Below are 72,089 nucleotides of genomic sequence, written 5' to 3'. Positions count from 1 at the left end.
AGCAAATTGTTATGAATAAACTAAAAAAGCCTTCAGAGATAAAGAAGGTATGTTTTTTATATTTATGTAGAAAATAATATTTTTGCAATATTTTAATCCTTTAATTCTTTTTAATTTGTAAAAATATTTGTGTATTGCTGCACATCCTGCAGTATTGTATTAATTCATGTTTAAGCAAGGTCCACAACTGACGCGCTCTGCGCTGGACTTTAGACCTCCTCTAGCTGGTCTATTGAGCAGTGTATTTCTCAAAATAGCAACGCGCCAGCAATGTGCCTTAACACGCCTCCATTTTTAGACCAGAACATCTATAGGGGCACATATGAGCGCAAATGCATTTCCTATTTAAACAGCGTGGTGCAAAACGTCAAAACAACTCTTGCGTCAAGCTGAAATTAGTAAACACCATTTGTGTCACACCTTGCACCGCATTGCGCTGGGTGCATGATAGGGCCTTCACACTTTATAAAATAATTATTTTGCCTTTTTTTACATTATACACAATATATGACTGCCATGTCACGAATAGCATAACTTATCATTTTTTCATCATCATTTCTAATATGTACAGATGCAATTAGAATTATTAAACCCCCTGAATTATTAGCCCCCTGTTTATTTTTTCCCCAATTTCTGTTTAATGGAGAGAAGATTTTTTTCAACACATTTCTAAACATAATAGTTTTAATAACTCATTTCTAATCACTGATTTATTTTATCTTTGCCATGATGACAGTAAATAATATTTTACTAGATATTTTTCAAGACACTATACAGCTTAAAGTGACATTTAAAGGATTAACTAGGTTAATTAGGTTAACTAGGCAGGTTATGGGTAATTAGATGAGTTATTGTATAACGATGGTTTGTTCTGTAGATTATTTATATATATATATATATATATATATATATATATATATATATATATATATATATATATATATATATAGCTTAAAGGGGCTGATAATATTGACCTTAAATGGTGTTTAAAAAAATAAAAAATGATTTTATTCTAGCCGAAATAAAACAAATAAGACTTTATCCAGAAGAAAAATTATTATCAGACATACTTTGAAAATTTCCTTGCTCTGTCAAACATCGTTCAAAAAAAAATCAAAAGAGGTTTAATAATTCTGATTGCACCTGTATGCAAACTTTTCTATATAAATATATTGGAAACCAATTATAACCAGTGACGCATCTTACCCTGGTCTCCCTGATACTCTGTTATGATTGTTTTGTGGCAATTGTTTAAAGCAGTGAGTTTCAGGTCTGTGGCTGATTGTTCTCCACTTGCACAGATCTGTGGTGTTTTTGTTCCTGCAGTTGTAGGTTTGTGCCAATGGAGAGTTTGGTGACTGTAATGGCGGCCTGTCATCTGATGTGTCATAATCTAGTGTTTGTGTTATGGTTTGCTCGTGTCACTGTTGCTAAGTAACCCCTCCCCCCCTCAGAAACTCTTCCATTGTTTGACGTTTATGGATCAAAAGACACAAATTTCTAAAACAAACAACATCTCAGAATTGATTGGCTAATGATAGCGTTGGGGAAATGTCAAGACCTTTATCTCAAATGCTCTCATTAGATGGGTAGAATGTTTACGACGGCATGAGGGAGCCGTAAAGCATCATGACATATCATGTGGTTGAACACAGAATGTGCGGCTGCTACATATTTAACATGAAATCTAAAATGACCATATGTACCCTGTATTTGCTCAAGTTTTTTTTGTTTTTTTTTGTGCACACTACTTTTTAGTTTACTTCGATACGATCATTAGAAAAGTACGTTCTATATGAATTGTGTTAATACAATTTGGATGTACTACATTCATCATTATCACATGACCTACGCGTGACATTGTGGGTCTTCACTCCCATTCATACATTTACTGTGGCCTTGTGGAAAAGTCTCCATTGGATGTGCAATTCAGAATCTGGTTGGAAGTAGAAGGTCAGGGTGCCCAAACTCGGTCCTGGAGGGCCGGTGTCCTGCATAGTTTGGCTCCAATTTCCTTCCTACTTCTACACTCTCCGAAATAAAGGTACGCGAGCTGTCTCTGGAGTGGGTACACATTTGTACTTAAAAGGGTCCATATTGGTACCTCAAAAGTATATATTAGTACCTGCAAATTTTAAGAGGAACACTTTTGTACTTTTTATGTACAAATTTGTACCTTTCGTAAAGGTACCACCCCACTGACAGCTCGCGTACCTTAATTTCTGAGAGTGTAGTATGCCTAAGAGCTTGATTAGCTGGTTCAGGTGTGTTTAATTGGGGTTGGAACTAAAATATGCAGGACACCGGCCCTCCAGGACTGAGTTTGGGCACCCCAATAGTAGGTCATCCGGATATTTTGGGCCTACTGTTTATGCAAGACTATGAATACGAATGCAAACTAGGGGCTCTTTAAGTAAAATGTGATCACATTGATTTAAAATTTTAATAGAACAGAATAGAATAGAATAGAATAGAATAGAATAGAATAGAATAGAATAGAATAGAATAGAACAGAACAGAAGAATAGAATAGAATAGAATAAAATAGAAAGGAATGGAATGGAGTGGAATAGAATAGAACAGAACAGAAGAGAACATAAGAGAAGAATAGAATAGAACAGAATAATAGAATAGAACAATAGAATATAATAGAACAATAGAACAGAACACAATAGAAGAGAAAAATAGAGTAGAATAGAATAAAACAGAAGAGAGCAATAGAATAGAATAGAATAGAATAGAATAGAATAGAATAGAATAGAATAGAATAGAATAGAATAGAATAGAGCAGTACAGAATAGAAGAGAACAATAGAGCCGAATAGAATAGGACAGAAGAGAACAATAGAATAGAACAGAATAATAGAATAGAATAGATTCCAATACAATACAATACAATACAATGAAAGAGAACAATAGAGTACAATAGAATAGAACAGAATAGAATAGAATAGAATAGAATAGAATAGAATAGATTCCAATACAATACAATACAATAAAATGAAAGAGAACAATAGAGCAGAATGGAATACAATAGAGTAGAACAGAAGAATAGAGCAGAATAGAATACAATAGAATAGAACAGAAGATAACAATAGAATAGAATAGAATAGAATAGAATAGAGCAGTACAGAATAGAAGAGAACAATAGAGCCGAATAGAATAGGACAGAAGAGAACAATAGAATAGAACAGAAGAATAGAATAGAATAGATTCCAATACAATACAATACAATACAATACAATGAAAGAGAACAATAGAGTACAATAGAATAGAACAGAATAGAATAGAATAGATTCCAATACAATACAATACAATACAATGAAAGAGAACAATAGAGCAGAATGGAATACAATAGAGTAGAACAGAAGAATAGAGCAGAATAGAATACAATAGAATAGAACAGAAGATAACAATAGAATAGAATAGAATAGAATAGAATAGAATAGAATAGAATAGAATAGAATAGAATAGAATAGAATAGAATGCTGAAGTACCAGCAGAGCTTTGTTAAAAAAAGTAATTTCACATTGCAAAAAGATGTGTTTTCTAAATCTAACCTGTTTGTGTTTGTGGGCGTTTTCTCTTTTTCAGATCATGTTACGAAGGGCGTCTCTTTTTCTGCTGCTTGTCTTCAGAAGTGAGTTATCACTGCTCTGCTCCTCATTCTCACACACACACACACAGACACACAGACCATCGTTACACTATACGCTAAACATTTGTCAACATAATCTGATAAAGTCTATTTTTTAATAAAATCCTACATTACCCGAAACCACGAATGACCAGCGGGGTCTAATATGTGTGATTTTTATTTTTTTAGATACTTCCAATAAAAGATTGATTATAGCCGTTCTGCAATAATCACAGTGTTTGCCAGTAGAATTGTTCGGTCTCATGTGGCCATTCATCTTGTGAAGGGATTCATTGGAAAAACTGTGCGTAGCCGGAAAATGCATACAAAAATGCTCTTCTAGACCACAATTAGTCCTTGTTCTGTGGCAGGGTCTATGAGAGGCTTGCCTTCATTACAAACCACTGCGCTCTACATCACCACACTGTTATTATGCCAGACTCAGAATACATTTGCATTCATCTGCTGCTGTGTGAGAGTGTGAGTGAGTGTGTGTGTGTGTGTGTGTGTGTGTGTGTGTGTGTGTGTGTGTGTGTGTGTGTGTGTGTGTGTGTGTGTGTGTGTGTGTGTGTGTGTGTGTGTGTGTGTGTGTGTGTGTAATCTTGAACTCTGAAGCTGGCCGGGATCATTGTGCTGAATGTGTTCTTCAAACACGCGTAAGTCATGATGGTGTCAGATGGAGAATGTTGGTCAAAATTCCTCAGATCGTCTTGTAACGATCTCAGATATTTATCTCCACAACTTTAATGAGAACATACAGTAAGTGATTGGACCGAAGGCAACCAATCACATTCTCACTCACTGCTTCTCACAGGTTGTAATTTGTGTTTGAATGGCGTATACTGTATATGTAAATTTATTGAAAAATTGATTGCTGCATGCATTTTAATTATATTATATTATATTATATTATATTATATTATATTATATTATATTATATTATATTATATTATATTATATTAACAGAACCTTACTTTTGGGTGAATTTAAATATATTTTAAGTCAAATTATATATGTGTGTGTGTGTGTGTGTGTGTGTGTGTGTGTGTGTGTGTGTGTATTTAATTATTTAATTAAAATATTTCTAAGCATAAATATTTACTTAGTTATGTTTAATTTTTATCCAAAATATAAATATGTTTGTTTTCATGAATGTTTAATGATGTTTCATAAAAAAATTTAAAAAAATGTTACAACTGTTGTAATTCTTGGTAACTAACCGACACATTACCTAATATTTAATGCAAATGATCAAAACCATAATGAAATAAAATAAAATTTATTATTTAGATATAATATAATATAATATAATATAATATAGGGCGGCGAGGCAGTGGCGCAGTAGGTAGTGCTGTTGCCTCACAGCAAGAAGGTCGCTGGGTCGCTGGTTCGAACCTTGGCTCAGTTGACGTTTCTGTGTGAAGGTTGCATGTTCTCCCTGCCTTCGCGTGGGTTTCCTCCGGGTGCTCCGGTTTCCCCCACAGTCCAAAGACATGTGGTACAGGAGAATTGGGTAGGCTAAATTGTCCATAGTGTATGAGTGTGTGTGTGTGAATGTGTGTGTGTATGTTTCCCAGAGATGGGTTGCAGCTGGAAAAAACTGCGTAAAAAACTAGCTGGATAGGTTGGCGGTTCGTTCCACTGTGGCGACCCCGGATTAATAAAGGGACTAAGCCGACAAGAAAATGAATGAATCAATAATATAATATAATATAATATAGACATGTTGCATCTCTCTTCTTACTCATTTATATAATTTCATGCTTTTATAATTTCAGAATATATTGATTTTAGTTTTCGTTATTATCTTTTTTAAGTGGCGTCAATATTTATATTGATGCAAACTGTATTTCTCACTGTAGCTTTGTAATAAATAAATGATACCGTGAGGGAGTTCTTCCGTGCAATAGGTTTCCATCCATTGTCCATTTTAAGTGGTTGTTTGCTTATGCCATTTTCTGGTAATGGTCTTTTTATGCGCTATAAATAATATTATAAGATACCCATCAGCCTTCCCAGTATTATTTGAAATGTTGCCAAGGCACATTGTTGAAAGTTCCCTGGGGAAATCAATATCCCAAGATCTTGAACGGTATCCCAGAAAACGTACTTTCCGGCAACTCCAAAATATATGAGAGTATGATCAGCATCCAAATGACCACAGATATAGATTACCGCTTACTCTTTATTACTTAAAAGGGAAACACAAGACTTCTTCACCCAAACTCTTTCCACTTGGAATGATAATTATTGTGAAAAGCGCTATGCAAGTAAGCTTGAACTGAATTGAATTATCATTAGTAGATTATGTGTTTTCCTAACCAAAAAAGTGTATGTTTTTCTGTTTATAAAGCTTATGCAGCTGAAAACATGACAGAAACAGAGACTTCACCACCACCACCACCGGAAAGCTCCACATTTAACACAGATCCACCCATGAAAAAGAATCTTGGTAGGATTTTTATTTATCCTCATTGCCTGTTATGTTTTATAGAGTTGTTAGGTTGTGTTTTATGCATTTAATCTATACTTGTTTGCAATTTGTTTGCTATTTTAAATCAAAGTATTTCCAATAAAGCTAAACTGAGTTGCAGATCCAGTACAAAATGTGTAACGACAGTCCCATTTACCTTGATAGCGTAATTTGTAAAGTTTGATCTGTTGAGGAATTGATTTCTGGTGGCATAATAGACTGGTGCTATTTGTTCTGGCTTCTATCTACATCTCATATCCCAAATGCAGTGCAATTCAATCATAAAACGGTTCACATTGTTCCTCCAGATAACCAGACAGGTGTCACAATGAGCCCAGAGCTTCAGCAGTTTAACCTCTCTAAACCTACCGTGGTCAGAAGCATCTCTACAGATGCCCCGATGACCATTCCTGTGACCTCCAGCAAGACGTCCACCACTCAGCGTAAGCTTTGGTTCTCTTGTATGTATAGGAAAAAAAAACTGTGTGTGAGCTGGGTAGTGTGTTTAAAGTCAGAGAACTCTGAAAAAGTGTGTGAGACAAGTAAAAAAGTTTGAATTCATAGGATTAATAATACAGTAGATGAAAAATCGTTTGTGAGATTTTAGTGTGGGATAACACGGTGTCACAAGCCATTGAAATGAATGGGTTTTAACACATTGTTTTCTGCGTCTGATATGAAGGCTGCTTTACATTACACAGTGAATACAGCTGTAGGGAGAGTGAAACCAGCTCACTGAACACTGTTACACAGTACTGTGCAGCATAGATTTTTTTCGATGCAAATATCTGGCCATTTTTCTTTTTTAGACAAAAAAAAATCATTTTCGGCTGCCAAAAATCTGATGCATCTATTTTAAAAAAGTAGGTGAAAATTATCATTGTCTATGAACATGAAATACTTTTGCACATCAAACTGGAAAGATATCAAAGGATCTCTATTTTTTACCAAACAATATGTGATTTCTGTCATAGGTTGACCTGGACTGAAGTATAACTTTGGTAAAAACAAAAGGACTTTGAGTGTTTGGTCCTGCTTACACTAGTGCGTTTTAGTTTTAAAACTGCGTTTTAGAATGAAAACAATCCGCATCCACACTAGTGTTTCACCCAGCGTTTCTGAACAGCTCTCCGTCTACACCACACCACTGAAAACGCACATCACGTGACCACATATACACACACACACACTGGCATGCACTGCATCGTATGTGGACGTCTGAGCTCCAGGCGGTCATATACCCAGATCAGAGCTGTGCTTGTCGGAGTGTGCACAGATGGCGTAACTGTAGCAAAACTTATGCATTTTCAAACTAAGACCAAGTGTAATCGGGGTCTTAGTTGACTAGAGTTAGTTTATAGTATGCTTTACTGGTGTTGTGTTAGCACTGCAACAAACTGCCCTTGCTTAGCTCAAGCCATTGAAATGAATGGGTTTTTTAGTGTAGCGCAGTGTTTTCTGCATCTGGTGTGAACGCCATTTAACTCTACGCAGTGACTAGGGAAAATGATACTAGCGCACTAAACACTGTTGGACAGTATGGTGCAGCATAGACTTTTTTTTGGTTCAAATTTCAGATTATTTTTCTCTTTTAATCAAAAGCTAAAACGTTATTTTCGTGTATTCATATTTGGCAGTCGATAATTCGGTGCATCCATAAAAAATAGGTGAAAATTACCAACAATGTCAATGAACATGAAATACTTCCACACGTCAAACTTGAAAGACGCCAAAGGATCACAATTTTTTTATTATATAATATGACTTCTGACATCTGTTGCCCTGAACTGAAGTAAAACTTTGGTAAAAACAGAAGAACTCAGAGATTTAGTTAGATTACAGTTAGTTGACAGTATGCTTATTGTAAGTCATTGAAATGAGTGGTTTTTTTTTAGTGTAGGCCAATTCATACTTCACACTACACTGTTGAACAAATCAAATTTCCAGCTATTTTCTCTTTTAAGTCAGAAACCTAAAACATTATTTTTGTGTAATCATTTTTGGCAGGCGAAGATTCGGTGCATCCATTAAAATTAGGTGAAATTTATCATCACTGTAAATACTTCCTGACATCAAACTTGAAAGATGTCAAAGAATCAGTATTTTTTTTACCAAACCACATATGATTTCTGACGTCTGTTGCCCCAGACTGAAGTGGTTAAAAACATAAGGACTCTGAGTGTGGGATTGTGGGATTGGGGGTGGGAAAAAAGAACCGAGGATTGCATGAATAGCTAAGAGGCTTCCTCTTTACTCATGCAATTCATATCAAGGGCACACATAACTTAGAAACTAATTAGCAGGTAATTAGAAAATGTTCAACGCTCTTTCCATGCTGAGAGGCTTAAAGATAATGCAGCATTTCGGCGGGATTGAGGAGCACTGTCGTGGCGAGCTGATATGCTTTATGAAGAATCAACCAAGCATATATCCTGGGAGAGCGGCACCATTGAAATATGCAAAAATTGAATTTGAAAGACAGGGCCGGACAGAGAATAAGTGCTGCTGGAATTTAATTAGAAGCAATTATGGACAAATCCATAGGATTGAGATAAGGGGAAGCGTCTGCTTTTCACACTGAAAGTCTTTGCTGTCAACCTACATTTATGGACAAAAAAAAAAAAAACGGAATTCAAAAGCTGACTCCTATTTATAATTGTGTGAATTTGAGGAAAGAATGCTCACGCTAGATTAGGCTTCTGTGTCTTTTACTCTGACCTCACAGTCTTTCATTTTCTCATTGCAGGGACCACAACCACCAGCAAAAACGTCACATGGGGTAAAGTTTCTCATCACTTTTATCTATGTTTCTGCTATGAACAAATCAATGAAAAGTGTTGTCTGTGATGCATTTCAACATGTGACATGATTTATTTATTTTTTTGTAAATACTGTCCTGAGTTTTCTTAAAATTTAGATAGATAGATAGATAGATGGATGGATGGATGGATGGATGGATGGGTGGGTGGGTGGTTGGGTAGATAGATAGATAGATAGATAGATAGATAGATAGATAGATAGATAGATAGATAGATAGATAGATAGATAGATGATAGATTGATAGATAGATAGATAGATAGATAGATAGATAGATAGATAGATAGATAGATAGATAGATAGATAGATAGATAGATAGATAAATAGACAGATAGATGGATAGATAGATGGATAGATAGATGGATAGATAGATGGATATATAGATGGATATATAGATAGAGTGTAAAGCTCTTGATGGTTTTGTCTACTGAACTTTATTTTGTATTTTATGTTGGAATCAAGTCAGTTGATTGGTTGGGCCATTTTAGAGCTTGATTTTCTTTTTCTGAAACCATCTGAGAGTTTTCTTGGCTGTGTTTTAGGTCATTGTATTGCTGAAATGTCCGCCCTGATTTCATCTTCATATTAATTTACACTGACAAAAAACAGAGGGTTGCTGAATAACTACTGAGAGATTTTGGCTGCTGTCTGGGCCTTCACTGCCTTTCTACACCTCCCTTTCTTTATGTGTTCAATACTTTTACCCCTGTGTCATTTCATTTTTATTAAGCATAACTTATAAACTAATTAAATTTGTTTTCTTTTCATAAATGTATTTATCTGGTTGTTGTCAACATCTGGGGTAAATTTAAGTCAACGGCACCTTTAGAAATATTTTTTTTTTACATAATGTTTTCTGAGAAAAATGGCGACAATGTTCAATATTCATTTCCCCCACTGTATATATGTTAGTAAAAAACAATGCTTTTAGTTTTAGTTTTATTTGAATAATGCTGGCAAGGGTGAATAAACAATGCCTTCATTTTATATAACATTTTTATAGAAATTTTGGGTTAGATATCCCTTTAAAATCCATCATGAATTTCTAAAAAATTAGTAATAAAAAATAAATAATTTCCACCAATCAAGTAAATTTATTTGCATAAGCAGCTTCTCTGACTGGATCATAGCATATCCATGTTGTAGGTCATTCAGGGTGGATGGGCAAACGCAAAAGTCCTGAGATTGAGTCATCCCATTAGACCCATAAAACACAGCAGACTCATAATGAGCATGAATATGCCGACGCACACCCACACATTTACTATAGTGACTTGTTTTGCATATTACAAAAATGGAAGAGTTCATAATGTGTTTTAGACACATGGACTGATTTCAGGTCTTGTTTGTAATGTCAGAACCTCTCTAAATTGTGCAATTTCCCCAACAGATAAGAGATGGGATGAGCCGTTTCATTACGGTAAGGATCTGTTTAATTATTCAATCATTAACAGTGCTTGTTAATGCAGACTCCTCAGCCATGTGCTATAAATGATGTTACAGCACAATCTTCTCCAGAATAACATAAAATAGTTCATGACTGAACTTGAATTCCTTTGTAATGAAAGATTAAACATAACAATATGCACAGACAAATACAGTCTTAAGAGTAATATTGTGAAATACTATTGCAACATTCAACCCAAGCTCATTCTGGAAACGTAGCCCCGCGGACGTTTCTGGAGACCGCGATTTACGTGGCCGGAGGTACGTAAAGGCCGCGTTTGGTTTTTTCGACGGCTCGCCTCCGAGTGGAGGGCTTTCCAGACGCAATCAGTTTGTCCGCCTAGCTCACAGCGTTGCGTCGGCAGAGCGGAGGCCCCGGAGGAGGAGGATGAGCCGGAGCCGGCCGCGGTGGACGACGACCGGGATCGAGTCCGGGGAACGGCGGGTTCCGGAAATCAGGTAAGACGAAAAACGGAATCCGTAAAATAAGGGGAGAACGCGGCGGGATCCGAAAACGTAGACTTTGGTGTCTCCAGAATGTGTCTGTAAAAGTTTCAGCAAATATATCCATCAGATAATTTATTATAGCCTCCCGAATCTGCCCATCTTGGTGAGTACAGTGTAGCTGTTTTTGTAGCCTGTGGCTTTAAATGCAATTGAGCTGCTTCTCCCCGCCCACCGATCCCACGTGCGCATCTGCTTCTCATCATGCGTTACATCAGATAAACAGCAGTCAGTGATTTAAACAGACACGGATGAAGCTGAAATACAGTCAAAAATACCAAGTTAGTTTATTTAATGTATTTGTGGTGAAGTTTATTCAAGCCTTTCTGAAACGACGAGTCTAACACAAATGCCATTTGCAGTACACACACACACACACACACACACACACACAAACACACTCATATATCAGCGTTTACTGACACCATGCAGCTTTGGTGATTATAGTGGTTAAGAATTAGCCATTTTACTGTATTTATTACAAACATGCTTTGTTTTAAATATGTTTTAGACTTATAAAACAAATAAGAATCACAGAGAGTTGGAACAGATACTTTAATTTCTGTTTATGTGCAAAATAATGTTCTGTGGACATGTGTATACATATTATTATAGAAACATGACATCTGTCAATCAATTCCGTGATCGTAAAACCACATTCCTATATTACGTTGCAGTGGGCCTCAAAATGGGAGGGATTTGGATCCTAATTTAACATCAATGAATGTAAAAATCACTCTATCACTCTAATATGACTGTGGACACATTATACTGACAGTTCTGTCAGAACAGCTTACAAATTTTCATTTTCATCATATGTGCCCTTTAAAATGCAAGGTAATGGATAATTTCCACAAGCCTGTTATGACTTGCTTAATGGTCATCTTAAATCCTTGAAAGTTTATAATATTTAGATTTTTTTTTAAATGTATGAACATTTTCTTTTATTATTTCAGCAAATGGGATTGTAAATAAATATTTGTTGTAGTCTCCCCTTCACTGCGCTCTAAATTTTACCAACTATGACGACTTCTGCTACTGAGAAAGCCGGAAATGTGAAAAGGTTCTATTAGGCTGTCACTGGACAACAGTCTGTAGCCATTAAAAAATAAAACTTTAATAATATTAAAGTATTATAATAATAATATTATTATTAAAATATTAGCTAACAATATTGACATTAAAAATACTTTTCAAAACATTAAAAAACTGATTTTATTCCACTCAAACAAAAAAAGAAAAAATAAGACTTTCTCTAGAAGAAACAAAATATACTTTAAAATACTATAAAAATGTCCTTGTTTTGTTAAATATAACGTGAAAAATAATTAAAAAGAACAAAAATTGAAAAGGATAAAAATAAAAAGTCATAATAAAAACAATAATGTTGCCTTCAATATAACTAGGTAGGGCAAGGTTAAGGCAAGTTTATTTATATAGCATATTTCATACACAATGGTAATTCAAAGTGCTTCATATAAACAGGAATAAAAGAGACAAGAATAAAATAATAAAAACAAATAATAAAAATGATTAATAAAGGTTGATTGTTATTATTTTATATATTTATGTATTTATACTCAAATAATGTTAATAAAAGAGAAGTTTTCTAAGTAAAGAATTGTAGTAAATACAAAACATTATGCTACATCTTATTCTTAATATTTATTGATTTATTTTGTTGTGTTTTGATCATTTTTTAAATTCACTTCAACATTATCAGACCTCACAAATATTTTGTATATTTTTCTTATTAACCTTATTAGCTAAGAGCTTTGTAGTTGAAATTAACAGTAACAACAGTGTCTGGCATATGCGTTGATCTTGTGGAACTTATGAAGTAAAGCAAAACTGCGTTAGTTTAATTTTTAGTTTGATGTGGTCGCTGTGTTAATAGTCTGCTGGAGGAGTGAGGGGCAGTGCTGGGTGTATAACAGTAGCACTGGTCACAATCTCCAGTGCTGAGCTTACAGATAACAGCTCTTGACCTGTGAAAGACACTGTTTCAATCACTTCTCATTGTTGTGGATCTTGAGGGCAGCTGATGTTCAGAAAACAGCCTCATTAATGGAGATCTCAAGAAACTCACTTTATAAGAGCCTCAGTTTGTTCACAGACATCGGTTAACAGTGGATTATGCTGGATGATGTTCAAAATTCAACCAGAATTAAGTATTTAGAAAGTGCAAAAAAAAAAAAAAAAAACACACAGAATATTTAGGGATAGAATATACCAATACAATCTCACGGCAATTCGTAACTTTTTGATTTAGTGGCTAATTCGTATGAATTCGTACGATCTAATTCGTACAATTTAGTTCGATTTGCTCATCACCCAATAACGGTTGGGGTTAGGGGTGGGTTTGGATGCCACGCCTCCTTTTTAATATCGTACATTTTCGTAAGACTGAACTCGTACGAATTCGTACGAATTAGCCACTAAACTGCCAATTTGTAAAATACTTACGTTTCCTCATGAGATCAAGCTAAATATACATTACCTTACAAAAGTCTTGTCGTCGATCCCATTTGAAAGAGCAATAAATGATAACTTGGCTTCTAGTTGATCATTTGGAAAAGTGGCAGAAGGTAGATTTTTTCTCTGAAGTATCAGTTGAACTGCATCCCAATTATTGCAAATACTGCAGAAGACCTATTGGAATCTGCTAGGTTAGGGGTTACATTCAGTATGGGGGCGTACGAAAAATCTGCAGAGTGGATGGCAACATCAGCAGCCTGAGGTATCAAGACATTTGTGCTGGCCATTACATTACAAACCACTGGAGAGGGCAATATCTTCAGCAGGATAGCGCTCCTTATCATACTTCAGCCTCCACATTAAAGTTCCTGAAAGCAAAGAAGGTTAAGGTGCTCCAGGATTGGCCAGCCCAGTCCCCAGACATGAACATTACTGAGCATGTCTGGGGTAAAATTAAGGAGGAGGCATTGAAGATGAATCCAAAGGATCCTGATGAACTCTGGGAGTCCTGCAAGAATGCTTTCTTTGTCATTCCAGATGACTTTATTAATCAGATGTTTGAGTCATTGCAGAGATGTATGGATGCAGTCCTCCAAGCTCATGGGAGTCGTACACAATATTAATTATTTTTCCACTGCAGCATGACTTTATATTCTATACTGTACATTATTTCTGTTAAGTGACAAGACTTTTGTCTAAGCAAAGCTAGACCTTACTGTCCTGTTTAAAAAATTAAAAATCAAGACATGATCATATTTTATTTTGGTAAAATAAGCGTAATTGTAATAAAGCGTAAGAGACCTTTACCTTTAATTTAAGCCACTCCTGATACCAAATGATCAACTAGAAGGCAAGTTATTATTTGTTCTTCCTAAAATTTAGATAGGCAACAAAACTTTTGTCAGGTAGTGTATTGTGCGTGTGTGCGCATTTGTGTGTGTGTGTGTGTGTGTGTGTGTGTGTAAAATTTACCTGTAAATATTTACAATGTAAAAAATACATTGTAAATATTTACCTCATCTGAATATAAAATGCCAATAAATAAATAAAAATAATATATATATATATATATATATATATATATATATATATATTTAATGCTTGTTATTATGTTATTACACCATGTTTTTAGATAAACTTATGATCTAACATGATAAAACAATAAAAAAATCTATATTACCTGTGTAGATGTTTGCCACTATTATTCATAGACATCAGAACATATATTTGAATTTGTATTTTATGATCTAATGATTATAGTATATACTTTTATACATCTCGGTTATAACGTATAATGTAGTATATACTTATATATAACACAGGCTTATTATGAAAACGTAGCCCTATAGACGTTTTTGGAGACCACGAATTACGCTGCAGGGAGGTATGATGTCATTCCTCATTCCTTATCAGATGACCGCTTACCTACGTATGGAGGGCCTACCCGCTGTAACAGTTTGTCCCGTTAGCTCGCCATGGATGTCGGCGAAATTGAGACGCAGAGAGAAGTTGACCACTATGATGGAGTTCGGGTCCGATGGAGAACGGTTCCAGAAAGCAAGTAAAACAAAAACAGAATAAAATAAACAAGTAAATAACAGGGTGAGAATATGGTAAAGCATGGTAAAAATCAGACGAGGACTTTTCTTTTTCTGGATTGGCTTTAAAATTGTTGGTTGGGTTTGTGGGTGCGCAGGTCAATTGATAAAATTGGTTGGGTTTTGGGATGGAGGAGGGTGGGTCAGTCGATTGGTCAGTCAGTCAGTCAAACAGTCAGTCGACAGCGGCCTCTGGAACAACAGGCACGAATGGCACTAGTGAGAGAAATTTGAGATCTCAAAAAGCGTACACAGCGGCCTCTGGTGGATTCACAAAAACTGCAAAAAACGTACCCCCTTAGGACGTATTTTGCGGTTTTCAAACACGTATTTACATTTTCAAAATGAGCCTGGGTTGCGTATATAATATCCTATATATAATTCAATATAATTTTGAAAAAAACATCAATGCTTGTTATTTGTCATGTTATGGGATACAATCATACAGGTGAATTGGGTAAGCTAAATTGTCCATATTGTATGAGTTTGTGTGTGAATGTGTGTGTGGAAGTTTCCCAGAGATGGGTTGCGGCTGGATCGAATGAATGGGATACAATCATTATCTGAGAATTCAAAATGTTTTATTTTTTATTATTATTTCCATGCTTTATGTGATTTGTTTGTAAAACTGATCGAAGCACAGCCATGAACTTTACACACTGGAAAAAAATATTCATTAAATCGACTTAACCTATTGCAAGCAATTTATATGGGCTGCATTTGCACAAACAAATTGAGTTAAACATTACTAAATTTAATTTGATTGTTTAAATTCAGCCCATATAAATAGTTTGCAACCTTACCTTAAAACAATTTATTAAATCCAATGAATCCTTTTATGTTCACTGCATGAGCTTTAATCTGACGTGTGTTTTCCCTCTGTTCAGTTATGTTTTGTCATGATGTTGAGTGTATAATATGATGATGTGTTTTCAGATTATTCGTCTCTGCGTCGAGTAGGTCTGGTCATCGCTGCTATACTCTTCGTGATGGGCATCTTGGTGCTTGGCTGTAAGTCACTTCAGCTTCAGTCCTGATTGCTTTTAGAAAGCGTTACCTTTCAAATCCATAAAGCTCTCTCTTCTCTTTTTTCATTCCTCCTCCATCTGAAAGGTGGCAAAGTGAAACGAATGCCACGCTGCCGGATAGGCAAAGAAAGGTGAGAACAAACTCTTTGGTGTGCGAGTGTGTGTGTGTATCTTGTAATCATCACATTGTGGGGACCATGAGTATAGAAATATAAGTAAATGTTGGTCTTTTTTTTAATCCACATGAGAAAAAGGCTTATAAATAATCAGATTGACGTATTTTAGTAAAGACAGCTGCAAAATGTTTTCTGTGAGGGTTGAGGAAAGTTTATAGAAATGTGTGTGCGTTTAGCATAGCATGTTTTTTTACTCCTTGCATGTATTTTACATACTGTAAACAGTTTTGTTCCATGCATTACATTGCAATATTTTGAATTATTGCTATTTTTTAAATAAAACAGCCTTTATGTAATATTACACAAAAGCTAATAAAACAATTAAAAGTATTTCATATTACTTGCGGGAGAAGTCTGCCACTATTATTCTATGATTTATATCAGTGGTCACCAAACTTGTTCCTGGAAGGCCGGTGTCCTGCAGATTTTAGCTCCAACCCTAATCAAACACACCCGAACAAGCCAATCAAGGGCTTACTTGGTATACTTGAAACACCCAGGCTAGTGTGTTGAGGAAAGTTGGAGATAAACCCTGCATTGACACCGGCTCTCCAGGCCTGAGATTGGAGACCCCTGATTTATATATTTAGACATTATAACATGTATTTGAATTTTCATTTACTAATAGTATAATTTCATTTAATGATTAATTTATTAATAATAATAATTAGTTTTAACATATTTTGAATCTTTTAAATAGGACTGCTCATGTTATGCTTTGTGTAAAATATGTCTTACAGTAAATGTACACAGTAACCCATGCTTCGAACTCACTATAACCAACATTTGCTCAAACTAATAGGCAATAGGGTAACATTTGTATACTGCGCCTAGTAAACAGTACATGTTATAAAGTAAATGTCATATGCTTCTCCGTACATAGTCATTGTGTGCTATCTGCATGCGTTTGGCTTGTTTTGTAGCTTTCCGATGTATTTTTTTAACCATTACAGACTCTGTTGTGTTTGGACACCATTAGGGCGATTTTATATAGATCGTTCCTAAGCCCATGATTTCAATCTTGCCACATATGATGAATGCAAAGAGTTTATCCGTAATGTGCTTATTATACACCTGTCTGTGCCATTTTAAAATGAAAATTAAAAAACTGAAGAAAAAAAAAAAACAGCAATTGCATGAGCAGAATGTCAACCGAATTGACTTGTGCAAAAGAGACAACAAAACAGTATATAATTTCAGTAATATAAGAGAGGAATAATGACATGCTTTTCTATGAAAGGGCCTTTTCAAATGGTCTCGGCTATTAAGGCAAAAAAGGCATAATTTTCTTTCACTGCAAAATAGCAACAAGCGGTAACACTTTACCTGGAGAGAAATCGGTTGTTGACGTGGCCTTGCCTCTCATCGAGCTGCTGCGAAAAACCCCCCACTGAAGGCTTTAACGCACCATTTATGTTATATTTAATGGAATATTTAATGCCCCGGGGGCTGTAAAGTTGCACTGTATGACTTTTGGAGTGAAGGTTAAATTTAGTTATCTGGAAGTCATGTAGTGCGCATGCATTGCCACTTCCACTTGACTTATTAAAGTCAGCCTGAAATAAATAGCAGTTATGTTTTTCCTCCCTACATAAAATGGAGGGCAGCACAGTGGCTCAGTAGTTAGCACTGGTTCCAGTCCTGACTGGACCATTTGGCATTTCTGTTTGGAGTCTGCATGTTCTCTTTGGGTTGGCGTGGGTTTCCTCTGGGTGTTCCAGTTTCCCTCACAGTCCAAAGACATGTGCTATAGATGAATTGGGGAAAAAAATTGGCCGTAGTGTACGAGAGTGTGTTCAAATGTAAGAGTGCATGGGTGTTTCCCAGTATTGGATTGCGGTTGGAAGGGCATCCGTTGCATTAGACATACTGTATGCTGGAATAGTTGGTGCTTCATTCTGCTGTGACGACCTCTGATAAATAAGGGACTATGCCCAAGTAAAACCAATGAATAAATAAATTAATCAAGTGGATAGTTGTTTGCTATTGGTGGATCTCATGTAATTGACCATTGTATTTAAACACGTCATCGTAGAAGAGATGTTGTTAAATTTAATTTAAGATTACGCTTAAAACATGACTTTTGCTGCTTTTTCAAATTGTTTATTTAAAATGCAACACAATTCTTAAGGTTTAAGACAATTTAGTTGTTTCATGTTCAGTACACTTAAATTTAATTTAATAAATTTGTGTTGGGACATCATGAAGGCATTGTGTGAAACCCTGCATTTTTTTTACAGTGTATTTATTTATTTTTTTACTGATTAAATTGTGATGTTTGTGTATGAATGATTTATAATAAGCACTTTAATATTTCATAAATAGGTAGGAATTGTTGGTTTTAATTACATGTTGGTTTTAAATGGACTGTTCACCCAGAAATAAAAGTGTGTTATTAATTTACTCACCCATTAAAATCCAATTTATACTCATTTCCGCTTCAATGAAGTCCTGGGAATGCTTTTATTGTAAATATATATATACACATACGTACACACACACAATCTATATTAGCTGTTAATTTACCCCCAGGTCATTCATTTACTACAGTAGGACATTAAAGAGTGATAATTCACAAACTGCAGTTCAACACACACACACACACACACACACACACACACACATACAAAAACCATAATAAAGGCAGAACAAAACTATTAAAATTTTATTTTATAATATATATAATATTATTAAAAGCATTCTTACAGGACATTATTGATCCAAAAATAATTATTAAATTATTAAGTAAATTACATAATTAATTTTTGACAAATGAAAAAAAAAACTAATTTGAAATGTTTTATTACAAATGAAAATACAAAAGAATGTTGTACTTAAACTTTAGTAATTGCAAATGAACAATGTTTTTTGCTATACTAACTGTAGTTTAACTATGATATTTGTAGTAAGCATTTAACCAGGTTTAAGAATATTTTCCAACCTAATGACAACTCAAACCCTGCCCAAATGGAAAAAATAGCTTTTTTCCTTGTCCAATCAGAGATAATTGATGGATTTGCATAAAAGAAAGATTTGCATTTTCTTCTCTGATATATTGTAATACTTGTAAATGCAGTATCCATGTCAAACCATTGACTGTCTTTCTGCACACCAAACAACAAAACTAACACTTTAATATGTGACGTGCCATCGTTTTACTTACTCTCTCACAACGTTTTTTGGATTGCCATGTAACCAATGCGGGATGCCCATTAAGAAATTGTTCAATTTTCATTTTGTATTCACGAGAAAGAAACATTTTGGCCACTACAGCACGTTATTAAAGTAGCCAAAAAAGAATTAAAAAATACAACCCGCAAGAAATTAAAACTGGAAAGATAGTGAGAGGAGAGCCAGGAATCGAACTTGGGACTGCAAATGCATTTTCAAAAAATGTCTAATTGTGCAAAAAAAATTCCATCCACAGAAGTACATCACTGCATATTTTGCTCTACACACCGATTTACGCTAGGTAGGTAAACAGTGTAGGGCAGAACGGGGCACAAAAAAAACTTTTTTGGCCGAATAGTGAACAAATAATGGGGTTAGACAAACCCTATTTTTTATACCAACAACACACAAGCCTATCCTACAAATGAGCACTTAAAGTATGATTGCCAGACCTATGGTTTTTCTGAAGTATTGCCAAAAGTGCCAGGAGTAAAAATGTTACTATTTATCCCAACTGCAGAGCAAGTTGTAACAGTCAGAGGGTTAGCTGTAACACATGATTAAAAAGGCAGATTTCACACAATTAATTTAAATCCAGTTTACTGAAAATTGTAGCTATTTCCTCAGTATTTAGCTCTTATTTTTATTCTACATCGCACATAATGCTTATTTATCTATTGCATAAACACATTTGGATTCATTTGCATTATTTTACAATGCATTTATTTCAATTATTAGCAATAAAATATTTTATTTTCTATTAAAAATATTTTCTATTTGTTAGTTTAATTGGTGTCCAACAGTATGTGGCTTATTTGTAACACCCTGTTCCAACTAACCCCGCTGTGAGGTGTTTTCCTCAAAACAGTCACTGTTTGTTTATTACATTTTTCAAAATGGTTTTATCTTTTATCCTAGAAGACGGTAATCACAACAATATAAGATTTTACTAACATACTTTCACAGATTAAAAAAATAAAATAAAATAAAATAATTTAGTCATTTAGTCATTTATATTGACTAAAATAAATTTTTCTTTATGCTGCAAAAATGGTTTGTCATCCAAATTTCAAATTTAAACTTTTACAATAATTGGCAGGAAGATGTCTGCCGACACTGTAGTGAACACCTTAAAAGCATGCCATGGTTAACCCTGAGTAAATACCTTTAAACCCCTGTTTACATTTTACCCCATGTTACTTTGTGCTCATCGCTCCCCTATATACCAGTTTAAAAGTTCTCACTTAGCTGATGATTGATTATAAATCTTGCTTGGCATGCTGTCCTGGGAGAGAGCCCTGAGCTTATAAGATCCTCGAGCCTGGGGCTCCCTCCTGTTTGCAAGGCGAGAGGGGAGTTCTAGCTCAGGTAGATCTCGAGAACTCTTCTGCTGTTGTAATGAACATATAGTAATTGCTATTAAGAAATAACTACTTAGTAGGAGCATGTCTATGGTGCCGATTTGGATTAGTCAATTAACTTAAGTTGCAGTTTGCAAGAACCAGTGACGTTCTTGCTGTGAGGCAACAGTGCTAACCACTGAGCCACCGCGCCACCCATCTAGGAAAGGAGGAGGAGTAAGGGTTGAAGGGGGGATTCTTCAAAATGAAGATGGCTGTCATATGGAACTTGGGGTATAGGAATCCTCTGATTTAGTGAATCATGAATTGAATAATGCGGGGCAGGCTGCAGGCAATCATAAGCAAGTGATCCTATTGAAATTAGTTTATAAATAAACTTGACAAAATGTATAGAATATGTATAGAAATTAATCAGATTTATAAGTTGACCATAGAGAACACTCGCTGACTAAATAAACAAACAAAAGGCAATTCATGACCCCTCTAGCATATTATTTTTACCATAAGTATAATAACAAGTTTTTGATTGTATAATCACCACGTAAGCTGTCAATTCCAATTTAGATTTCCTGTTCATGACCAATTTTAGCTAATAGCCGAAAAAAAACGGTTGCTTTACTTTTGTTTAAGTAAAACCATGGTTAATTTTCCCTCAAGAGTTGTCCTTCAACAAATTCCTACCTTGTTTTTTGAATCATTCTACTTCAGTAAACTGAAATTGAACTCACAAACTAATCCTTTTCTACCCATTTTTTTCCCCTCCATGCATCTAGTTCATACGAGGTGACCAGAAGTTAACACTCTTCGCCTTGATCAATAAACAGAAGAGCAGCAGGAGAACACAGAGGAGCCAGTCAGACCCGTTTCTACAGCGGTTACAGACTTTCATTTCCCCCCTGTGAGAACACCATCATAAGGACAAGATGGAGAGGTTGTGTGTGTGTGTGTGTTTCTGTTCATTATTTCAGCCTGATTTGCTGGTTTGTCACACTGAGGCGGCGGGGGAATAAGATAAACGCCAGCGGTAACACAACGGCTGGGACTCCGGCAGATCCCAGCGTAATCACGCGCCTCAGACACAAAAATCCCTTCATCCCTCCGCTCTCCTGTTCCAAACCGCTCTGTTTAAGCGTCAAACTTTGTACAACATAGACCTGTACTTGTGTTTTATGATTATTATTTCAATAGTGTGCGTCCTCAGATGTGTCAGTCATCTGGAAGCTCTGTGTGGCTCACCGGCGCCCTCAAGAGGCCTTCAGATTTATTAGTGTTTCTCCCGCGAGGAGGGAATAAAAAAAACAGGGTCTGTTCAGTGATTCATGTGTCCAGTGGCGCCCCCAGAAAAGTTTCTTAGGGGTGGCCAGAAGAGGCCGCTCCAAATCTTGGGGTGGCACACAAAAAAAAAAAAAATGAATTCAGTGTAATGTTATATTTTTGTTTCTGGTAAATGAAATAATGTAGTTTTTATTCATTTAATTAATTCTACTTGAAATATTGCAATTTATTCTTTGAAATAATTCAGCAAGTACATGTGCAAACCAAATAAAAATCTATGTTTATTTTAAAAACACTTTTCATATACTGTATAAATGACTTCTTTTTTTACGTGCCTTTATTGTACATCATACGAGATATGCCATGTCTAAAATTAATGAAGATTAATGAGTTTATTATTCCCAGTGATGGGTTGCAGCTGGAAGGGCATCCGCTGTGTAAAAATGTGCTAGATAAGTTGGCGGTTCATTCTGCTGTGGTGACCCTGGATTAATAAAGGGACTAAGCCGAAAAGAAAATGAATGAAAGAATAATGAGTTTATTAATTACCCAAACAAATGAACAAACTGAACAAAAGGGATTACTATACACACTCACTATACCTAATAATATTATTTATCCATATTGCTTTTTGAACCATTTTATTAATGCAGCTTCTTCTATTGATATACTGTAGCTTAAGGTAAATATTAAATAGCCATTGCTGTCTATCAGGGATGGTAGTGGTGGTTCTAGTTTAAATGACACCCTGGGCGAACCACCCTATACACCCCCACCTCTCTTGAATTGTTAGATTTGTTATTCAATAAATATAACAATTTATTTATATTTATTCTAAATAAATACAATTAATATTAATATACAATTATTCTAAATAAATAACAGAAATCAGTCCTAAATATTACTGGAAAACAACAACTGGAGTGATATGCCAACATCACTTAAGAAACCTTTTGCATGAAAATTAATTATGACAATTCTAAAGAATACAAAAAATGTATTATAGAATTATCTGTGGTCTTAGACCAGATCATGGCTGAGAAATCATGTTATGAAGTCTTACCTCCCTGACTCATTATCCCTCCTTTCTGCTTTAAAGGCATGCTTAGTGAAAGTAAAATCATCATCATCATCATCATCATCATTATATTATATAAACTTTAAACGACTTTCAAAACTCGCTGCGTGCCGACACCTCTGCACAAAAGGCTGTTACTCCGGTTTCACGGCGCATGAGCGGTGCCTATTATGTCGGCGTGCATGCAAACAACCAACCGGGATTCACACAGGAGTGCGTGAGGCGCGCGGGAATGGTTTTCCGCGCGCATGCGTCAGTTTGCTTTCACCAGCATTGAACCAGAGGGGGAGAGCTACGTCAGTAACACCAACAATAATTTAGTGACTGCATTTTATTTATTTATTTATGTATTTATTTATTTATCTAAATATTGGGAATTTATAAGTTCATTTAAATCAATAATGTCAACCGCAAAATTATATTGGGGTGGCCAAAGGGGTGGCCACAGGGGTGGCCAGAGTTTACCGAGGGGTGGCCGTGGCCACCCCTGGCCACCCCTTGGAGGCGCCCCTGCATGTGTCTGAATTCAGCGTCTTCATCTTGTCCTTGTGAATATACATAGTTTTATCTGTGTGTGTTACGACTGAGTGTAAAGTAAGCGAAGTTTCATGTTACTTATCTCGCTCGAGCATCACCGGCTTGTCAAAAGTGGAAAATGGCTTTATGCTGATGTCAGTGGAAAAAATGAAAATATCAAGAGCATCTCTGTGTGGCATTTGCCATTAGCATACGTGCTCAGAAAGCTGTTGTGAATTGAAAACAGTTTGTTTTTTTGTTCTTGCATAAGACATGATTTGTTGCAGAATATGCTCTTTTATAAACACACAAACTGTAGTCTATTAGATAAAAAAGAGAAATGGGAAATATTGTACTAGCAGGTACACCACAGGAAAATACAAGAAATACTAACAATAAAATAAGTTTAAATATGAAATATAAGTGTAATTAAAATAAAATAAAACTAAACAAAAAATAAAGAATAAAACTATGTGCATATATATTTTTCATTAATATATTATCTAAATTATTTATAATATTAACATGGTGGCTCAGTGGTTAGCACTGTCAGTTGTCATTTTTCTCTGGAGTTTGCATGTTCTCCCTGTGTTCTTGTGAGTTTCCTCCGAGTGCTCCGGTTTCCCCTACAGTCCAAAGACATGCGCTATAGGTGAATTGAATAAACTAAATTGACACTAGTGTATGTGTGTAAATGATTGTGTATGGGTGTTTCCCAGTGCTGGGTTGCAGCTGGAAGGGCATCCGCTGTGTAAAACATGCTGGATAAGTTGTCAGTTCATTCTGCTGGGGTGATACCTGACGAATCAGCTGAAGGGCTAAATACTAGGGTAGGGTACATAGGCAAATTTTTGTATAACGGTAAATTTTTTTAATAAAATTTTTGTATAAACCTTTAAATGTTTTATTATTATTATTATTAAAAAATGCTTTTATCTTAGCCAAAATAAAGCAAATAAGACTTTCTCCAGAAGAAAAACTATTATCGTAAATAGTGTGAAATTGCCTTTTCTCCAATTTGAGAAATATTTTTTAAAAAGAACAAAAAAAATAAAGGTGGTTTAATAATTCTGACTTCAACTGATCTAGATTTGGTTTCAGTGCTGATTAATCTAATGTATATACATATATATAAATATATATAATATTGTAAAGCCTCCTATAGAAAATGCAAATTTATATGAGAGATTTGTTGAGCGTATGTTGAGCACTGTATGTGTATGTATGTGTACATACATATAGATATACATATAGATATACATACATATACATATATATATATATAGAGAGAGAGAGAGAGAGAGAGAGAGAGAGAGCATTATCATTGAGGAATGAGGAAACGCATTACAAGCATCTTGAGTTACATAATAGTATTGCTTTTCTAAGAAATGAGTAAAGTACCGCATTACTTTTACAAAATTAGTAATATTTGAGTTACTTTTTAGTTTAATTTACTTTTAAAAAATAAATAGCTGAATTAAAATGACACACGCAATGAGAGAAAGCAGGAACAGACAGAAATGAAAATGGCAGGGCCTTGTATTTCTGCGATGGAAAATTTTCATAGATTTGAACAAATGGAAGAAAAGGAAAAGAAATTATCTGAATAGACAATCATTTTGCTTTTTAATATGACAAAAAACGAATCAAACTCATTGCTTTAAAATTGTATTATTCTGTATATACAGTTAGTAATTGTACAATTTTTATTTTATTTTATTTTTTTTAAGAAAAAAGAAGATTGTTGTTAATTGCAGAGCTCCTCTATTTTAAAAAAGAAGGAGTTCTGAAAGAGATCAAGCCTCAGCCAGGTCAGAAAAAGTAACGCTAAAATTAACTAAGAAGCGTAACTAGTTACTTTTTTGGGGAGTAACTCAATATTGTAATGCATGACTTTTTAAAGTTACTTTATCCAACATTTTGTGTGTGTGTGTGTGTGTGGGGGGGGGGGGTGTGTATGTCAGTAGTTAAGACAAACACACTGAAGTATTTATTAAAATTAATCAAAGGTCACTAAAGTATAGCTGAAATAAAATGTAAATTAGATAGAAAAAAAGTTTTTAAAAAGTATGAAACTAATGACAAACACCAAAAGTAATTATCATTATGAGAACATTATGATGTTAATAATTCATTTGAGAAAAAAAAAAACATTTACTGTACAACTGTTCACAAATATCCCACTTTGAGTGATATGTTCAGCAGGTATGACCAAATTTGAATTTTAAAATCAAATCAAATGAAAACTATTTAATCTTGATATTATTTTCCACATTGATCAAACACGCACACACTAGCCCAGGTGTTGAGAACAATTGTATTTATTTAAAATATGTCTCATTCAACAAATATGGCAGGTCGTCTCATAAAATATATACAGCAACAGGCATAATCTTTGAAACTTCAGTAGAAATCACACAAATATCCATTAGTAATGATGAGAATCATGAGGAAGTCAATATTAGCAATGATCCTGACTGCATATTCTCATGTACTGAGAGTTTAGTATATTACACTGAGCAAGTTATGTATATGATTTATTATCCAGTGACATCTGACGTTAATACAAAGTAAAACACTACAGATAATATCAAAAAAGAAAATATAAATGTTCAATCTCTTTCATTCCTTACAAACTGTTCATAAAACTCTTTTAAGTATTGTTAACAAGAATACCTTACATAAGGTAAAAGAAAAAAGCGCTGATGTCAGAACCGCCTGTCATTGAAAGGAAATACAATGCAATCTCCTGTGATTTTTCATCTTTTAAAGGCGGCTGCGATTGACCTTCAGAAAGAAAACCTACATCTGCATTTTTTCTGCTCCTTTCTCACATCAACTTTAAAGTGAAAATGGTAACTGAAATTAGAATCTGTGAGCTGAAGGTTATCTTGGCTTGTGGAGTTTCTTAAATGAAAAAATATTAGTGCGCAAAGATTGATCGCAGTTAATCACATCTAAAGAAAAGTTGGCTTTGGCATTAGATATGTGTATGTATGCGTGTGTGTGTATGTGTTTTATATACACTAAAAATATTGCTACCTTACATTACATTTAAGTTGAATTTAAATTTTCTAGTCATTTCAACTTACATCCATCAAACTGACTAAAAATATTAAGTTAAGCTTTGTAAATGTTTAACAATGTTGTTGAAGTCGGAGTAATTTATTAAAATTAGTTCAAGCAAAAAAAAAAAAAAATGTCTTGAATTTTTGTTCCTAAAGTTTTTACATATTTTACACACATATTAATACAAAACTATCTTACAGCAATTCGTAACTTTTTTTATTTAGTGGCTAAATCGTTTGACTTTGTACAATTTCATTCCTACAATTTAGCATGATTTGCCAGCGCTATCTTACAGCAATTGGTAACTTTTTGATTTAGTTGCTAATTTGTATGAACTCATAATATCTCATTCATACAATTAAGTATGATTTGCTCATCCCCCGATGATGGTTGGATTTAGAGGTGGAATTTGGTGCCACGCTTTCTTTATATAATTGTACGTTTCCATATGACTGAACTCATATATTTGTGCAAATTAGCCACATTGACAAAACGTTAAGTAGTTACGCTTCCTCATGAGATCAGGCTGGATTTGCTTATCCTCCAATGAAAGTTGGATTTAGGGGTGGGATTTAGTGCCTCGCCTTCTTTTTAAAATTGTATGTTTCTGCACGACTGGACTCATGAATTCGTATGATTTAGTCACTAAACTGACAAAATGCAAAATAGTTAGGTTTTCTCATGAGATTAGGCTGGATTTGCTCATCCTCCAATGACAATTGGATTGAGGCTTCGGATTTAGTGCTATGCATCCTTTTTAAAATTGTACGTTTTCGTATGACTGAACTCATATGAATTTGTGCAAATTAGCTACTAAACTGACAAAATGCAAAATAGTTACTTTCCCAGTGAGATCAGTCTGATTTTGCTCATCCACCAATGACGGTTGGATTAAGGGGTGGGATTTGTTGCCACGCCCCTTTTTTAAAATTTTGTGTTTCTGTACGACTGAACTCATGAATTTGTGCAAATTAGCCACATTGACAAAACGTTAAGTAGTTACGCTTCCTCGTGAGATCAGGCTGGATTTGCTTATCTCCCAATAATGGTTAGATTTAGTGGTGGCACTTGGTGCCACACCTTCTTTGTAAAATTGTAAGTATTCGTACAACTTAAATTATGAATTTGAGCGAATTAGCCACTAAACTAACCAAACGTAAAATAGCTACATTTCCTTGAGAGATCAGTCTGGATTTGCTCATCGTCCATTGACGATTGAATTTAGGGGCGGGATTTGGTGCCATGCCCTCTTTTTAAAAGTGTACGAATTTGTAGGAATTAGCCACTAAACTAATAAAAAAAAAGTTAAGTTTCCTTATAAGATCAGGCTGAGCATATATATAAAGTCTTAATATATATTTTATATCTAAATATAAATAAAGATTTTCTCAAATATATGCATGCATGTGTGTATTTATATATGCTTAATAAATATACACAGTACCCACACACATATCAAAACAAACTTTTATTTTGGATTTGATTAATCACAATTAATCTTTGCTTAGCACTAAATATATATAAAGATATATAATAATATCAAACACATTGATTTTGTACAGAAGTATAAATTCCCTTCACATGGAATAAAGCCACCTGCCCAAAAAAAAAAAATACTAATAAAAATCCCCCAAGGAAAGTTGTTGGAGTTAATGAAGCCCAACAGCTTTAATATATATATTTAAAAAATCTCTATTACAAAAGGGAGAAAAACACAACAAAACTGGCTTACGGTGCTACTCAGAGAAGCTGAAATGTTCTGCTTTTGTCTGATTTCCAATTGCAGTTATCTGAAATGCTATTGTCTAAGGACACTTTTAGTGAATGATTTATCAGAGTAGCTATATTGCAAATCTTGATTAATGTTACACACTAATGCCTTTATACACACCCGCACGCATCACAGTAACAAGCTCAAGCTGTTTGATGTGTGTGAGATTGGATTTCATTTCGATTTAAATAGAAAAGCGGCAAGCTCAAGAAAAAACAGGTAATCAAGAAAAAAAGCTAGAAAGGAAATAAAAACTTTTTTTGAAAGATATCTGGGAGATATAGTTTGCGTATATATACACTGTAGATATATACAGTGCTCAGCATATTTAAGTTCACCCCTCACCAATCTCTCTATTTTAAATTGATATTTTTAATAGGAAGATATGCAATACTATTTGTGCATACACATTAGACTAGTCAGTACTGAAGCTAAATCATGGAGCTTATCTACCAAAATAACTTACAACAACGGTCCAAAAACTAGTAAAGCTAAATGTATATGTTATGAAAAAATATTAAATACAAGTTTAAAAAAAAAAAGGAAAAATCAGTAGAAGCAAAAAATGGAAAAAAAAAAAATTAGTTGAATTTTTTTTGCAATATTTGGCTTGAATTTAATTGAAAATCTTTCAATTTCTAAATATGTTTGGTGATTAAAATATTACTTTAATAAATATATCTGTTTAATAAATCTGTTTGTTTAAATGCACTAAAATATATGTCTATATTCAATGAGAAATGGATAAAAATATTTCTTTTCAAAATGAGGTGTACTCAATCATGCTGAGCACTGAATATAAATAAGACAGGTGAAAGACAACTTTTCATATTATCCCCCTACATACTGTATACATACTGTATAGAATATTTTTAAAATAATGTATTATTTTTGGTATTTTTTAATATATACTCATGTCGTTTTAAACCTATCTAACAAAATTTTCTTTGCAACACAGTGTATGATAATAAATCTAAATATTTCTTTTTTATAAGTACTATTGTTATTTTAATATATATATATATATATATATATATATATATATATATATATATATATATATATATATATATATATATATATATATATATATATATATATATATTGGTGGTGTTGTTTGACCCCTTAATATTCATCCAAGCTGTAAAAAAAAATCTGTAATTTTACGGTTTAAAAAATGTAAAATAACGGCGGTTAAATTACAGAAATTTACTGTAAAATAACGGGCATTAAATTACAGAAATTTATTTAAATTTTAATTTTTGCTAAATTTTCAGTAATTCAACCTCTGTTATTTTACAGTAAATTTCTGTAATTTAACAGCCGCTATTTTACAGTTTTTTTTCACCCCATTTGCCGGAAATAAACCGTAAAACTATGGATTTCTTTTACAGTGCATTTTTGTTTGTTTCATATTTAGGAATGTTATCTGTTTAATTTTACATTTAACTTTTACTACGATTTACAGAAGACAACATCAAAATAAAAAGAATGTAACAATGATTTATATACCAAAACAATCTTGTCAGGTGTATTCAGAGCAATAATTAATATGTGACAATATAATCCTATAATTAGAGACAACAATTTTTAAATAGGGGACTAAGCCAAAGGAAATTAATGAATGAATGTTTTATTTTATTTCCTTACACTAAATGATGAGGAAACTATTTCACCCACATTTAAAAAAATATATATTTTCATAAAATGTATTGAAAGTATTAAAGTCAACACCACCTGCTCAAAGTATGCTTTCCATTTTGATCAAATTAATAAAAGTAATTGTATTTTGATGCTTTGACCTTCATACAGATCTGAAATTTCATAAGGGTGAGTAAAGAATGAGTTAATTTTCCATTCATGAATGAACTGTACTGTAAGAAAGTGATGAAAAACTTTCTCCTCACGAAAGAGTGTGTTAAAAGTGTTTGCCAGCCTGCCGCCTTTGTGTAAATTCCGAATAAAGAGCCGAGACACAGGGCGTCTTGAGACTCTGACTAAAAGGGCTTTGATTGATTTCCATTTTAATCTAAAAAAATGGAAGGGAAAAAGGAAGATGAGAGAGAAAGGGGAAGATAAAAGTAAGCTGCTTGCTATAGTGTCTTAGTTTTGGTCGATGATGCTGTAGATGCAGACAAGTCCAAAAGTCCACACTGAAAAACTGAAAATTTACATTTAAATCAATGGTCTCAAACTCAATTCCTTGAGAGCCGCAGCTCTGCATATAGTAGTTTATCTCCAACCACCTCCAACTCACACCTGCTTAATAGTTTCTAGTAGTCTTGAACACCTTGATTAGTTGGATGAGCTGTGTTTGATAAGGGTTGAAGCGAAACACTCCGGGAATAGAGTTTGAGACCTATGATTTAAATACTGTCTTTTTAATTTAAAATGATTTGTTAATATTGCATAGTATATTTATTTATTGGTAAATTGCCATGCTGATAAAATAATTTGTGCTAAAAACTGCTAAATATTTCCACTTATAGACTTTTGAACCCCACTGTTTTCTCCACCATGAAAAATAATGATAATAAAAATACATTTAATTGTGATTTCTTTTTCACCTCACATACCTTACAACTACAAGATAAAAACGTATAATTCAGACTTTATTTTTTACTCTATGTATGTCGCAGTATTTTCAATCTATGACGTAATTTTTTTTTCGTAATTATATTATTTATTATTTATTTCTTAAACTCACAGGTTGCAAGTTAAATGAGAAATGAGAAGAACAGAGTGAATGACGAAATACGGGAGTTTATATCTCACAATTCAGAGTAAATTTTTCAGCCGACTTTTTGTTTGTTTGTTTTTACAAATTTACAACATATGAACTTACAAAGTTATTAAACCAAATTTAATACAACTTAGCAAGAAAAGTTACATTTTGTAAAGCTAAATTTTGCAATACAAATTCCGACTTTATCCTTGTAATTCCAACGTGGCTCATTTTGAAAACGTAGCCCTATATACACGTTTCTGGAGATCCGAATTATGTAGTGAAAGCTGCTTTTCGTCTTTAAAATAAATGATACTGGGTGGTATGATACTATCCCTTTTCTTGCTTATCAGCTAAAAAAAATTTAGCTCCTGAAACGTGTTTTGCTCTCCAGAAATGTATATACTGTAGGGGTACATAATCAGAATAAGCCTGGGCTGCGTTATTCTGAGTTTATTGTTATTTTATAATTATATTGTGTCCACTATCCATATATGAATTTAAGTCTATAAAAACACTTTTAAAAAGAAGAAATTAGTCACGCTTTATTTTAATGTACAATTCATGCTATGAACAAACAATTAACCAAGACTTTTAGCTCAATAAAGTACTAATTAGCTGCTTATTAATAGTAAGGTTGGGGTTAGGTATTGAGTAAAAGTATGGATGTAAAAAAGATCTATATAAGTTGATAAATAAGATGCTATATAAGTGCTAATAAACAATTAACATCTTAATAATAAGCAAGTAATAAGCCAGTAGTTAATGGTGTGAATTGTTACCTGAAATAAAGTGTTATAGAAAAATCTAAATGGTGAAAAATAAACTCAATATTTTGGGTTTCTGTCTTGCTATTTTGCAATTCAGATTTTTTCTATGAATCACAAGATATAAACTAGGCTGAATTACAATTGTTTTGATTGATTGATTGGTAGGTTGTTTAGTTGATTGATTGATTAGTTAATTGGTTTGTTGATTTATTGATTGATTGATTGATTGATTGCTAAGTTTGTTTATTGACTGGTTGATTGAGAAGGTGGTTAATTGATTGGTTGGTTGATTGATTGTTTTGTTGATTGGTTGCTTGGTTTGATGATTGATTGATTGATTGATTGATTGATTAGTTGCTTGGTTTGTTCATTGGTTGGTTGGTTGATTTATTGGCTGCGTCCAAAACTGCATACTTCCATACAATATAGTACGCTAAAAAGAGTATGCGAGCCGAGTAGTATGTCCGAATTCATAGAATTTGAAAAACAGCATGCGAGAAGTACCCGGATGAGATTCTGAAGTGCGCATTAGATGGACACTACACTATCCTATTATGCACCACAAGAAAATTCAAGATAAAATGGCAGCTGTAGTACGTTTCGCACAAGTTCTATTCATACTACTCATATTCATACTATAGAACATACTTTTCTAAAGGTCGAGTAGTAAATTCAAATGTTTCGGACGCAGACCTTAATTGATTGATTGGTTACTTGGTTGGTAGGTTAGTCCGCTGATTGATTGATTGATTGATTGATTGATTGATTGATTGATTGATTGATTGATTGATTGTTAGGTTATTTGGTTGGTTGATTGATTTATTGGTAGGTTGGTTCATTGGTTTGTTGACTGATTGATTGTTTGGTTGATTGTTTGCTTGGTTTGTGGTTTAGTCAATTGGTTGATTGATTGATTGATTTATTGATTGACTATGTTTACATGGACATCAGTAATCGAATTATTTGCCTTCATCTGAATAAGATAATGATATGATTAAGGTATTTATATAAGTTGCTTTTTGAATGTTTTCGTTTTACATGTTGTAGCACAGTTGGATTAACGTCATTGCGTCACTGTGCTATCGCTATCCACGTTTTCTCCAGTTTCATGTAAATTCGAGTGTTTAAATTTTTATCTGAGGACTTCAGCAACTTTTCATTTATGCCCCCTGCATGACAACTGAGGTATTGGATGCGAGTATGAAGTAAGGACTGGTGTTTTAATGGAATTTGATACCGCACGCCAAATAGAAAGAAAAAAAAATACCTGGTAAAAAATGGTAATAGTTTGATTAAGATGTTTACATGTCTGTTCTGCACTTCAATAATGCTCCACATGTCTTAATCCGATTTCTATTTAGTTTGACTATGATCCTAATGGGATTAAATGAATAAAATATTGCTGTTTACATGGTAGACTCTTAATCAGAGCATTATCTTTATTGTATTAAATCAGGTTATTGGTGTCCATGTAAACGTACTCATTGATTGATATGTGGTGGAATCTTGCTTTCGTTCTATTCTATGAGTGTCCTCATTCTATCAGATTCTCTCCATCCCCATTAAAGCCAGCAGTATATATGAAGCATCAATCTACGACCCAGCATCCCACAGCTATTTACAATCTGCAGTGCTTGTAGAGGAGTTTGGCCGAAGCGAAAGACAGGGAAAAGAAAACAACATCTTTTAAAGCCGCTGATTAATTCACCGCTCAACAAGTAAGTGTTCAGAAGCCACTTTTCCACTTGTTTTTCTCTCTCTCTCTCTACTTCTTTCTCTCTTTTGTCAAATAATCAGAGAGCCAAAGACCAGTTTTATCTGTTAACTGGGGAGATTTTGTCAGCACTGTGGACAGGTAATATCAGAGTACTGGAAAGGGAAAAATAAAAAATAAGCAGCTGTTTGTTTTTTCATCACTGGCTATTTAAATGGATAGCCCCACCCCGGATTCTTGCCATTGGTTGAGCCGATGTTGTTCCATCAAATAAGCAGACCCACAGTGTTTGTTTATACTTTTCATGTGGAAAAAAACAACCATGAATGGCTTACTTGTGTCTAAAAGGCTGAAAATATTACACACTTCACCTTCGAGCCTGGATTTAAATACAGAAAAACATTGCAGGTGAATAAGAGCACAGTTCAAGGACTTTGTGAGTGCGACATCTGACATGTGTGCATTAATGGCGCACTTTGTGCATTTAAAAACTATTCTTTGAGAATTCACGAGAGCGACACATTCTCATCTGTCATTATAGAATTGGCTATATATATATATAAAGAGAGAGATGTTTGGATGAGAAATTGCATGCGTTCAGCACGTCCCTGAAGGATCCAGTGGAGAGGAGATGTGAAAAGGCCCTGATGGTTAGACAGCAGCTTTGTGTCCTTGTTCCGCTGGCACAGAATAAACCCTGGAGAAACACACAGAGAAAGAGAGATGAGAACAGGACGTTCACTGTGCTGACTTTGATTTAATCTTTAGGACTTGTTGCTCTGCGTTTCCCTTTTGAGGATTTTTTTGGAATTAAAACACATAATAGATTTAATGACAAATATTTCAATCATGCATGCCAAAATGAAGTCCCAATAAAAGTTATTTAATTAGATTCATTTTATTTATTGTATTTATTTCCATTTTAATTCATTTTTTTTAAATGGGTCATGAGATTAGATAATTTTACTCATATTTTTTAAAAAATTTAGTGTTCAAAACAGCGTTTCTCAATTTTTAAAAACAGATTTTTTCTGTTTTTTAGCTTAAACTGGGGAAAATTGCAATGCCATGTTTTTACTATGTTATTTAGTATTTAGAGCAGTTGTATGAACTTAAATTAGTTTAATTGATAACACCTATTTTTTCCAGTTTAAATTATTGCTTGATTTTATATATATATATACATCCTGAAAACGTAAGAAATTAAAAAAACGTAAGTATTTTACAATTTGGCAGTTTAGTGGCTAATTCGTACGAATTCGTACGAGTTCAGTCGTAAGAAAATGTACGATTTTAAAAAGGAGGCGTGGCACCTAACCCCACCCCTAAACCCAACCGTCATAGGGGGATACGCAAATCGTACTAAAATGTACGAATTAGATCGTACGAATTTGTACGAATTAGCCACTTAATGAAAAAGTTACGAATTGCCATGAGATTTGTGTTGATATATAATATAATTTTATATATATATATATATATATATATATATATATATATATTTTTTTTTTTTTTGTGTGTGTTCACTTTTTACAATGTAAATCTTACTCCCTGTTTTAATAATTATATTATTATAAATAAATTAAAAAACATGTATTCTGTGTTTTTTATCAACAAAATAATGAAGAAATGTTCCAATAGTTTTTTGACACTGATACAACCTCATATATAATTTACAAAAATACTTTTAATGATAACAGTAATGTAACGAAGGCCAGCCAGCAAATTACTTTGCTGGTAAACTGATACAATTTAAATGTTATCACTCGATTGAATGGGTTTTATCAGTGGTTATCACCTGATAGATATGGGCCAGAAGAGGCCTTCTGCATCTACTAGTATGCTCAGAAGGCTGTGATCATCCATCCACATGGCTAATCAGCTATAGATCATATACGACTGCGGCTGGAAGTTAACAAGAATTATTTAGATTATTTATTAAATTTCCCATTGTGTTTTTTATTAACGTCTACCTCAACCGTAAACCCAACCGTCACAGTAATATAAAAACAGATCTGGATCTTGAGTCTTCTCTATTAGTATAGCTGATTAACCATGTGAATGAATGATAACAGCCTTCTGCACCTACTAGTAGTTTACTGGCCCATATCTATCAGCTGATAACCACTGATAATGTCCTTTCAATTAAATGATAACATTCGAAGCGGGTGGGTAAACCTCACCCCTCTGACCTCAAAAAGTGCTCTAGCAACAGACACTAGAGTCCATGGCCTTTAGCCTTCTTGTTAGAGCAACTGACTCCCACGCAAAGAATCATCAATTCGATCCTGGCTCAGACTGGGCTAGGTACAGTAAGACTGGTGGGTCACACATGGGGGCTCGTCCGGGATGGTAGTGTGGTTTAGAGAGCTGAGTGTAACCGGAGGCAAGCTAGCGACGTTCAGGTAAACTACACTCCTCTGAACTCAAAAGGTGCACTAGCGACAGACACTAGAAGCCATGGCCTTTAGTCTCCTTGTTAGAGTAACCAACTCCCATGTGAAGAATCGCTGGTTCGATTACAGCTCAGACCGGGCTGGCTGCCGTAGGACCGGTGAGTTACAATAATAATAATAAATTGTATTTATCCTGGCGCAGTGGGTAGTGCTGTCGCTTCACAAGAAGGTGATTGATTCAAGCCTCGACTGGGTCAGTTGGCATTTCTGTGTGGAGTTTGCATGTTCTCCCCGCGTTTGCAGGGGTTTCCTCCGGCTCTCTGGTTTCCCCCACAAGTCCAAAGACATGCAGGTAAATTGGTAGGCTAAATTGTTCGTAGTGTATGAATGTGTATGGATGTTTCCCAGAGATGGGTTGCAGCTGGAAGGGCATCCGCTGTTTAAAAACATATGCTGGATAAGTTGGCGGATTGTATTCATGCTGTGTTTTTCTTAAAGTCAAAGCTCTACATACTGTACAAACAAAAAAGTCAAACTTATATAATTACATAATAATACCTTATAAAGTAATAACTCTTATCGTAATAATCAATAAAACTCCTAAAAATAAGGTAAATTACAAATTGCATTATAAAAATGACGTGATAAATAACAAATGACATTTTTGACATTTAATGTAATCCACAGATGATTGTAAACCCATGAATTATAGTAAGTAATAACCTAAATAAAATGGTAATAAAGCCCATAAAGTCTATATTCACACAACTTTTATGCCTCCTTTATAATTCTAAACATATCTGCTCAAAAGTCCTGTACATCTGACAACCGGCAGCTTTATTTTTAACACATATACAGTACATGCAATGTCAGTGAAGTTGCAGTCTCTATTCACACTCTAATCTAATGTTACATGATATGCGAAGATTTCTTAAAATCACTAAATGGTCTTTTTTGTAATACAGTTATTTGAAAAGATCAAGGAAATCACGATACCTGACCCATTTAAATACGGTTCAGACACACCAAAGCTAAATATCTACAAGGCCCATTCAACATCTTCAAATCGTCGACAATGCTCGTGTAAATGTACACAGCCGCGCTGATATCACTGAAGAATAGGGTCAGCTGTGGGTCAGGTTATACTTAAGGCAAAACATACACACATATGCGAGAGAAGCTTAACCCTGACATTCATTCTGAATAGCTGGAGATTCGGCTCCATGCTTGAGCAGAAAGATGAATGGAGCTCTTTGTGGCGCATTCACGCTATTCAAACACATGTATGCAGACTCGCTCTCCTCAGGTAATGCTGTTTAATTTGCTCTGTGATGAATTCCTGCGCAGTTTGCCTTGCTTTATCAACTTTTTACTTGCCCCTCAAGGCATTTCGTGGGGCTTTTATCATATATATATTTTTTTTTATTATTATTATTGAGTGTGTGCTTTCTGTGAACATGCTCAGAAAAGCTTCAGTGTTGATCCTGTGGTTGCTGTGTGATTAAGCCCCTTTCAGCCACCCTATCACTCAACACCGCAGAAGAAGAAGAAGGGGGGGAAAAAGCCGTGGCTCAGCTAACTGCATTCCCCTGAGGTAACCTGTAATCCTGCAGAAGAATTTAACCTCAATAAAGAAAGGGAGAGAAAACAGAGGATCTTTAAGCTGGCTGTGTGGAGGCAGGTGTCAGACAAACTCGCTCTCTCTTCTCGCATATCGCCATACTCAGCAAGTCGCCGAAACTGATTACTGTGCAAAACAGGTGAGCGCGGCAGCCAAATTCAGTTACACAACCTATCAGGAGGACAGCGATAGGCCACAAAGTAGGGGGGACAGGACGTGAGAGAGAAAGAGAGAACAATGCGGTGCTTTCCTTTTTCTGTGCTTTGCAAAACAATCAGAGAGACCCAAAAAAAAAAGAAAGAAAGAAAGGAAGGTTTTTTTTTTTATCTTATAACCGCATTCATTTTGTCACCTTAAGAGAAAAGGGTCCCTGCGAAATGTAATTTTTCATCCTTGACTCACTCTGATGTTGTTCCAAATGAATATAGACTGGGTATTTTTAAGCTTCAGAATGGATGAAAATGCACTAAAGACATCATAAAACTGACTTATTGGAAGTATTCTGAGGTCAAATAATAGCGTAGGCCCACAAGCGTGGATAAATCCAACGATTTTTTGTTTTACTTTAATGTGTGTAAATATATATTCAGTTTTTTTATTTTAATTTCAGTAATATTATTGACTAATATGCCGTTTTTTTAAATGATGTATGCACAATACAGTTTGTAAAGTGATATTTTCTCAGTATATATGGGACATTCTTCCAGAAATGTAGATTTTAACCTATAATAAATGTGACTGGAACTGACCTTAATTCTTGTCCTCCTCAAAAACTCAAACAAAAACAAGCATAAAATCATATAATTCAATGATAGAAGCCATCCTTGTCAAATGATGTCACTAATGATGCCACTTCCTCAGAGCCATAGCAAATGTGACAGGACTGACAGAAACATGAGGTCAAATGTGAAATAGTATTTATTTGTAGAATTTATTTATAATTTCGTTTTTTTAATCATTTGATGTGAACGATAACAACTTAAACTTTGCTATTTCAGATTTTTTTTCTTCTAAATAACAAAACTGTTAAAGCTGTAGGTTCAGTTGGGCTGAAGACAAGGGCAATGACAGGGTTTGCAAATTTGTATAGTGTTTTTAATAAAGAAAACAATCTAAGAACCAAATGATTGACACATTCCTTTACAGAACAACTCACAAAAATCAACCATTAGTCTATTTTAGAATTTTTTGGAGATTAAATGTATTCATGTTTTTATTTCAGGGACAGATTATGTACGTTTATGGAATGTCCCATATACATCATAAGTATGAGAACACCCCTTACCAATCTCTTTTAAATTTTCTATAGGATGCTAAACAATAGATTTGTGCGTTTACATTATTTTAGTCAGTACTGAAGCCAAATCTGTAGCACGTCTAACCAAATATCCTATGATAATGGTCCAAAATGAGTACACCCAAATGTATTTGTTAGGGAATAATAATAAATAAAAAAGGAACAATCAAGAAAAAAATCTAAAATCTAGTAGAAATTTTGTAGTTTGTTTTATTTGTTTATTTTTTGTAATATTTTGCTTGATTTAAAATAACATTTGAATAAATTTATCTGTTTAATAAATTAGTTTTGTTCAAATGGACCAATGTATGTATATATGTAGTAACTCTAAAAATCGGCTCACAGCTACAGAACAAATCACTGTTGTCCATTCACTTGCCTAATTAACCTATAGGTAAGCCTTTAAATTATGCTGAATAATAGTACCTTAATAGTGCAAAATAGCTAAAAAAAAAAAAAAAAATCTTTATTAGAAATAGGTTATTAAAACTGTTATGTTTAATAAACAGCATTTGGGAAATTTTTGAAACAATTCTAATTACAGAGGGGAGCTGATAATTTTGTCTTCATTTGCACATATTGTACACTCACTTTCCACTTTATTAGGTACACCTTACTGGGTTAGACCCACTTTTGCCTTCAGAACTGCCTTAATCCTGTGTGGCATGGATTCAACAAGGTACTGGAAATATTCCTCAGAGATTTTGGTCCATATTGACATGATAGCATTACGCACGTTGCTGCAGATTTGTCGACTACACATCGATAATGCGAATCTCCCGTTCAACCCAAAGGTGCTTTATTGGATTGAGATTTGCTGACTATGGAGGCCATTTGAGTACAGTGAACTCATTGTCATGTTCAAGAAACCAGTCTGAGATGATTTACGCTTTATGACATGGTGCGTTACCCTGCTGGAAGAAGCCCTCAGAAGATGGATACACTGTGGTCATAAAGGGATGGACATGGTCAGCAACGATACTCAGGTAGGCTGTGGCTTTGACATGATGCTCAATTGGTACTAATGGGCCCAAAGTGTGTATCCCCCACACCATTACACCACCACCACCAGCCTGAACTGTTGACACAAGGCATGCTGGATCCATGCTTTCATGTTCTGTCTCTACCATTTGAATGTCGCAGTAGCAATCGAGACTCATTAGATCAGGCAAAATTTTTCCAAACGTCTATTGTTTAATGGTATTGTATTGTAATTGCATTGTTTGGTGAGCCTGTGCAAATTGTAGCCTCAGTTTCCTGTTCTTAGCTGACAAAAGTGGCACCCGGTGTGGTCTTCTGCTGCTGTTGTTCATACACCTCAAGTTTGGACGTGTTGTCTCATAAGAGATGCTCTTCTGCAGACCTCGGTTGTAACGAGAGATTATTTGAGTTATCATTGCCTTTCTATCAGCTCCAACCAGTCTGGCCATTCTCCTCTGACCTCTGATATCAACAAGGCATTTGCACTCACAGAACTGCCGCTCACTGGATATTCTCTCTTTTTCAGACCATTCCCTGTAAACCCTAGAGATGGTTGTGCGTGAAAATCCCAGTAGATCAGCAGTTTCTGAATCACTCAGACCAGCTTGTCTGGCGCCAACAACCATTCCACATTGAAAGTCACTCACATTCCCTTTCTTCCCCATTCTGATGCTCAGTTTGAAAAGCAGCAGATCGTCTTGGCCATGTCTGCATGCTTAAATGCATTAAGATTCTGCCATGCATAGAAATTTGCATTAACAAGCAGTTGAATAAGTGTACCTAATAAAGTGGCCGGTAAGTGTATAGAGCAGGGTAATAAAAAACAAACCATAATAAAAGTCTTGAAATGGCCTAAACATGATCAAGATAATGAATCATTTTGAAATGTCACTATAAAAGATAAATTGAAGTCATTTGCCATACTAATGCAAGCTAAGGATGTGCAGTATGTGATTATACCTGTGTTTGCATGAAGAACAATAATAATTCTTACAAAATGCAACACCTTATTTTTTTTCTTTCTTCCTTGTTCCTTCTCTCTCCTTTATAAACATACAAACTGGTTTGGGTAGTTTGGTCCCTAACTGTATTTGTCCAACTATAACAAACAAACACACACCAAAAAAAATCCCAAATTTCTTATTTTTCTAAATACTATTTTTTTTATGCAGTAGTCATGGAATATTCCCACAGTGTAAACTCTCTCAGGGTTTAGCAGGTCATATCTTGTTCATATTAGTCAGCACCTGGCTTGTTTTCTGTCTTTTTTTCCCTCTTTCTTTTTGTTTCTAACAGCTCAGGGCTTGAGGGGCATTTGACAGATGGCTGGAAAGAGGAGTCATCGGTGCACATGTACCAACGCGCTGCTAATGGTGGCCTATCCCTCCTTCACATGGCCCTCTATTGTCTCGCCTACTCATGTCGTCTTGTGTTTAGTGGGTAACCTGGGATTCGGAGAACTGTTACCTATCAGACTGGTTGGACCACCCCAAAAGCTGAAGATGGGGTGGAGCTTTCCAGAAGCCTTGTGTGTCTAAACTCAGATGTGTCACTCAAGACAGAGTGTCAAGTAAGCTAAAGGTGAGAATTGTTTTTTTTTTTTTCACCAATTTTCCAGTAAGCGCTGCCAAATCCTTCTTTAGATAAGAAGTGGGACCATGCAGAGCAACTAATAATCAAGCTGGTGTGCTTGTGTAAATAGCTTCAGCTTCAATATTCTCAGAATTATAGCGAGCATGAAATAACATCAGATATTATCAAACCTCTATACACATACACTGCAGGAAAAAAAAACAAACACTTTTCTTACTTAGAGTTTTTGTCTTGTCTATAGTCTAAATATCTAAAAATGTTTAAAACAAGAAGCATTTTCTAGAATGTAAAACATTGTCTTGTTTTAAAAAATAATATGTTAAAAATTAAGTGAGTTTTTCCTTAAAACATGCAAAATAATCTACCTATGGGGTAAGAAAAATAATCTTGTTTTTTTTCTCTCTCTCATTTTGACATACTGTAATATTATTTTTCTTACCCTATTGGCAGATTATTTAACATATTTTAGGAAATAACTCTTAATTTTGACATTATTTCTATAAACCTTTAGACTTTTATAAAATGCTTTTTAATTTGAGAAGTTTTTTAGATATTTGGGCCTTAACTAATATGTACTTACATTGGAACTAATAGTTTATTACAATGTACTTATTGTGTAAATACATATTTTTACTGTGTATTTATAGAAACGAGACAAAAACTCCAAGAAAAACATTTTTGCTGTGTAAAAACACACAGATAGAAACTTCATAGAGACATGCATTTCTGTCTAAATGGATTTGCTGTATTCATCCCAGCAAGCTTTGATTTTTAAAATAACATTATAAACAGTAAGTACAGTATATACAGTTAAAGTCAGAATTATTAGCCCCCTTTGTTTTTTTTTTAAATATTTCCCAAATTATGTTTAACAGAGGAAGGACATTTTCACAGTATGTCTGATAATATTTTTTCTTCAGGATGAAGTCTAATTTGTTTTATTTTGGCTAGAATAAAAGCAGTTTTTATTTTTTTTTTAAACACTATTTTAAGGTCAAAATTATTAGCCCCTTTAAGCAATTTTTATTTTTGATAGTCTACAGAACAAACCATCATTATACAATAACTTGCCTAATTACACTAACCTGCTTAGTTAACCTAATTCACCTGGTTAAGCCTTTAAATGTCACTTTAAGCTGTATAGAAGTGTCTTGAAAAAGATCTAGTAAAATATTATGTACTGTCATTATTGCAAAGATAAAATAAAACAGTTATTTGTAAATGAGTTATTATAACTATTATGTTTAGAAATGTGTTGAAAAAATCTGCTCTCCGTTAAACAGAAATTGGGGGAAAAAATAAACAGGGGCTCTAATAATTCAGGGAAGCTAATAATTCTGACTTCAACTGTATATGTGTAGTCCCTTTTCAAAGTAAAATTCTTGTCAAACCATTAACTATGACTTTTACCTCAATAAACTCCTAATCTGCTGCTTAATAATAGTTATTAAGGTAATTGCCGAGTTAAGGAATTGAGAATGATTAGGGATTTACTTTATAAGTAAAAAAATAAACTGGCAAAGTCTTGATAATGGGCAGGTAACAAGCCACTACGTGAAAATCATTTTAAATTTCTTTCAAAAAAGCGACCGTCTTACCCTTGTTCTCGGCTTTGCAAGTGGCGTCTGAGAAGGAAAATAGCTGTAATGAAAAAAGAAGATGTTTATTTATTAATGTATTTGGCATTACAGGTTAAAAATTGGCACTGTTAAAACTAAAACCGCAGGACTGAATGGCCTTGCATAACACATGTAACATGTAAAATTAGAAGGAAGTATTCCTTTGTTTGCATCTGCAACGTGATCACATTAGTAGTCGTAGGCATTCATATGTAAAGTGTGGTTCTAGCACTCGCGCATTTTCATATATTTGCATGGGCACTGAGATGCACTACTGCAGTTTTACGTACAATACAGCTTTAGAGACATAAATGCTTATTTTAGATTAGAAGATTATGGAAATTCTGTTTATTAATTTGTTTGAACTTACTGCAACTCATTTTGATGGATTTCATTACTGAAAATATCTAACAAAAAATAACAAAAAATAGTTTTATAATGCATAATATTAAAATCTATTGTGTTTTTAAATAAACGACCTCCCATATGGGTGGATTTTAAAACAAATTTACAAAAGTTCATTAGTATGCATAGACATTTATTCAAAGTAAATAAAGCTTCTTTAATTAAGTGTTTCAGATGTACTTGTGCAATCATAAACAGCAAATGTATTGTGACCTGTATGTATTAATATATTGAAAAGAATGCATGTCCATACAAAAGTTAATTATATTTTAAATTAATAAAAAATGAGCAAAACCTAGTGGTTTGAAGGATATCGGTGAAGTATAATGATTAAAAATTATAATAATGAGTCATTTAGGCCAGATCTCACAAGGAAACCGATCTCATTTTGTGGCTAATTCTTATTCATGCAATTTTCTTTTAAACAATTTTTAAGAGGAGTTGGGCTCAAATCCCACTTTCAAATCCAACTATTGTGATTAGCAAATTATAGTAAAATATACGAATGGGATCGAGCAAATTCATACGAATTAGCCGCTAAATTATATTTAGTTTGTATTTCAGGGCTGCATGATTTTTTGGGTGAACTAGCCCTTTACATAAAGCCTTTTAATATGTCATCAAATTAATCTTGTTCTAAATATGCCTTACAAGACAAATGAGCAAAACCTAGTGGGATTAAGGATTTAGAATAATATACAGTAAAGTATAATGTTAAAAAATGAGTAAATTAGGCCTAGATCTCACAAGGAAACAAACTACCCTTACATTGCCATTGAGCAAAGCATACTAAAATATATTAAAGAGATCAAACTTATTAATAGAATTTGCCTATAAATCAAATTCATCGTTTGAATTTTGGGGCTGCACTATGATCCTTAAAGGGACAGTTCACCCAAAATGAAAATTTACTCATTATTTACTCACCCACAAGTGGTTACAAACTTTTATAAGTCCTTTTAAGATATTTTAAAGAAAGCTGAAAACCTGTAACCCTTGATAGTATAAAAATAAATTAGAATAGAATTAATGGTATCATGTTTTCAACATTTTTTTGGAAATATCTTCTTCTGTGTTTAACCGAATTAAGAAACTCAGGCAGATTTGAAACAAACCAAGGGGGAGTAAATGATTTTTTGGGTGAACTAGCCCTTTTAAATAAAGCCTTTTATTATGTCATCAAATGATTCTTGTTCTGAATATGCCTTACAAAACAACTGAACAAAACCTAGTGCTTTGCAGGATATCTGTGAAGTATAACAGTTAAAAATGATAATAATGAGTAATGTCAGCCAGATCTCACACGAAAAGCTAACTATCTTACATTGTCATTGAGGGATGAGCAAATCATACTAAAATATAGGAATCAGATCAAACAAATTCATACGAATTAGCCACTAAAATATAATAAGTTTGTATTTTGCGGCTAGACTGTGATCCTTAAAGGGACAGTTCTCCCAAAATAAAAATGTACTTATTATTTACTCACCCACGAATAGTTCCAATCATTTATAAGTTCCTTTACTATATTTAGAAGAACACTGAAAACCTGTAACCATTGATTTATATTGTATAAAAAAATAAATACTATAGAAGTCAATGGTTACAGGTTTCCAACATTTAAAAAAAAAAAAAAAAATATATATATATATATATATATATATATATATATATATATATATATATATATATATATAATAAAAGAATATATATATATAAAAGAATATATATATATATATATTCTTTTGTGTTTAACAGAAGATAAAAATTCATTGATTTGAAACTAAAGGGAAATAAAGTATTTAAAGGGCTAGTTCACCCAAAAAATTAAGCCTTTTAATATGTCATCAAATGATTCTTGTTATAAATATGCTTGACTTTTTGGAATATAAATGTATTAGCACACTGTAGTATGGTCTAGTAAATGGTTGTTTGTGTGGTAGAGTTTGCTGCAATTCAACATTAATTACCTGCAATACTGCCAATGGCCAGAACAGCGACGCTAACAGCAGCGATGATGATTATCAGAATTCCATCTGAAAATGATTCAGAAAACAAAGATGCATATTTAATAACTCCAAAACTGAAATTTTAATTAATCCATAAATAGAAGAATCTAAGGCTTTTTTTTTCTCCAACCTCCAGATTCATTGTCTCCTTTAGATTTATCCGACCCAGGAGCTGGTTGAGGTGGTTCAAATTGAACAGGTCTTGTATTTACTGAGGGGAAAAAGTAAGCAAGGTAAACATCATTTCTCCTTTTCAAATTGACATTTTTTATTATGTAATGCAGAGGAGTTTTGAAATAGGGTGAAATGAAAATAAACCTTTCCAAAAAAAAATAATAATAAAAAATAAATAAATCATCTGCTTAAGTACAACACTTAATAACAAATATTTAAGTACAGTAGTGATTTAATATGGCTAAGTTACCGTCCATCACAGTTTCTGTGTTCATAGAGTGGGTGACACTTTAAAATGACCATTACCGCCATGTGCGGTGCCACCGTGGGACTAAGGAATTAAGAATTTTTTTTAGGTGTAAAAGCAGTTTACGACAATGCCGCTAGGGAGCACAAAGGGACGGAATGTGAATAGACAGAAATAAAATAAAATAAAAATAAATAAAATAAAAATAAAATAAAAGCTGTAAATAGCCTGCTACTTGTAAATAAAGATGAAATAACTGAACAAAGCTTTATGATTCCTATATAAATCATTAAAAACTTAACAACAGGCTTTATTACCATTGTAAACTTGTTAGTTGCAATGCGGATTCATTTTTAAAAATAAAAAAATAAAGAAATAAGACTACTAAAATTAAAGTACAAACAACTATACATACATACATACATACATACATACATACATACATACATACAAACAAACATACATACATACATACATACATACATACATACATACATACATGAAGCAGTGTTTTAGCTTAAATATAGAGAGATGTACAGTGTTTATTACTTTAAAGTGATAGAACTAAGACTGTCAATAAATAAGCTTTTTCATGTATATGCCTAAATAAGCTAATTTAAAGGAATGGTTCATCCAAAACTGAATATTCTGTTATCATTTACTCACTCCTCACCTGTTCAAAACCTGCTTGATTTCTTTTTTCTCGTAAATAAAAAATAAGTGATTTTTTTCTTTTTTTTTTTTTTACGATAACCATTGACTTCCGTAATATTAGTTTTTCCTGCTATGGAAGTACCAGTTTCTATCATTCTTCAAAATATATTCTTTTGTCTTTAGCAGAATAAGAAAACTCATAAAGGTTTGGAACCACTTGGGGTTGAGTAAATAGTGCGTAAATTTATTTATTTTTTGTGTGTGTGTGAGCTAATCCTTTAAAGGTGCAGAATGTAAGTTTGCAACTTAGTGGTTGAGCTAAGTATTGCACAACATCAACAACATCAACAGCCTGACTATTGAGCCTAAAGGCTGATTTAAACTGTGTTCTACATAACGGCACGCGATAGAGGTAATATTTTCCTTTTTAATAGGAGTTTTTGTCCTAACCAACACCTGAAATTTATATATTTTTTTCTTTCTTGCAGCTGAACAACAGAAAACTGACAATGATCCCCAGGTACACCTCATGTGCTTTATTCAGTGTTATATGCTCACAAAGTTTAAATGCCATTTCACATGACATTTATTTCCATACTACAGAAAGCAGCAGCAGATAGTTTACCTCAGATCTTGAAAATGAAATAAAATGTTTGATATTGAAATTTAGAACTGTGACTCAGTGCAAGCCATAACATATCACTGATTCAGCATCTACATTTAATGATGTTAAAGAGATTTAAGGTGTGTTAATTAGATTATTAACATTACCATTTCTTTGGAGTGCAGTAAGTGCACTATTTTGCTTATCACTGCAAATCTCATCACGTAGCGTGATGTTAGGATACAGGGTTACAATCTAATGTTTACCTTCGTAATATTTATATTATTTGCTAATTTATTATAGTCTGAATCTGTGTCTCATTTTCGAGGTGACTATTGTCCATCAGAGGTCACATTTTTGGTTGTAGACGTATGCTTTGAGAGCCTTATTGAGTGAACCAATGAAACATGCTGTTTTCCACAAAGGCAACCCGGGGTGCTGAAATATAATTGGCTAAACTGGCATTGGGTGATAAATTACCAAAACAAAGACAGATGTTCCAGCACGTAACGCACATTTTCAAAGGGAATATCTAACTTCAGCATTTTTAGTTAGCATGTTTCTTAAATATCTGCAAACATATTGTGGTATTTTTATACTTTAAAAGAGTCATACAGCACCTTTAGGAAAATTGCATGTTTTGAAACACATGCTCTAAATGAGCAGATATCCAAAATTCAGTAAAACAACTAAAACTAATAACTAAAACTAGAATAAAAGCAAACTGTGGCCCAGAATAGGGTCAGTTCTGGTTCATTTGGTTTAATTCTGGCTGATACGTGGTATTGCTTTGGCTTATTTGTGGCCCAGATCTGACAAACAGGAGCAGACCGCCCAAGAACCATCATTCCATTCAGTATGTGGTTCAGATGTAAGTATCTGGTGTGAGCCGGATCTGGGGCAGAATAAAAGCAAACTGTGGCCCATAATAGGGTCAGTTCTGGTTCATTTGGTCGAATTCTGGCTGATATGTGATATTGCTAAGGCTTAATTGTGACCCAGATCTGGCAAACAGGTGCGGACTGCCCAAGTGCAATCATTCTATGCAGTATCTGGGCCATACAGTATGTAAGTGTCTGGTGTGGGCCGGATTTAAAGCCACATGAATTTTGCTAGCTGGGAAAGTTCACCCAGAAATGTAAATTTACTCACTATTTACACTATTTACTATTTACCTACAAGTGGTTCCAATCATGTATAAGTTCAAAGACAGATGTTCCAGCACGTAACTCACATTTTCAAAGAGAATATCTGACTTCAGCATTGTTTTTCAGTTAGCATGTTTCTTAAATATCTGCAAACATTGTGGTATTTTTATACTTTAGAAGAGTCAAAAGCACCTTTAAAGAAATGTTATGTTTTGAAAAACATTGTAAAGAAACTTGAAATAATGTGTTACTTTGTTTATGATTTTGAATTTATCTATTTTTTATGTTGTGTTGTATTTTGTATACGGGTTGATTTGTTGAATTAATTCAGTTGTTTGGGGACTTTAATTATGACGTCAAAATTGCGGAGCTTAACAGAAGGATGTATAAATTGCGTGCAGTAATGAATGAAAACAAAGTATGGAACGCTAGGTGAAACACGGTAAAGGGGGCACATGTATACGGTTGCTTCCCGGATTCCTCCTTCATGAGTTATAGCTCCTGGTTTGAGGGAAAAATAAGGTAATTTGGTTTATTTGTTTATGATTACTGTTTAATTGTTATGTTGGCTTAGTGTTAATTTTCGGGATTTTTTTGTGTTTGTTGTTTGTTTATTTTCTTTCTAGTTCTTACGGTGATTCGTGATGAAATAATGTGAACTAATTCTATGGAGTGTGACCAATAAATGAATCGTGAACATCAGTGAAAGACTTAGTCATCTTTTAACCAGGACACTACAAACATGCTGCAAATTAGCAGTTGTCCAAAACTACAGTAAAACAACTAAAACTAATAACTAAAACTAATTTTCAGCACAGCATTGTGCTATCATTGATATCATCAAGCCATATGAGCAGAGAACACCGCATCTCCAAGCCAATTCTTCTTATTAATCATAACATTATTTCACATCTTCTTGGAAATTAGACAGGAAAGTGAATCACAGTGACGGTGCTCATATTGGAGAGTTTTACAGTGAGCGGCGCTTGCTTTAACAGCTCAGTAATTCTATCAGAGAGCAATCATTTGTGCTGATGAAGATGGACAGGAGAGCTCAGTGAGGCTGTCGGCGTCTATTAAGGGGACGGACAGTAGTGCGCATGGAGCCGGGGTTATCAGCGGCGTTCTGCTGGGACACGCTAATTGATTGCTTTCAGGAATTAATGCGGTGGATGAGTCGGTCATTTCTTACAGTAAAAGCCTGTCGAGAGGAAAGGAAAACACCTACTGGTTACAACCTCGTCCTCATCATCACCTAGGGAAATAAAAATGTTGAGAGGGAATTAAAAGACAATACAAATTCAAATAATGTACCATAACAGCACATAAAAAATTACTAAACTTTAAAGATGACATAAAACGAGTCACATTTCACCCCAAAATTATAAGAAAAAGTACATAATTTTTTTTTTTTTTTGGGCGAAGGATTTGTACAAATCATTTTTATGGCTTAATTTTTACATAAACCTATTGTTAGAATTTAAATTGCCCCAATAGTTTTGGAGAAATGCAACAATTACTGTATTATAGTATTTTTTTTCAGTAAACCAGCATTAATTATTATTATTATTATTTTTTTTTATTTCATCTTGATTTTATTGAAGGTTCTATCGCTTTTACTGTTTATTACATTACAAGTATGACCTGCTCAGGACAGACTGAAAATCAATCACATTGTCAAAAAACATCATATAAACATGAGAAATGACGTACTGGGATATCCTGAAGCATTTCCTTCTGTGTCGTCTGATGCTGCAACTGTTGATTTGAAAAATAAATGAAGAAATAAATAAGAGGTCATCATTCGCACGAACATAACCATGACATAACCTTTATGACAAACATATCATAAAGGTCAAAACTGAATATATTTTGTGGTTATTCCACTGAAGGTCAAAAAGCCATATTGGGCGGACAAGGCACTACAGGTAAATAGGTACAAAATAAATAAATAACTGCTGTCACCAAATTTCCCCAGATGACTAAGTACATTAAGAAACACACATTTTTGTTACTAGTTGTTTAAGAAATATATGCAAATTTGCATGTATTTCTAGCACAAAAAAAAAATATATATATATATAACTTTGGATGGATTTCATACAAAATACTTGTTTGGCATATTAGAGTAAAGGTTTTTACAGATAGGATTTGGGGATTTTTTTTTACTCCATTATTCTAAAAATACAGTACACAGCCAACAAACATATTAAATAAATTATGTTTTGTAGAATTAAAATGTATGTAATCAATCAAAATATGTACAGTATGAAAGAATCTATAATGAGAGGTCAGGTGGCAACAGAGATGGGGTTCTTCATGCAGCTTTATTTTGAGAAAATGGTCAGCAGGCAGGGGTCAAAACATTAATAGCAAAGGCAATCCAAAAGAGTAATCCAAGAGACAGGCAAAGGTCAGGGCAGGCTGTAAACTATCGCAATCCAAAACACAATCTAAGAATCAAAAGCCAGACAGAGCAAAACATGGACCAAGGAAGAATACTGAACAAAGAATGATTGTGTCTGTGATGCTTAACTAGTCCAAGTAATCAGTAAGGATGATGTGCAGCTGTGTGTGTGAATTAAAGAGGTGATCTACAACTGGAGTGTGAATACTGGGCATGATGGGATTTGTAGTTCTCCAGCGATCTGCAAATGCTAGATTGCTGGTGATCATAACAGAATCTCTATGTAAACCTGTTGGCAAAGTGGAGACTTACAGTCAAGCCCAAAATTATTCATAACCCTGGCAAATACTTGAATTTACTTTAAGATTTTTTTTTTTTCCACAGTAATGCCTCTTGTACATTGTCTTATTATCTTTTTGGAGAAGTCATTTCAGGTCAAAAATAAAATGAATAAAAAAAAAAATACTTGGTGGTTAAATAAAAGTAACTTTGATTTTTAGTCAAAAAAGGTCAAAAAGCCATATTGGGAGGGCAAGGCACTGCCGGTGAATAGGTAAAAATTAAACAAATAACTACTGTCACAAAAGTTCCCCAGCTGACTTATTACATTAAAAAATCACACACTTTTTTTTACTAGTTGATTAAAATGTTAAAATCTACAAATTAAGCATTATTTAATAAAATTTGTACAAATTTGCATGTATTTCTAGCACAAACAAATCTAAACGTTGGATGGATTTGTATTTAAAATATTTGTTTGGCATATTAGAGTTAAAGGTTTTAGAGAAAGCATTTGGGAATTATTTTTTCCATTCCATAATTCTGAAAATACAGCGGACAGCCAACTAAAATATTAAATAAATCACATTTGTAGAATTAAAATGTATGTAATCACGCAAAATATGTACAGTGTGAGTTAATTCGTAAAATAGGTCAGGTGGCAACAGAGATGGAGTTCCATGTGCAGCTTTATTTTAAGAGAATAGTTAGCAAGCAGGGGTTAAAACAGGAAGAAAAAAATTAATAGCAAGGAATATCCAAAAGAGTAGTCCAAGAGACAAGCAAAGGTCAGGGCAGGCAGAAAACTATCACAATCCAAAGAAAAATCCAATAATCAAAAGCCAGACAAAGCAAGACATGGAAACAAGGAACAATTCTGAGTCTGTTTGTGATGCTTATACAGTCCAAGTACTCAGTGAGGATGATCTGCAGCTGTGCGTGTAAATTAAAGAGGTTATCTAGAACTAGTGGGTGAGTGCTGGGCATGAAGGGATTTGTAGTTTGGTAAAGTGGCAGATGTATAGTTTTCTAGCTATCTGCAAATGCTAGATCGCTGGTGATCATTACATTATCTCTATAATTACCTTCAGAATACAGATATGAACAGTTTTTGGTCTGTGTAAATGTTACTGAAGTGGAGATTCACAGTCAAGTCTAAAATTATTCACAACCCTGGCAAATACTTTAAGTTACTTAAAGAAAAAAATATTTTTCCACAATGATGTCTCTTGTACATCGTCTTGTTATTTTTTTCAAGAAGTCTGTGGCAGCTGTGGTAAAAAAAAGAAAACAAAAAAGAAAAACTTGCTGGTTGAATAAAAGTAAATTTAACTCCAGGGGTTTGAATAATTTTAAGCTTTACTATACAGTATGTCTGCAGGAGAAAACAACCCATGTTAAGAAAAAGGCATTTAAAAATATGTATTGCAATTGAAATGTGCTAACACAAATTGATAAAGTGTGAAAAAAAAGAAACACTTAAAAGTGTAATTTTGATGTTCACTTTATACTGAAAAAAAGCACTTTATGAAAAGCCAAAATGCCACACAAAAAACATAATAATCTCAAAATTGAACTTTTTTTTTTTTTTTTTTTGGCCAGCAGTGTATTGCCTTAACTTGCAAATATATAGTACTTCATGTGTCGCACTGATAGAGAACTGACATAGTTTGATGAATTCTCTAGAGTTAACACAGAACCGTTCAAGGCATTTTGGATGAAACACATCTGCTTAATGGCGAGTAACAGCAGGACTGTTTCACAAGCCTGCTATTGAAACTGATACTTAAGAGAGAGAGAAGATTGAGTGTAAAAATAAACATACAAATAGGAGACAGAACTTTTGATCAAAGCACAGGAGAATAACATAAGCACGGGTAAACTGAACTCACCTACACCTTGAAGAATCAAAACCACAATCAATAAACGCAGCATCTTCTTATTCTAGGAAACAAAACGAGAAAGAAAAAAATTAATGCACACATTAAAGCAGTACAACTTAAATTTATCAAACACTTTGATATGCAGTCAACCCAATAACCCTGGCATAGTGTAGCCTAGATAAATTTAGACAGAAGAACCACTTTGTATCTCTAATCTCAAACTAATCGCAGTAATCTCTTACACCATTAAAGGCCATAGTTGAAAACACATCTATGTTAAAGGGATAGTTCACCCAAAAACTAAAAAAATTATTTAAACAAGTGGTTCCAAACCTTCATGAATTTCGTTCTTCTGTTGAACTTGAACTAAGATATTCTGAAAAAAGCTGAAAAGCCATTCACTTCCATGGTAGAAAATACAAGTACTATAAAAGTTAATGGTTAACAGCATTCAGCTTTTTCAAAATAGTTTCTTTTGTATTTAACAGAGCACAGAAACTCGGAAAGGTTGTGCAAATGATGACAGAACTATGTTTTAGTGAACTATCCCTTTAATAAAGAACCATACATGTAATCATTCTGATGTGAAACTGAACTGCGGCTCGGTAAACCGGATAGTAAAGGATGATCAGCAGTTAGTCTGTAGGCTTTATCTGCTGATCATTAGTTTGCTGTGGGCTGACTCATGGTTCATGATGTGTCAGCTCTGTGGTTTAGTGTGCTCTTCGGTGTGAACGCAGCTTCTTTCTGTTTACCAAAGCGCTTGAGCGAGCACAGTCGGCAAAACTGATGCCCACCGCCAGGAGCCCCTCTGAGGCCCGTGCTAGCCAGTCACGATAAGCACTTTTAGTTCAGTTTTGGGTTCATTTTCCCATAACGGTGAATTCTTGCTCAGTGTGGGTATTTATCATTCCTTAAAGGAACACTCATTTTTTCAGCTCCCATAGAGTTGTGTTGTGTTTTTTTTAACCATTTTTACAACCATTCAGATAATCTCCAGGGGCCTCATGTACGAAGACTTGCGTGGAAATCTTACTAAAACATTGCGTACGCACAAAGCTGTAAATGTGCGTACGCAGAAAAAAATTCAGATGTATAAAACACTGCGTACGCCGAATCTCACGTATATTCTTTTGTACATCCGAATGAACGTGAAACTGAGCGCAACATGCATGAGCACAAAACCCCTCCCTGCCTCCTCCCCCGTATGAATATGCTAATGACTATGCTAATGGCAAAACCCAACGAAAAAGCAATGGCAAAAGCAAGCAAAAAGAGAAACTTTGAACAGAATGTGATTGGAGGTGCTGCTTTCGGAGGTAGACCGGAGAAAAGCGGTGTTATTTGCAAGTTTGTCCTCCAGAATTAACAACAAAAGAAAAAAATAGAGTGGGAGAGTTTAGCTGATGCGGTTAACACAGTTGGGTCTGAACATCGCACTGAGTGCATTAAAAAAAGAAATAGTGTGGTTTATATCTGTAAAATGTTGCAGCATCCTTAACAGTCTCAGTGGCGCAGCTTGTAAGACGCGTGTGATCATGAATTAACACGTTCGATCATGAACTCTGCTCGAATCCAGCGTCTGATGAACTCTTTCTTCTTTTTTCCCCCGCTACATATCAGAGTTTGCCTACTATTTATCACAAGAAAGACAGGTAGGAATCATCAATAAGTTTGTGCATCATATTTTATTTGCACATTTATTGAATGGAAATGTTTCTGATTTACGCATGCAAATCTTCAGATAGTGTCTTTATAGCAATGTGCGTGCGGTAGATCGCTCAGATTACATTGGGAAAACAGGCGACTGCTGCAAATTGTGCTTTAATGTTTGGCTGGTCAACTGTATGCTATGGAAACCTTATATACCTGCTAGATGAACCCGTCTCATACAGCTGCCATTGCAAGGCTCAGACACTTTGTAGAGAGGAATTTAACACAACTGCCTCTAGGAGTTGCCAATGGAAATAAAACAGACACGCACAAAAAATGTGCGTACGCCAGCCAGAAAGCTGCCGTGAAGCTGCGCACATTCCCACGTTCACTTCATTGTTAGTAAATCCAAACGTGAGCGATTCTGAGCGTGAAACCTGGGGTACGCAAAGTTTTTGTGCGTACGTAGCGTTGATACATGAGGCCCCAGGTCTGGCGGGAGCACTTTTAGCATAGCTTAGCATCAATCTTTGAATCAGATTAGACTATTAGCATCATTAAAGTTTCAACAGTTTTCATATGTAAAGCTTGATTCTTTTGTAGTTCCTGTACATTGTGTACTAGGACAAACGGACAGTCAAAATTTGCTATACTTTTAGGTCAATAGGAACTATGCTGTCATTCTGGAGTAATGATCAAGAAAACTTTATTGCTGTACCATAATATTACGCAGCAAATAAAAACAGTCGCCAGCTAGAAGCCCTTTACTTGCACCACTATTTAGAATCAGTGTAAAATTACTGCACCTGCTGCAGAGTTACATTGTGTACTAAGACTGACGGACACTGAAAAGTTCCTACTTTCTAGGTCAATAGGAACTACAGTATACTGTCAGTCCAGCATAATAATCAAGGAACTTTGCTGCTGTACCATAAGAAGCCCAACACTTATATGGAATTATTGCACCTGCTGCAATGCAATGTGCAACTTGTAGTTCAAAGATTCATACATTCATTCATTCATTTTCTTGTTGGCTTAGTACCTTTATTAATCCGGGGTTGCCACAGCGGAATGAACCGCCAACATATCCAGCAAGTTTTTACGCAGCGGATGCCCTTCCAGCCGCAACCCATCTCTGGGAAACATCCACACACACACACTTATACACTATGGACAATTTAGCCTACCCAATTCACCTGTACCACAGGTCTTTGGACTGTGGGGGAAACCGGAGCACCCTGAGGAAACCCACGCGAAGGCAGGGAGAACATGCAAACTCCACACAGAAACGCCAACTGAGCCGAGGTTCGAATCAGCGACCCAGCGACCTTCTTGCTGTGAGGCAACAGCACTACCTACTGCGCCACTGCCACGCCCTATTTTTTTATTACAAACTGCTTTTTTTTTCAAGCCAAAATAAAACAAATAAGACTTTCTCTAGAAGAAAAAAAAACATTATCAGACATACTCTGAACAATTCCTTGCTCTGTTAAACATCATTTGGGAAATATTTGAAAAAGGAAAAAGTAATTTAGAAGAGGGCTAATAGTTTTGACTTCAACTTTGTCATTTTAAGTCATAAAAGTCTTGTAATAACATTAATAACCCTTCAGGGTTGTTCCAATGAGTGTAAAGGAACTATAAACCTCACACCTTACCGATTTAACAGCCTTCTGTATATTGTGAAACTACCTGACAAGCTGCCAAATACTTTAATCAATGATAAAAACACAAACACACATGTATTGCACAATGTTCCTTTTCACCCATTATGTTTTTGAGTTTTAACTTCCTCACCGTACCTTTCCCCGAACTGGCTGATGGTAATAATCAAGACAGATGTTTGACACACACAGATGGTCAAGCTCTTAACAATTACACCTATTTATTTTTGCGCCCACTTCGGACATGGGAACTGGCCTGGGAACGACCTTTTCCTGAGTCCCGAAATGGTTAAAAATAGCATAACTCTTTTGCCCTACAAGCAAACAAGCGCAGTGATGCCCATGCTCCACATTTCCCTTCTGTGGCCTGCAGTTTAATCTTACAAGCATCTACTCTTCCTCCATATATTGTTACGATTGCTCATTGTGTTTGGGCTTCCACTTCCTGCTGGTTATTGCCATTATGATGTCACAATGACTGGGAACGTCGTGCAGGGAAGTGACACTGGGGCTTTATACACCTGTTTTCTCCATTCACATTCTGCTGCCCTGACTGGATGTCCACTCTGGACACTTTCCATATGCAAAGACGGAAGCTAATAATAGGCTCACGCATGTTAGGTTTTCGCTGGCACAAAAACCGGAAGTGTTTTTGAACTAATAGTCACAAAAAGATGTGTTTTGGAATAAAGGTAAATCCTTAGAATCAAGAATAGAAAAACATCCCCATCCCAAAATGTGTAAAAGTCTATCATAGTAGCTATTAGAGGGATTAAATCTGTGAATAGTTAGTTTATGGGGAGTATAATAATGATATGTTAGGTTTATATAGCGCTTTTCTGGACACTCAAAGCACTTTGCACACATTTTTTGGGGGAAATCTCCTCATCAGTGCCCCAATAAATGCTTTGAGATATGATTTACATATGCAAGTGTATTTATAAAGAGTGGTAATTCCAGTGTGTGCAACCAAACCAACACTGATGAAAGTAATGCAGTTTAATCAAAAAGCTAACTGAGCATGTGCGCAGAAAAAAAAAAAACATACGTTGACGTGTGCTCTGCTCTGCTCTGTTCCTGGTCCGGTTGTGAACATGCATGCTGAAAAAATAGCCTGGCCGCTCATGCACTGTGAAACCGGCTTTACCGGCATGCAGTGAGATTTGCAAGTCGACAAAACAAAGTTTAAATAAAGTTTAAATAATATGGTGGTGATCTTATTTATACTGCATGGCTCCTGATAGATTTACTTTTAGTATGAAGCAGAAAGGAGGGATGAAGTCAGGGAGGTTAGACTTAATTAACCTAATTCTCTGCTTTGAGTCGGGTCTAAGACGACACACAACAGATAATTCTTTAAAACTATTTTTTTTTTGTTTTCTATTGAATTGTCTATATGATGTCTAACATTCATGCTAAATATTTCTTAAATTATCTTAGCATCACTTCAGTTGCCTCTTTAGATTGCTTTCCAGTTACATTTAGGATTACTATCTGTTATGCATTTAGAATAATAACCGATAATAACAATAGTACTGTTATTTATTTATAATTATATATTTTTGTTTTAGAATATATGGGGTGCTGTGCCCCAGTAGAGCTTTACGTCTAGCAACGCCCCTGGCAGCATTCAGCTGGAATATGCGACGGCAGCCCAATTGCACCAGACTGCACACCACACACCAGCTCATTAGTGGAGACAGAGCGATGAGGCCAATGATGATATGGGGATGGTTAGGAGGCCATGATTGACAGAGGCCAGTGGGCAAATTTGGCCAGGATGCCAGGGTTAAACCCCTTCTCATTTTCGAAGGACATCCTGGGATTTTTAACTACCTCAGAGTCAGGACCTCGGTTTAACATCTCATCCGAAAGACGGCGCTCACTTAGCAGTCCCCATCAATATAACCTTCAAGCAGCCGTTGCAGCTAGTTGTTTTTTAATGGGAAGCTTATAAAGAATGTATTTGCTAAATTTGTGTAAGTTTTACTGAAAACGCTTATTAGATATGGAGTAATTATCATCGTAATAACAACACACACACACACACACACGCACGCATACATTGCTGTACATCACAGTTTTTTTTGAAAGGTAAGAGTCCACAGAAAACATCCTATTGAACACATTTAGTACACTGACACAATAGTGTCGATTATGGATGGTTATTCATTTATGTCACCATTTCTACCAGAGACCTGTTGATGTTACCATATTACTTATACTCGAAAACGGCATCTTCTTAGTAAAAAGCATGGCGATGTGTTAGCGTACATTGTTGCAGATAAAATGAGGAACTGAATAAAAAGTCAAAGTTATAGTTACTAAAATCTAAACAAAGCTAGAGCGAACAACAGACCGAATCTGGCTTTTAAGCTGGTTTGGTATGATGTGATTCGCTGGAATGAATCTTGAGATACAAGAAAAAGGGAGATATGTTCATCCCTCAGTTCAGATTTCAAAATCATATTGATATTTTTGTTTTATATCTAAGACACATTAAGTATGGATTACCCTGTTCCTTCCTCATTGGCTACATTTACATAGCAGTGTTTTGTTTTTGGACATACATAACATGAAATCAAAATCCACATATTTGTCTGCGGTTTGCACATGTTGTTCTCCAATTCTCCTTATTTTGAAAGCAGACTTAATATTTATTCATTTCCTTTCACATTTTTCTTTGTGCCTTGCTGCTTATCAGTTATAACTCAGGCTGTAAAATTGCCCGCTTGTGTGGCCAAAACAAGCTGTCGGTGGATGAGATTATGAAGTGAGGACTGATGGGAAGTTGTTTTGCTCAAATACAAAAGTGGAAGGAGAATATTGGAATAACAGTCACACCATTTCTGTTATTGTATATTTATTAAGCTTCCTTTAGTATAGTCCCTTGTTGATCAAAAGTCGCCACAGCAGAATGAACCACCAACTATTCCAGCATACTGTATGTTTTATGCTGCGGATGTTCTTCCAGCTGCAACCCAGCACTGGGAAACACCCATACACACTCACATTCACACACTACAGCCATTTTTGTTAGCATAAACCACCTACAGTATAGCGCATGTCTTTGGACTGTGGGGGAAACCAGAGCACTTGGAGGAAATCCATGCAAAGACAAGGAGAACATGCAAACTCCACATAGAAATTCCAACTGGTGCAGCCGGGACTGAAACCAGCGACATTCTTGCTGTGAGATGACAGTGCTAACCACTGTGCCATCCTTGTTATTGTATATGCACTTTTTAAAACATACCTGCCAACACTCCCATTTTTCCCGGGAGTCTCCCATATTTCAGACCCAACCCCCATTTTGTCATTTCTCCTGGAAAACTCCCGGAATTTCACCCCCTTGCTTCGGTACAATCTATAACACCCAACAGGATCGCTGACTATTCCGATGGCAGCCGGGGCCTGATGCATGGGACAGACCAGGCACATTTTTAGGTCGCTATTCCAGCCTCTGTAAAGTCTCTGAATGGTACTGGACCAATAATCATACTGGACACAGATACATCCTCCGACCACCCCATCCCCCCCGCCCCCATTTTTTGTTTTTTTTCCAGCCCCTGTAAAGTCTCTGAATGGTACTGGACACAGATAAATCCCCCAACCCTCCGTTCTCTCAGATTTTCAGAGACAAATGTTGGCAGGTATGCTTTAAAATGATATCAGATTTGAAAATTGAGGTTGTTGCTATGTGTATTCATACTCCATTCTAGCATACAGGTGGGGAGTTTGTAGTTATGAGTTGTCAGGAGTGTACAATTACACCTCAACAGAGAGATTAGTAGTGTTTTGGGAGGGTTAGCATGAAGGACAGGTACAGTATATGTACGAACACGTCAATAAAGCCAAGATCATCATGAGTAATGCTTTTGAATCTGTCAGATAAGCTTTTGTTTGTACAACAACCTTTGAATGCTTAAAAGCAGAGGCTGCTTTGACCCTGGCAAGGCTGCATTTGTTAGTCTAATTAGCAAATTATCATATTATATTAACAGCCGCTCAAACCAGCCTTGTACTGTACATGTTGTTCTACTTGCATTGGCGTGCGTATTTCTGTCCCAAACTGGTAATGAATGTAAATGAAAGAAGCATCATGCTAGCGATACCAGTATGTCTGTCTTAATGATAGGCTTTTCTGGCAATCTCACCCTTAAGGGAGTAGAGTATTTGTGCCGAGGCCAGAAAAAGGAAAACAGGCTGTCTCCATAAAGAGCGAGAGAGATTGCGGTGGCTTAACTCATCTCGTAATTTGGAATTTCCACGCTCAATTCAGGTCGTCACGGCTAGAGAGATTCTCTCAATTAAGCTGTTAATCAGAAGATGTGGGACTGGTTGTCGGAGCAAGCACAATCCAAGCTTGTAAAAATGTGACAGCAAATCTCCCATCGACAGTAACCTGCAGCCGCCTGAAAACCCCCTCCCTAAATTCCAATTTGGTGCGCCCGGCTGCCTCGGAGAAATAATAAGCTGAACCAATTTGAAAATATTTATCAGCGCAGTCCAACGCCTGCGAGTTGACAGTGCTCGTGAAGCTTGTGTCGCCGAACAATTGGCTAATATGTTTCTGTGTATTTGGATTCAAATTGAATTTGGTCTATTCTCCAGTTTTTGCACTTGTTTTGCCTCCACCTAATTTGTGGTCTATCATTAATACGTGTAGCTCCACAAAAGAGGCCGACATGAGCCCGCAGCAGAGCCAGCAATGAGAAAAAAAGCACTTTCATACTTCATAAAACCATAAATCGATAGCAAAGAATGACAGGGATTTGTGCCTTCTGCTGCAATTATCCACTGTTGGTGGAACGTTGACATTGAAAGCAATGAAAAATTGGTGAATGACTTAAAATTGCTATTGGTGACTGCTATCATAAACCCGCAATATGGTTCAATGTAAGTGTTTTTCTGCTAGTTTCAGTAAAAAAGGTATAATTTTTATGTCCTGTACCACATCGTTTAAATAGCAAATGCGTTTGCAGTTATGGGCATGGTGGTCTAAAAAGGAGATGTGTTAAGGTGCTTTGTTGACACCTTGCTATTTTGAGGCAACTGAAAAAGACCACGCCATAGAGCAACCAAAAGCTGGTCTAAAGTCAGTGGTGCATTTGGTTTTATTTGTTATTTAGAAAGTGTATTAATGATAGGACTCTGTAGATGAGTCTGTAATGCTCCATACACATCACTTATTAGCACACAGGGTTTCCGGTTTCCCTCTCAGTCTAAAGAAATGCAATACAGGTGAATTACTGAGCTAAACTGACCATAGTGTATGTAAGTAAATGAGTATACATGGATGTTTCCCAGCACTGGGTTGAACTGGAAGGCCATCCGCTGCGTAAAACATATTGTGGAATAGTTGGTGGTTGTTATATTTCTTTTTTTTATTAAAACAATAATACCAAATTATTTTATTTAAAGTAGTGAGTTTGCACAACTTTTTGTTGTAGTTCTCCTGTCAGAGAACCTGGTGGGGGGGGGGGGGGGGGGGAGATGGAGCCTGGAGGTTGTGCGGTGATGTCTCTAAACAAGATTCCGCCCTGGGCAATCAACCACATTGCCCAAGCTCATTTTTTTTTAAAGTTTGCATTTTTAGGCTCCTGTAAGTTCGAAAAACGTTTGATTAAAAAAAGCTGTATACAAATACATATCAATTAATATGTAGTTATAAACATAAGATGATTTAAATTAACCTTTCGCCACCAACTTTTATAACATTGTAATTTTTTTTAATCCAATCCAAGCTCATTGGAAATACATGCTTCAACCTGCAGGTTTTTAAAATACAAAATACGTTACCTCAGGTACATTTGTTGCATGTTTTGGATGATGAATCCACTAGATGGCACTGTCTATATCGCTATGGAGATATATGGGTGAGGCATATGTATTTGATTACAAATCATAATTAGTTTTTTTTTGTATTTATTTGGTGTTGTGCAAATAACTGCATGAAAACAATCCTTTATCCTTAATCCCTATACATATCATTAATGTGAAAAGGAACTAAATGTGTTGGCACCAGACTGTCCCATGCACTGTATGAAATGATTGCTGCTTTACATTTATAAAATCAATCAAACTTTTCTAGTCGTGCTGAACTGAGTCTGGTTCTCCCAAGGTTTTTTTTCTTTACTCCCATCAGGTGAAGTTTATTTTCCCTCTCCGCTGTCGCCACTGCCTCGCATGGTTCAGGATTGGTAGAGCTACGCATCAATGAATTTGCTCTTCAGTGTTTGAACTCTCAGTAATGATTAAATCACACTGAACTGAGCTAAACTGAACTAAACTGAACTACACTGTTCCAGTTACTATGACCATTTATGTGAAGCTGCTTTGACACAATCTACATTGTAAAAGCGCTATACAAATAAAGCTGAATTGAATTGAATAGTCATCTTAACGCAGATCAGTCAAGCTGACTAAAAATAAGAACTTTGTGTAACTTAAAACAAATATTTAAAACCTGATTAACATATTCAAATAAGTTAAAGTAACATACAAAATTACTTTGTCATATATATTTTTTTAACAGTATAGTGTTGTAACATGTTAAATGTTACTATTATCATTTTATGATTTCTTTATTAGTTTTGCATTGTGTATTGTTTGGCATGTTGACATGCAATACTGCTTCCGACCTCTGGGGGCACTAGGTTGATTTGCACCTGTATAAAAAGTCACTTACCATAGAGCAAGAAGGAGTGTTTGGTAGAGTGGTCACCTCATGCTTCATTGCTACTGGCCTACAAATTTAATCCAGTCTTTAAGAACTATTAAAGTTATCGCTCAATTAAAGGACTGTTGATATGTTACTGTCCTTGTGCGTATGTTGGCTTGCTGTTTCTCACTGGGAGAAGCTAAGTTAACCAACTTCTCGGGGAGCAACAATCTCACTTAAACAGGGCAACTTGACTGCTTTTCTACACACAAGTCTCTTTTCTAATGAGCAACAGGACATCAGGAGGAATTATTTCATCGCTCTCAAGTGCTCTAAATGATAAGTGGTTGCTGACATTTTTGTTTTAGAAAGACTATTTAGTTTCTGACTTTGCCTTTATTTTTGCAGTGATTGATGTTTTGTTGTTTATTTGATAAACCATACACGTGGCTAAAATAAAAAGAATTTACACATGATTTAATTCGTTTCAAGAGAGTGCTTATTCAGTACAGCCAAAATTCTGTAGAACCCCCTCAGAGTGATGCCAAATCGAGGAGAGGTGTTGCAGTGTTTTACCTAGAAACTGCAGTCAAACTTAAATAAATTTTTGCAGTTTCAATACTGTAAGCTACGATACATATTTATAATAGTGTTGATATTTATAGATGAAACACACTATTGTAAGGTAAGTTTTGTACTATTTATATAAACAGAAAAGGGTTGACTGTATGTGAGCTTACTATAATACTAATAATTAAACTTTGCCTCTAGATTAACGTTATCCATGTAGAAAAAGAACATTGTTACAGAGCAACTTTGAAGTCACATTTCTGATTAAAAACTGCAGATCTAAACTATATCCCCTCAGGAATAATATAGATCCTTCAGAAATGCGTATTAAAAAGTTAATAGGCTCATTTGATTTCATGTAGACCTCAAGCAGACGAGGAAAAGGTCAAACGAGGATATGAAAATTATTCTGTTCAGCATAAAAAAAGTATGATAATTTCTTCCTGAAATGAAGAACAGGAGCAAACAAACTGGTGACTAAGAAACCGCTTTGCGCCCTTCTTTTGGAAATTAATCTTGTCTGATTGTTTACTTGCGTCTGACTCATCCGTGTCTCAAACATATCTAGGCCAGACTCACTAACAACTCCCTTATGATTCAATATGTCCATTTATAATGTCAGCGTTATGTGTAACATTTGGCACATGAGCTATAAAAGTATTACACAGTGTTCTATCCAGACTTGACAATACACGTTTATGGCTGATATGGCCGGGCAAAAACAATTACTGCATGTTAAAGTGATCATTAAGTGGCCTTATTTATCAAGGTTTATTGTTTTTAAAGGGACAGTTCACTTACTGAAGAAAAGTGTGTTATCATTACTTTCCCTCAAATGGTTCTAATGCTTTATGAGTTGATGTTGAGCATAAATGAAGACTTCATGAGGAATGCTGGAAACCAGTAGCCATTGACTTCCATAGTATTTTGTTTTCCTATTATGGAAGTTAATGGATACCAGTTTACAAAATATCTTAATTCGAGGGAGAGTAAATAACGAGTAAATGTTAATTTTGTGGTGAACTATGACTTAAAATGAGATATAAATATATTTTATAAAATGTAAAAATAAAATAAAATAATAAAGTAAAATGTAAACAAATAAAATAAAATAAAAAATAAAATAAAGAATTAAAAATAATATTTTTTTTATTTAATAAAAAATAAAATAAAATGTGTTTCGTTTGGCTGAATTTATTTAGAATTTATGTCTCATTCTGCCTGAATCAGGTCATTTTTAACTCTGCATAATGTTGCTGTATGCCCCATTATGGCTATTCACACAGTGAAACTTGCTCAGCCAGCTTTTTTTCACACATCCACATCTGGCCTTGTGACATATGTGATCTGTTATATATTGCAACCAAAAAAAAAGAAAAGAATCAAAACTAAGAAAAACTGTCATCTAATTACATTTCCTTGCTGCCATCACCTAGTGGGAACCAAAAACCTCAACGCCACAGAGATGTGTGACTGAAGCAAAAGCCATGGTTTTGGTTGATGTTTATATTTGGCCCAGACTGAAAGTAAAAGACTAGCACAGACTCCTTAACCTTAATAGTTTATGTAAGACACGCAGGCACGTGTCTCACTGGTGTGATTGCATGTGACAGACAGACAGGCAGGAAAACATGAGGTTGAAAATCTGCATTGGTTGTACTTTCAATCAATAAATCAACCTTTGTTTACATAAAAACTTACTACAATCTAATTACTTTACAATTCATAACACATTGCACAACTGTCTTTAAATGCTCCATGAATGAAACACAAAAAATCTAAATAACACCATGCTATAGACATTTACATGGCAACAATTTAGTTTAAGGTTTAGTTCAAACGTCTAGTCTGAGTTTGATAAAAGTATAGCACATCCTATAGTGCTCAGCATGATTGAGTACACCCCATTTTGAAAATGAAAACTTTTATTAATTTCTCATTGAATGTAGGCAATGTTTTTGGTGCATTTAAACTAAACAGCTTTATTAAACATATATGTATTGAAATAATATTTTAGCTACCAATCATATTTAAAATATCAAAGATAATACAATTAAACTCAAGCAAAATATTGCAAAAACAATTCTTCAGTTTTTTCCTCTTCTTTAAATATGTGTTTCATATTTTTCTATAACATAAATTCGGGTGTACTAGTGTTTGGATCATTATCGGAAGTTATTTTGGTAGAAAAGCTCCTGATTTGGCTTCAATACTGACTAATTCAATGTATATGCACAAATATAATATTGCATAGCTTCCTGTTAAAAATATGAATTTCTTTCCTTTTGTGGTTTTTAAATGGTTTTTTTATTTTATTTTACATGTTTATGGAATTACAAAAGCTCATTAAGTTTTATGTTAGGTTTTATAGTCTTTTCAGATTTTTTGAATGTTCTTGCTGGGTGTCGATGTTGCATAATTTTGTTCTGCAATGCATCTACTGTGATGTTTTGAATGATAAAATAAAGGTAATGGAACTGATATGAACATTTGCAGTAAATTAAAGCAAAAATTATTTTGAAACACTTTTTAATTATTAAAAAAAGTAGTAAACACTCAACAATGCAAGTACAAAAGCTGGTACTTTACATTTTTGTACCTTACAAGAAATTTTTTTACATATCTAACAAAACAACTGAAAAAATAATGGTTTAAAAACTAGTTCACCCAAATTTACATGGTATAGAAAAATATTAAATAAAAATTAAAAATGAGGAAAAATCAAGAGAAGCAAAAAAAAAAAAAAAAAAAAAAGGTTGAAATTATGTAGGTTGTAATTTTTTTTAATGATATTTTGCTTGAATTTATTTGTCTTTCAATTTCTAAACATGTTTGGTGACTATAATATTTTATTAATAAATATATCTGTTTAATAAATGTGATTTGTTTAAATGCACCAAAATACATTGCCTATATTTACTGAGAAATGGATAAAAATATTCATTTACAAAATGAGGTGTACTCAATTAAACTAAACACTTTATAAATATGTAACTTCAAGGAACGAATATGGACTTGATGGGTATAAAAGTCTGCCTTTGCCCCCCAGTGACAGCTTTTATACCTTTATTTATACAGTTGAAGTCACAATTATTAGCCCCCCTGAATTATTAGACCCCCTGTTTATTTTTTTCCCAATTTCTGTTTAACGGAGAACAGATTTTTTTCCACACATTTTAAACATGATACTTTTAATAACTTATTTCTAATTACTGATTTATTTTATCTTCGCCATGATGACAGTAAATAACATATTACTAGATATTTTTCAAGACACTTCTATACAGCTTAAAGCGACATTTAAAGGCTTAACTAGGTTAATTAGGTTAACTAGGCAGGTTAGGGTAACTGGGCAAGTTATTATACATAACGATGGTTTGTTCTGTAGACTATCAAAAACTAATTTAGCTTAAAGGGCCTAATAATTTTGTCCTTAAAATGGTGTTTAATAAAATTAAAAACTGCTTTTTTTCTAGCTGAAATAAAAAAATAAGACTTTCTCCAGAAGAAAAAAATATTATCAGACATACTGTGAAAATTACCTTACTCTTTTAAACATCATTTGGGATATATATATATATATATATATATATATATATATATATATATATATATATATATATATATATATATATATATATATATATATATATATATATATATATATATATAAAATTCAAAGGGGGGGGTAGGGCTAATAATTCTGACTTCAACTGTATCTAAACCCACAGCCATATCGCCCTGCAGCCCAAGACCGGTTACTCACTGAAGCTAAGCAGGGCTGAGCCTGGTTAGTACCTGGATGGGAGACCACTAGGGAACACTAGGTTGCTGTTGGAAGTGGTGTTAGTGAGGCCAGCAGGGGGCGCTCAACCCGTGGTCTGTGTGAGTCCTAATGCCCCAGTAAAAGTGAAGGGGACACTATACTGTCAGTGGGCGCCGTCTTTCGGATGAGACGTTAAACCGAGGTCCTGACTCTCTGCGGTCATTAAAAATCCCATGGCACTTCTCGTGAAAGAGCAGGGGTGTAACCCCGGTGTCCTGGCCAAAGTCCCTCTATCGGCCCTTACGATCATGGCCTCCCAATCATCCCCTTCCACCGAATTGGCTCGATCACTGTCTCTCCACTCCACCTATAGCTGGTGTGTGGTGAGCGCACTGGCGCCGTTGTCCTGTGGCTGCCGTCGCATCATCCAAGTGGATGCTGCACACTGGTGGTGGTGTGGAGAGACCCCCCTCATGATTGTGAAGCGCTTTGGGTGTATGGCCATACACAATAAATGCGCTATATAAATACACATTACATTTACATTTACATTTAAATGGTCATTTTTGGAGCATTTAACATGAACTTGCATATACTCTTCAGTTCATAGCATGGAAAAGACCTCATACTATAGATGTATTAGTAGTACAGGTGGTAGTATTCAAATCACTTTTCCTTTGCAGAAATTTTGAAAAGTTGACATTTTGAACCTTTCTAAAAAGTTACTACTGTGAGAGGAAAGCTTGATATTGCAAGAAAAGTGATAATACTTGGTTTACAGTGTGTCTCAATAAACTTAAAAATACTTTTCAGCCTCTGCAAGTTTTCATTTACAGTTTTTAGTCAGGCAATTTCATGTTATGAACCTAGTTTATATGTTGATCATTAATAAATGAGAAAAGATTCTTACAATTGTGAAAATTAAAACCTATAAATGTGCAACTATCTCTTATAATTCTGAATTCATGTCTCAATAAACTTTCTAGCAACTGCCAGTTTTCATTTTATTGTTTTTAGTCAGGTAATTTGATGTTATGAAGTTTATATGATCAAAAATAAATTTGTAAATATGCTTAGTTGTGAAACGTAAAGTCAGTAAATTTTCGGAAGAGACGTTAAACTGAGGCCCTGACTCTCTGTGGTAATTAAAAAGTCCCATGGCACTTCTCGTAAAAGAGTAGAGGTGTAACCTCAGTGTTCTCGCCAAATTCTCGGCCCTTACCCATCATGGCCTCCCAATCATCGCCATCTCCTGAATGGACTCCATCACTGTCTCTCCATGCCACCAATAGCTGGTGTGTGGTGAGCGCACAGGCGCCATTGTCCTGTGGCTGCCATCGCATCATCCAAGTAGTTGCTGCACACTGGTAGTGATGTAGAGAGACCCCCTCATGATGGCCATATACGATAAATGCGCTATATAAATATACATTACATTACATTATTGCCTATATATTTAAATATTTTACATTTTTTATAATTTATTTTAGTTTAATAATTTTTTTTATTTTACTTATTTTATTGTTTTAATTAATTTATTTATTTTGGTTTTTAATTAAAATTTATTTTATTTTTATCAAATTTAATTTAATTTAATTTAATTTAATTTAATTTAATTTAGTTTAGTTTAGTTTTGTTTTCATTTAATTTATCTTATTTTATTTTTAAGCCTTGACAGGTTTGACTGGGCACAAAATAGCATCAGCTGTGACTGGATGTATAATACAATGCTACAGACATCAAACATTCATCAAAGGTTCACAGAGAAAAGCAGCATGTTAAACCAAAAACACAGCCTCTCATGCAAACTCAACCACAGCAACTAACCATAAAGAGCTCATATTCTAAAGCTACAGTTATGATTACATAAGCTTTGTGTTACACAGAATTTGCTGACGGAGGTATGGGCAAAACAGAGATACAAGATACGCAAAAACACACACACACAAAAATCCCCAAAAGTATTGATATAAGAGACAGTTCAGAAACTAGGCAGCCTGTATAAATAGGGAAATTTGCTTTAAAAAAAAAAAAAAAAAAAAAAAAAGAGTCAGTGCATCAAATGAAACCTCAGGTCTGGCGTGTGGTGGTTAGACCTTCGCTGTAAATGTGACGTCATTTAGGTCGCCTACTTAAACGGAACTGTAAACTCTTAAAATCTTAAACGACAACCACATTCGCAAGCATGATGGGCTGAAGAATGTTCTCCAGTGCGATCAGGACAAACATGTTGCACAACCGTCCTTCAGTATATCTGAAAGCTAACATTGCTGTGCAAACAGTCACAAAACATTCAGTCCATTTTAGGCATGAAAAAACCAACCATACCAGGTTTTTCTTTGCTAAACCACAGTTACCCCATACTAAACTGAATTACACTGTTGTCGTTACTAAAATACTGTAAACTCACAGTTTGAGGATCAATCGGTTACTGTTTCAAAACTACCTTGAGGCAGAAACCCCCTTTAAGCATAACAGATGCCATTCAATTCATACACATCACTAGTTATGAGCATTAAGAAGGGAACATAAATGGTAAAACCAACAGTAGTGATGACAGTAGTAAAAATAATGAGCATTTTAACATACCTGGAACAAGAGCCTGGTATAAAAAAAAAATGCAGGAGGAAACATACAGTCCAGCACTTTTAGTTTAGTGATTGTAGTATCTGCACTAACCATATGGCTTTCTTTACAAATGCAAATAAACATCAGCAGTGAAGTATTGAACAGCCAATGAGACACTGCTGCTGCTGTAATGGCTATAAAGGTTTCGGCTTATAAAATATTGATAAACAAACAGTTTAATTACACACTCACCACTTCCTCGGCCGCTGCTGCTGTGAGTAGGACAGGAAACTGAGCTCACTGTAGCTGATCTCTGAGAGTCTTTCTGTGAAGTCTTGAAAACTACGCTTAGCGTGTGTGTCAGCTTACGTGCTGCAAAAACTGCCTACACTGTTTTTGAGTGCAAGGCCCACGTTAGTGACGTTCAGAGGATGTGCTTGGGTGCTTATGATAACATAACGTTTGGTATTGCATGATAATAAAACAGTTTTTAAACTAAGTTTATTATCAGTTATTGATTGTGTGACTTCATAAGTCGGTATGAAGAATAATAAGGCTGGTGTATATTGAATTAACTAATTACATCATTAAATCACTTTTCTAACTACTTTGTCTCAAAAGTAATTTGGGCGTCATGTGGCGCAGTGTGTAGCACAATTGCCTCACAGCAAGAAGGTTGCTGGTTTGAGTCTCGGCTGGGTCAGTTGACATTTCTGTGTAGAGTTTACATGTTCTCCGGTGTTTGCGTGGGTTTCCTCCGGGTGCTCCGGTTTCTCCCACAAGTTCCAAGAGCGTATTCAATTCACCTGTACCACATCTGAGTTAGCTGTAATGTATGAGTGTGAATGCATGAGTGTATGGGTGTTTCCCAGTTTTGGGATGCGGCTGGAAGGGCATCGGCTGCTTAAAATATTTGCTGGACAAATTGGATAAGTTGTCTTAAGCGTGTGCAATTGTCTGACAAAAATATCCTTCTTTATTTCAAAAGTTGACTTATTGTGCCGAATATCTGAATGATCTGCTTTATGCAGAACTGTTGAATTTATCAACAATATTTAAGGCTAATACATTATATTAAGTACTGTACTTAAATTACCAATTACCAAAGTTAAAAGTAATCTCTTGACTTTTTCAGCTGTAACTTAATACAGTAACTAACACTGTTTAGTCCCTGATATACTTCAAATTAACAAACTGCTGTGACATAGTTTTAAGCAAACTCAAAGACAAAACAAGACAAACAATTATTTGTTTGGAGCTCTAAACAGCTTACCGTACGAGCAAAACTTTCCAAATGAAGCTAGAAGACACCTTCAGAAGACTACTGGTCTATTTGTGACATGCATTAGTAGGTGTGGCCTAGAGGCTCCGCCTTCTCTGACATAAAAAATCTTTTCTTGTTCATTTTTTTTCCCCACTTAGTCCTTTGAGGTAAAAATGTAAACAATCGAGGGCTGCTTTAAACTAAATCAGAAAGCAACACTTGGTATTTAATAAAGTTTTTTTTTTTAACCTACAGTCTAAAATGCTATATAAATATATGTGAATTGACTTTGCAGGGCTCACAGTCTTCTGCATAACCATGATCATATGCTTTCTCATCTGCTGTTTTCTCAAGTTTGCTTTGCTATTGTGAGGAAAATGCTCAGTTTATATTTATATATCCATCTAAATGTAACTTTCTTCAGTCTAAATTGCATCTAAGACAATCCCACTAAAAAACAGAAACATTTTTGTGACAATTTTGTCCATAATTGTGACTGACATTTGCTGCATTGTTAAAAAATAAAATTAGTTGAATGAATATAAAAGTGGATAAAAGCGATGCTTTTAAAGTGATTTTTGACTTTACCTAAACAAAGTGAGTAAATGTTGTCTTAAAATTATTAAACTATGTGCACTATAAAAAAAAACAAGTTAAGCCAAATTAAGTTACCTTACAACAGGTTTACTCACTTTTTAAGTATTATAGCTAGTTTCTTTTTATACAGTCTTATTAACACACATACTGTATACCAACAATTTCAAGACAAATTTATAAAACCACAATTCCTACTTTTTTTACTGTTATTCTGACATCTTCCCCTTAATTGCTGGCTATAAAGTCTGAATTTAGGGGAGAAAAATACTATTTTCTTACAATTCAGAGGGTATATCTCACAGTTTTGACATTTATTTTATAGTTCTGACCAAATTTGTACAGAATTCTGAATTTCAAGCTCATAACTCAAAGTTTTGAGAGAAAAAGTTAAAATTGTAAACTCACATCAGCATGCGAAACA

At 34.7% G+C, this 72,089-nt stretch overlaps 2 protein-coding genes across 13 annotated transcripts in view; one reads left to right on the top strand and one right to left on the bottom strand.

Annotated features, from left to right (window-relative positions):
- fxyd5 (FXYD domain containing ion transport regulator 5) overlaps window positions 1-22,264 on the top strand; it is a 31,997-nt gene extending 9,733 nt beyond the window's left edge. For 10 of the 12 annotated variants that reach the window (XM_087283189.1, XM_087283195.1, XM_087283191.1 and 7 more), the window contains 8 exons: window positions 3,593-3,638; window positions 5,989-6,087; window positions 6,417-6,551; window positions 8,855-8,887; window positions 10,316-10,345; window positions 15,888-15,962; window positions 16,065-16,110; window positions 21,461-22,264. In XM_087283189.1, the coding sequence (XP_087139315.1) occupies window positions 3,593-3,638; window positions 5,989-6,087; window positions 6,417-6,551; window positions 8,855-8,887; window positions 10,316-10,345; window positions 15,888-15,962; window positions 16,065-16,110; window positions 21,461-21,485 (489 nt within the window). In that variant the 3' untranslated portion in view covers window positions 21,486-22,264. The remainder of the gene's footprint in view (window positions 1-3,592; window positions 3,639-5,988; window positions 6,088-6,416; window positions 6,552-8,854; window positions 8,888-10,315; window positions 10,346-15,887; window positions 15,963-16,064; window positions 16,111-21,460) is intronic. The other 2 variants (NM_001386219.1, NM_001386220.1) reach the window with 1 other exon arrangement.
- Window positions 22,265-30,013: 7,749 nt separating this feature from the next.
- Window positions 30,014-70,100, bottom strand: si:dkey-262k9.2. The gene is made up of 8 exons (XM_087284491.1): window positions 70,060-70,100; window positions 52,932-52,983; window positions 50,067-50,111; window positions 49,582-49,608; window positions 45,657-45,737; window positions 45,488-45,553; window positions 43,092-43,134; window positions 30,014-34,302 (listed from the first exon to the last, which is right to left on the bottom strand). The coding sequence occupies exons 2-8, from the start codon at window positions 52,972-52,974 to the stop codon at window positions 34,257-34,259; spliced, it is 351 nt and encodes a 116-aa protein (XP_087140617.1). The 5' UTR covers window positions 52,975-52,983; window positions 70,060-70,100; the 3' UTR covers window positions 30,014-34,256.
- Between the last annotated feature and the right edge of the window lie 1,989 nt (window positions 70,101-72,089).

Source organism: Danio rerio, chromosome 15 (genome assembly GCF_052040795.2).
Source record: "Danio rerio strain M-AB ecotype USA chromosome 15, GRCz13ab, whole genome shotgun sequence".
In the NCBI taxonomy this organism is placed as follows: Eukaryota; Metazoa; Chordata; class Actinopteri; order Cypriniformes; family Danionidae; genus Danio; species Danio rerio.
Note: the sequence above shows the minus strand (reverse complement) of the source record. Positions and strands in the feature narration are given on the sequence as shown.

Coding starts and splice junctions, on each gene's coding strand:
- si:dkey-262k9.2 (XM_087284491.1), bottom strand. CDS start 52,974: ATGCTGCGTTTATTGATTGTGGTTTTGATTCTTCAAGGTGTAG. Junction 45,554..45,656: donor AGGAGACAATGAATCTGGAG/GTTGGAGAAAAA, acceptor AATCATTTTCAG/ATGGAATTCTGATAATCATC. Junction 34,303..43,091: donor TTGCAAAGCCGAGAACAAGG/GTAAGACGGTCG, acceptor GTGTTTCTCCAG/GGTTTATTCTGTGCCAGCGG.